The sequence below is a fragment of the Pristis pectinata genome, chromosome 20 (assembly GCF_009764475.1).
Source record: "Pristis pectinata isolate sPriPec2 chromosome 20, sPriPec2.1.pri, whole genome shotgun sequence".
NCBI lineage: Eukaryota > Metazoa > Chordata > Chondrichthyes > Rhinopristiformes > Pristidae > Pristis > Pristis pectinata.
The window spans coordinates 35,681,448-35,745,111 of NC_067424.1; the positions used below are offsets into that span (position 1 = coordinate 35,681,448).

Consider the following 63,664-nt stretch of genomic DNA (forward strand, 5'->3'; position numbering starts at 1 on the left):
AGGTTGACCACCCATGCAACTATGGAACAACAAATATCTCTTTTTATCAGTCTTTTGCTTTCGTTCTGTTCCTATCCCCATAACCTAATTTCTTTTGTTTTTGGATTGTAACACATTGTTGTCATCGAATGTCACACTTAACCTGATCCTGATGCAAGCTTTCCATCCGAAAGATTGATAATTCCTTCCCCCCCCCCCCCCCCACATTAACCCATTGAGTTCCTCCAGCAGATCGCTTGTTGCTCCGGATTCCAACACCTGCAGTCTCGTGTGTCTCCTGTTCATCATCTTCAGTTCGTTCCTTTAGCTGTTGATAAGTGCACGGGATCGAGTTCAATAGAGCAATAATTGCGTCCTGGACGAGTGAGACGACCACTCCGTTTCCATTCTAGACCCGTCCATTAACTCCAGCCTCCACGCCATGATGCACGCCCAAAGGACCAGATGTGTGCGGTTTCAACTTCAGCATCTCGGTGAGTCTTCCTGTCTCTGTCCGCGGCGACCTCCGATCGAATTCAAGGCAAGGTAGTAAAACTGGTAACACGCTCCTGATATTGTGTTTAGGAATAAGGCAGCAGGTCAGACATAAGGGAACTCGGCTAAGTCTTACGGCAAGAATGCAGTGTGTTTCAGCACAAGTAGTTCCTGAAGGCCAAGCAGTTCGGGACTGTGCACTTAGCGAAATGTCCAGGGCCGTGAAAGTAACACAGAAGGGAACAACCAGAATGAGGGAAGGCAGGCAGGGATTAGATTGTGTGAAGCAATTCATGCGAGATTTATGCGAAACACACAGTGAAATGCGTCTTTTTGCGTTACTGAGAATGTGCTGGGGGCAGCCCGCAAGTGTCGCCAATATAAAATGCCCACAACTCCTAACCTGTAGGTCTTTGTAGGAAGAAACCGGAGCACCCGGAGGAAACCCTTGCAGACACACGGGAGAACGTACAAACTCCTTACAGGCAGCAGCGGGAATTGAACGCGGTCCGCTGGCGTTGTAATAGCGTCATGCTAACCGCTACACTACAGTGTGGGTTGGGCGTTTTTTGCATGGGAAAGAGAACGTCCAGATGGTTGCTGCTTTTAGGGTGCTGCGTGGACCGGACGGCGAAGACTTGAGCGTAAAACTACGAGCAATTGAAGAGATAAATTCAAGATTAATCTGAGGAAACGCCAGGTGAGTGAGCATGTGGTCGGTGCGTGGAACGTGATAAACAGTGGAAGCTCACCCCCGCACTCTGCCTCCCTGCCCCCTGACAATCCATCTTCTTTGTCTGCCTCCTCCCAGGATTTCATCCCGTTGTCAAGGCGTCCACGTGATTTCAAGGAATGTCTTCAGGTGTGGAAGCGACTGTGTTGGAATATGTCCTTGGGCTGTCTGGTGACCTGGGACGCAGAAGCAATGATTTAACTTTAATCTTGTACAAAACATTAATTACGCTGTTTTTCTTGGGACGTCTGTTAGAATTTGGGCACCTTTCTTTGTAGGCAATAGAATCGTAGAGTTATACAGCACAAAAACAGACTGTTCGGCCCAACTCGTCCATGCTAACCAAGATGTCTATCCAGAGAAATAAAGGATTGCAGATGCTGGAATCTAGATGAAAAACAGGATGACGCTGGAGGAACTCAGCCGGCCAGGCAGCATCTGTGGGCTTCCCCTTTTCCTATCTTCAGTCCTGACCCGAAACGTTGACCGCCTGCTTTTCTCCACGGATGCTGCCTGGCCGGCTGAGTTCCTCCAGCGTCAAGATGTCTGTCCAAGCTAGTCCTATTTACCTGCGTTTGGTCCATATCCCTCTATCCATGTACCTGTCAAAACATCTTTTAAACATTGTAATTGTACCCGCCTCTACCGCTTCCTCTGGCAGTTCCTTCCATGTAGGCACCACGTAGATATAGCGGATTTATTAGAGTCTGCTAGGAATGAGGAACTCTATTGTAAAATGCTCGGCGGGGAGATCGAGAGCTTTTACTTCGAAATATTAAAATCCTTAGGACTTTTTAAAGAAAAAGTCCAAGTTTCCCTGCGTTATGACTGGGGGAAATCCCATCAATTCCATTCCCGCCACTAATTCCCTGTAACCTCTCGCCTACCCATCAAATCCCCGCCCACCCATACCAGGGCAGGTTTCGAGCAGCCAATTAACTTAACAACCCGCACCTCTTCGTGATGTGGGAGGAAACCGGAGCAACGGGGGGAAGCCCACACTGTCGCGGGGCTGGGGAGGGGGAGAGGAGAAGGGGTACGTGCAAACTAGACACACACACACACACACACACACACACACACACACACACACACACACACACACACACACACACACACACACACACACACACACACACACACACACACACACACACACCGAGTTCGGGATTGGACACGGGTCCCTGGAGCTGTGAGGCAGCGGCTCGACCTGTCCTTCCACTGTGCCGGCCAACAACACAAGAAGGACAACATTCAGCCCATCGTATCCATGTCGGCTCCCAGAGGGGAATTACATCAGCCCCATGCCCCTTCCTCATTTCCCGCTATGTGATAGAGAAATGGAGGGCTATGTGTGAGGGAAGGGTTAGATAGATCTTAGACAGGATAAAATGTCGGCACAACATTGTGGGCCGAAGGGCCTGCACTGTGCTGTAATGTTCTATGTTCGGAACAGGCCATTCGGCCCACCGAGTCGGATCTGACCATCAACTACTCATTAGAGGAAGACAGAACGGTGGAAGGACTGAGCGGGTCAGGCAGCATCTGTGGAGGCAAGAAGTGCAAGTCCACGTCTGGGATCCAGACCCTGCGCCAGGACTGGGACGAAAGAGGAAAGGTTGCCTGTATGTAGCAATAGGTGGGGTTGGGTGGGGTTGGATAGAGGTTGGTAGGTGATAGGTGGAACCAGATGGGGGAGGGGGTGATGGGCAGATGGGACCAGGTGGGGGAGAGGGTGGGGAAGGGGTACAGAGGAAGAAGAAAGGAGACCCATGAGACTGTAGATGCGGGGATCCGGAGCAACAAACGAACTGCTGGAAGGACTGAGCGGGTCGGACAGCAGCTGCGGGGGGAAATGGACTCGGCGTTTGGGGTCGAGACCCTCCATCTGGACCCAGCATTTTGACAGGTGAGTGCGTGAGGGAGGAGAACCCCGGGGGTGGGGGGTTGTTCACCTTTTCCATTCCCTCCCTACCTGATGCCTCTTTACCCCCGTTGGTCACCTTTCCCATCTTTCACCTCCACGGATGCTGCTTGACCCTCTCAGTTCTACAGTGTTCTGCTTTTGTTTGTTCTAGATAGCGGTGAGCGTAACGCTATTGCAGCGCCAGCGACCCGGGTTCAATTCCGACCGCTGTCTGTAAGGAGGTTGTACGTTCTCCCCATGTCTGCGTGGGTTTCCTCCGGGTGCTCCGGTTTCCTCCCACATTCCAAAGGGTTAGGAAGTTGTGGGCGTGCTATGTTGGTGCCGGAAGCGTGGCGACACTTGCGGGCTGTCCCCAGACCACTCTACGCAAAAGATACATTTCACTGCATGTTTCGATGTACATGTGACTAATAAAGAAATCTTATCCTTTGTCGTCAAGTTCATTTACATCCAATCCATTTCATTCTCCCCACATTCTCACTAACTCCCCCCAGATTCTACCACTCACCCACACACAAGGGGGCTGAAAGAAAATATTAAGCTCCGTTCCTTACAACCCGCCCTGCAATGGATATCCTCGTTCACACAAGAGACAGTACCAAGAAAAGGTATTTTCCCTTCAGTTGAATCAAATGGTCTTCACAGAATGTCCTTCACCGTTTATATCAGCCTGCACAAGTCATGGTGATCGATTGGTGAGTGTCTTTGTACTATTTTGTTATTCCCGTTTACCTATTTCTAGGCTGTGGGCCTGGCTGGTAAGGCATACATTTATTGACTATGCGCCTGAGAAAGTTTGCGGTGAGCTGCCTTCTTGAAACACTACAGGTTAACGAAGGAACCCCCATGATGCTGTTGGATAGGGAGAGAGGAGGTGCAGGCCTAACGACGATGAAGAAGGGGGGTATTTTGCCAGCACAGGGTGGTGCAGAACTTGGGGACACAGGTGTTAGTGTATCCATGTTTACTGGGCGTGGGACGATTGAGCTTCAACCACCCAACTATCTTAGTTTAGGTTTGACTTCAACCAGCGGAGTGTATTCTCTTTCGGTTTCACCATGGGTCGTCTTTGCCTTCCGTGATGTCGGTGGCAGTTGGCAGTTGGTTTATTATTGTCACATGTACCGAGGTACCGTGGAAATCTTTGTTTTGCATGCCACCCATACAGATAATTTCACCACATCAGTACATCGAGGTAGTACAAGGGAAAAGCAATAACAGAGTGCAGAATAAAGTGTTACAGTTACAGAGAAAGTGCATTGCAAGCAGACAGCAAGGTGCAAAGGGCAGGTCGAGATCGATTGTGAGGTCAAGAGTCCATCTTATCGTACAAGACGTCCGTTCAATAGTCTTATAACAGTGGGATAGAAGCTGTCCTTGAGTTTGGTGGTACGTGCTTTCAGGTTTTTGTATCTTCCGCCCGATGGGAGAGGGGAGAAGAGAGAATGTACGGGGGGTGGGGTGTTTGATTATGTTGGCTGCTTCACGGAGGCAGGGAGAAGTTTAGACAGAGTCCATGGAGGGGAGGCTGGTTTTCGTGATGTGCTGAGCCGTGTCCACAACTCTCTGCAGTTTCTCAGTTAATTATCGAGTCACACAACAGGGAAACAGGCCATTCGGCCCACCACGTCCATGCCGACCAGTGGGCACCCATCCGTATTAACCCCATGTCCAAAAAAAACTTCCAGAATCCTGCTCTTTGGTCCGGGTTATTTGTGGAAGTTGCTCCTTAATACCACTGTCAGTGATGCCGTGCTGGTAATTGTGAGTGGACAGACTGGGGCGGGGCGGGGCGGGGCGGGGTGGAATTAGTGGGATAAAGATCGTGGCGAGTTTTTCAAACTGAACAGATCGGGCAATTTCCACCTTGTGAGATAGATGCTAGATTTGTCATTTGGCTGGTGGTAAATTCTGGAGCAGAAGACTTTTGTACCACAGCGGTGGCCTGAGTCAATTTTTCATATTCGTATGGAGTCTTATTAACAGCCTGTGGCGTGGAATCTCATTGGTCGCCAGCCTCGACTAATGGCAGAGTGAGGGATCTCCCAGACCATAAGGTTTCAGACTGTGGTGGAGCCACGGTGCAACCTATTAACGTGCGTTAAAGGCCGGTGATCCATTCCACCTCGTGCACACATCCACGGTTTAGGAACTCACAGCAATAACTCCCCGTGTGTAACTGACCTTCCCACGACCTGCCATCCCATTGTGTAATATAACCCGTCCTTGAAAGGCATGATTAAGATTGGCGGCCGGTGTGACCGGATGGCGGGGATCTCGCTGGCTATCTGCCTTCCTCACCTAATACTGTCCTGAGCAGGCTGTCCATGGGTTCGGCTTGAGGGTTTCCATGTGCGCTGCAGAATGTCTTCTGATGTTATGTCTGGTGGTTTCATTAACCGTGTGTTGATTCAGTTTAGATTGCGACGCGATAACACCGGCTCCATTGCAAAGGCCGGTTTGTGTTTGGCGGCGCTAAAGCAAATTACTTTCAGCTTTATTGGCCTATTGTAAGTTTTGACATACTGAAGTGAATCGTGGTGACGAGAGGGTCAGTAACCCATTCAGTGGAATTTGCCTGATGTTGTTCACCCGGAGAGAGAGAACAGGGTAAACATTTCCGAGAGGGGCAACCAGAACAGAATAAACAACCATCTTGTGTTTACTTCCTTGAAATTTAGAGCAAAGTCCTTAATGAAGCCCAGTAGTCAGATGAATTTGAACTCAAGTCGTGCAAAGGACTTAAATCAGAAACAAAACGCTGGAGGAACTCAGCGGGTCAGGCAGCATCTGTGGAGGGAAATGAACAGTGAACGTTTGGGGTCAAGGACCCTTCATCTGGACTGGTGCAGTCTGATCCACTGAGCTTCTCCAGCATTTTGTTTGTTGCTCCAGATTCCAGCCTCTGAAGTCTCTCGGGACACCAAAGCACTTCGGTGTTTTGTCCATCGCGAAGCTCCCAAACTCGAGTGGGATGCAGTTCAGAAAGAAGCGGCGCGCAGTGGCGCAATATTTAAAACTTACAGAAATGAAAACCAGTCTTGTGAAAGGCGTGCTTGCACAGGGAGTGGCTGATGTGTGACACAGATCTCCACGATGCCTAGCACGGAGAACGTACCTCCCCCTACTTTCACAACACCAGTCCCCATCAGCGAACCAAGCCAGTCCCATCCTTGACATCGCGTAACCAATCAAATATTACTGTATAACGGGGACCTTCTTGGGGTAATGGATCCAAAGGCCTTCACTGTTATCCAACGTGAAAAGCGGTGGACATAACACGATTAACAAGGGTCCGTACTACAATGTCCTTAACCTCTGCCAATGCACCATACACCTAATCTGTACGTCAACATATTGTACAAATATAACGCGCGGGAAGTTTGAGGAGGGGCAATGATTTCACAGCGGATATTAGCCCAGAGAACAGCATTGGCAATCATGGTACGAAACGTCTGAGAGATGCACTGGGCAACAAACATACAGCTGACGAGAGTCCGCGTGCACTTGTGACGGTGAATTGCATCTCGCAAACCGAGCTAATGTTTGGGGTGATAGACGAAGAGATCTTTTCCCTTTGAGAAGAGTCTACCTAAAGGCAAAAGACCTTGAGATCTGAGCGGATCGGGAGAAGAGCGGAAGGCCTCAGAAAAAATGCTGAAAATCTGCAACTTCCTCCCACTAAATCTGCGAAGGAGACGGAACCGTTCCGGAAGAGGAGTGGTATATTTTTATCGGAGATAAATATTGAGAATGTTGGAACCAATGAGGATGGAAACTCGATTAGAGCTGAATGAAGAGTTCTCCTCATATTGGCGGGGCAGGCCGAGCGCTCTCCCCATTGGCCTGTCCGGACCCCACAGTTTGACGCTGTATGGAGGACTTGCATGAACGTTTGAGATGTAGATTGGTCTTCCCGTGTTTGATCTGCAAGGTTAGTTGAACCCAAGAGGCTCACCTCACGGAGACCCTTCCGTCCAAACTGCCTGTTCCTGTTCTTTGAAGGGGCTAGAAGTAAAAAAGGTTTCCTCTCTCAGCTCCCCCCATAGTCTCTCTGACCCTTTTCGAGCAGAAGCCTCATTTCCATTGGTCGGTGCCTCCTCTCTGTCCCCATCACCCTTGCGGGGAGATCATTGCGGATTCCTCGAACATACAGTACATACGCCCCTCACCCATTCCCCAATAATGTCACCATTTACACTGAGTCTTGCACCGACCCTCCCGCCAGTGGGTACAGTGTTTCCATTATCAACGCCTCTCGTAATTCTGAACGTTAATATATTTCTTCTTAATCTCTGTTTTAATGAGTCCAAACTGTTTTTGTTGTTTCTCTAATCCCTCCAATAATCCGGAATTACTGTCTCTCTCTCTTTGTCTCTCTAACCGCTCAGGAGAGGCAATTCTATCCGATCAAACTCAGGTAAAGGAGTGGGGTTAGTATCAGAAGCGGCGTCCTGGAGGTGCACACTCTGCCGCACCATCCCGGCGAGGTCCCAATGAAGTAATACGCAGGGCCAACGCCCAGTTCTTGTGGGAAATTGGAAGAAGCTGCTGCATCTCGGAGAGCCGACCAAGTTTGTCCGGAGGAAGGATTTGAGAGCTGCGACTGGTGGGTGTGTCCGGAAAGCAGTGGAAAGACCGGTCGGAAAAGAAAATGTGCGTATAGCAAGCGTGCGGGAAACAAAAGAGGAACAGAAAGCGAAGCCATAGGTCAGTGGATCAATGCTACTGGACAATTGGTTGGTATTACCCGCAGGTCGGAAGCTCAACAGCAAAGAGAGATGACGTTAGGGGGAAAAGTGAGCGACGTGGTGCAAAGTGTATCCCATGGTAATGTAGTCGTTGCTGGGGAGACATCAATGGACGTGTTGGGTGAAATGGAGATAGCCAGGAATAGGCCCATGGGAGGGGTTACTTTTGTAGATCTCAATCCCGAAAGTGAAGGGATGGCAGACTTCGCAATATCCTGAGATGTCCCGACTTCTCAAGTCCATTTACGTTCTACTTGGTCCAACCAACGGGGCGAATTAAGTTCTCCTGATTCTACTTTGAATGTTGGAGTCCACTGGGAGAGAAAAAAGTGTTAGACTTCTGACTTGATCTCAAGTGTATTATTTGCTAATGAGAAAACGGAATTGAACAATGGCTAAAGACTGGCAGGAAAAAAGTTACCATGCAAAGTAGCATGGTAGTCAGAGACAAGAAAGAGATGAGGAGTCCTGACTCTCAAACTCTACAACGTTTAGCCGTGGAAGTTGTGGAGGAAAATGGAAGGAACGAGACCTCCGGTGCAGGGTTGCTGGAGAAACAAAGGAGAAAGACATCTGATTACATTCTACTTGGTCCAACCAACGGGGCGAAGGAAGATCTCCTGATTCTACCCTGAATGTCCGAGTCCGCTAGAAGAAAAGCGTTCTCAAGAAATAGAAGCGGAAAGTTGGCAAAGGCAGAGGATAAGATCAACAAGCATGTCTGATATATTTGGAAAGTTGCCGTTGGATATAAGTTGCCTCCATGGGGAAGGAGCTGTGGGAGTGGCACAAGGAGGTCCAGGAAGCAGTGCGGGAGGGCAAGGAGAAATGTTATAACTGGGAAGGTGCAGGTAACGCTCGGAATTTTGATGCTTACAGGGTGGGAAAAGAATAGGACAAAGAATACCATTCATGAGATCAACGAACAATCCGTGCCGAGAGCTGGGGGAAAATATCTGCGAGATTTAGACGAGACACACACTACGTGCATGTGTGTGTGGGGGGGGGGGGTGCATATAGGGGGGTGGGGTGGGGTGTGTGGCTGGGAAGCCGGTGACAAATGAGACAGAGATCAAGGACAATGTTTAAATTCCAGTGAGAGAAAGGAAGCCTAGAGGTTGGTGAGGAAGGGTGAAAGGAAACCAAGGTGTCGTGGACTGAATGCAAAGGAAGAGAGGTGAACGGAACTTGGAACAAAATGAAGAATGCAGAAGAAAATACGGACGGGGGTCGAAGATGAGATCTATCTGGTGTCCAAGCTTCGTAGTGTAACGGGGAAGATGCTAGATGAATACAGAAAATGTGTGTTGGTACCAATACTCAGGGGGAAATGTGGTGAACAGCAACACCGTGCAGTGAGGCCAATGGTTCACGCTCTGAAAGCCTGGGAAGGGGTGGTGGATAATTTGGCTAACCTCTGAGGCGTCGGCTGGAGAAGACTAGTGTGGACTCTTGGTGAAAAGCAACAGAGATTAAGACTTTACAATGGGATGGGTGATGTAGAATTACGTGGAAACGTGGCAAAGATATCGATGTTGTTTCATTGAGCTGAGAACCGACCATTCGGGTGAAAATATAGGAGTGCTTGAAAGTTCAGGTGGTCCCAGAGAAACACCTCAGTACATTTAAGGAGACGTATTGGAGATGCATAGCGAAAGCGAGGAGCAGTTGGGAAGAGAGTATCGTGATGGTGAGCATGCGCCCAGAGTAAGCTTTGATTCTTCGATGTTAGTGTCACCATGAATATGTTAACAGTAGTACAACAGAGAAACAGGCCCTTCGGCCCATCACTTGTATGCTAAATATCATGCCTATCTACACTAATTCCACTTGCCTGCGTTACTTCCATATCCCTCTACGTCTTGCTCATTCAATTACCTATCAAGATGCCTGTTAAATATTGTTACTTCCCCTGCCTCCACCAGCTGCTCTGGCAGCTCATTCCAGGTGCCAACTATACTTTGTGTGAAAGATTTACCCCTCAGATCCCCTTAAACCTCCTCCCTCGCACCTTAAACCTACGCCCTCTAGTTGTAGACACCATGGGAAACAAACACTGGCTCTCTACCTCATAATTGTATGTACGGCTATCATGTCACCTCTCAGCCTGCTTCACTCCAGGGAAACCAAAGCTAACCTGTCCAATTTCTCGTGATAGCTCAAGCCCTCAATCCAAGCAACATCCTGTGGATTTTTTCTGCACCCTCTCTAGCTTAACCACGTCTTTCTTATAGCGTGGTGACCAGAACTACACACAGTACACTAACTGCGGCCTAACTCTTAAACGCAATGCTTCAGCTGATGAAGGCAAACATACCATATTCCTTACACACCACCCTGTCTACCTGCATCCCCATTTTCAGGTAACTATGTATTTGTAGCCCAAAGCCCTTCTGGTCAACAACACTCCCCAGGGCCCTGCGATTCACTGTGTATGTCCTGCCTCGGATTAACTTCTCAAAGTCCATCACTTCACACTTGTCCAAGTTAAGTTACATCTGCATTCCCTTACCAACTTTCTCAGTTGATCTCCATCCTTCGTCACTCCAGCACCAATTTTGGTGTCATCTGCTACATCTGCTAATCGTGCCACCTACAGTCTCATCTAAATCATTAATAGATATGACCAACAGCAGAGGATCCAGGACTGATCCCTGCAGCAAACCCACTGGTTACAGGTCTCCAATCTGACAAACTGCCCTCCACTACCACCCACTGTCTCCTACCACGAAGCCTATTTTACATCCAATGTGTTACCTTGCCCTGGATCACACGTGTTCTAACCTTCTGGACCAGTCTACCATATGGGACCCTTTCAAAGACCTTGCTGAAATCCTCGTAGACAACATCTACTGCCCCGCCCTCGTCAATCTTCTTGGTCCACCCTCTTCAAAGGACTCAATCAAATTTTGAGACATGATTTCTCACACACAAAGGCAAGCTGACTATCCCTTATCTGTCCTTGCCTTTCCAAATGCAAATAAATTCTCTCCCACAGATTGCCCTCCAGTACTTTCCCACCACTGATACAAGACTCATCAGCCTGTAGTTCACTTATCAATCCGGTCTTTCTTAAATAAAGGCACAACATTAGCTATCCTCCAATCTTCCAGTACCTCACCAGTTACCTTCCTCAACTGGAAGAAACAAAAATCTCTGTCAGGGCCCCAGCAATCTCCTCATAGGATACACCTGGTCAGGTCCTGGGAATTTATCCATCTTTATTCATTTCAAGACTTTCAACGCCTCCTTCTTCAATACGTTGATATTTCTCCAGGATATAACTATAAGTATTCATTTAAGATCTCGCCCATTTCCAGGGATTTCACACATAAAATACTACACTGTTCCTTAATGGGCTCTACAGTCTCCCCAGCTACCCTTTTGCTCCAATTCTCTTTCATCGTGTCTGTCATGGATAACTCATGGCCCCCTTTTGCCCTCCCAATTTCCTTCCTAAGTGTACTCCTACATGCCTTATACTCTTCAAGGTACTCACCTGATCCCAGCTGCCCGTACCTGACATATGCCTCCTGTTTCCCGACAAGACCCTTAAAATCCCTCGTCACCCAAGGGCAGCTAATCTTGCCGCCCCTGCCTTTCACTCTAACAGGAACATGCTGGTCCTGCGCTCTTCCTATCTCACTCTTGAAAGCCTCCCACTTGCCAGACATCCCTTCACGTGTCAACAACCTCTCCCTGTCAACTTTTGAGAGTTCCTGTCTGATGTTTATCGAGCACACAAGGAGAATGTCCTGACGTGTTACGTTTGCGGGTGGGGTGGTTCTGAGAGCCCAGAAGAAGCGTAATCTGTGCTCCGAGCAGTAGGGGGGATGTGATAGAGGGGAAGACGAATGAAGATGAAGTGAAGGACTTGATGTTGCAAATGTCATTATGGTTGAACATGTTCGAAAATTTCAAATAGCGGGATGCATCGTTTGATGAGCAGTCTAGTCATGGAACAACGTGATGGGAAATCACAACAGCGACATGAAACTGAAGGCGAGGCGACCAGCAGTGACCAGCATGTATTGCAGAGCGTCACTGAAGAAAACCCAATAAAGGTGACTGAACGTGGCAAAATGAGGATGCTCTGATAGATGTGTGAGTGGCCACATCAGGAAGCTGTGAGGGTAATGCCATACGGGAGGGAAAATTAGCATTCTGTTGCCATAATGAACGGAAGGCAGACGAATGTATGGAGAAAGAGGTTACCAACATGACAGTGCCAGGGAAACTGGCAGGAGAAACACCGAAGATGGGAGGGGGTGATGAGACACGTGAAGGAGGAAATACAATGAACCAAAGCTGGTACGAAGCCAGAAACCGTAACAAGCAGATCTCCGACAAACGAGAGAAACTCTCTCATCTCCCAACCCCACCCCACACCAGCTCACTTTATCGGTTCATAAAATGTTCTTTGCAACCAGGCCAGCTATAGTGAGGGGTGGGATGGAAAACAGCCAGAAGCTAAATATATGGAAGAAGGCGATTGTAGTGCTTCTCGTGAAGAAAAAGTTCGCGGTTGAACAAAATACTCGAGGGACACGAAGAATGTGAAATGTTTAATTAAACGGCCCGCATATCTTGCTAAACAGCTACCAATATCAAAGGCAATCACTCCCGACTGCCCAACTGTTTTGTGTCCATCAGCCACATCGCGCATTCCCAGCCCGGGCACCTCGTGGGCGAAGTGTAACCAAAACCGCTTTCCTCTGGGTCTGCCCCCAGTCATGTACCTGAACCTCAGATGGCATCAATGTCATTCCCCTTCGCACACCAACCTCGCTGAGTTGGGTTGACAGTTCAGTGCGGGGTAATTGACTCCACTTCTTCAGTAAGATGCGAAAGTGAATTTAGTTTTGACATAATTTAACGCATAACGTTATGCGGTGAGCGTATATTCAATCAGGATCTATCTCTAGATATGGAAGAACGGTTCAATGACCCATGGCTTCTCGGCTCCCTCGATGTCAGATATGCCGCGATTCAATTGTTGTATGGAAAATAACAAACAGTAGAGCTATATAGTTATCGAAATGGGGAGACTGAACGTCACCGATTGATTGAGGCTTTTTACCAGGGCTGAAATGGTGGCCACAAGAGGACACAGGTTTAAGGTGCTGGGGAGTAGATATAGAGGAGATGTCAGGGGTAAGTTTTTTTACTCAGAGAGTGGTAAATGCGTGGAATGGGCTACCGGCAACGGTGGTGGAGGCGGATACGATAGGGTCTTTGAAGAGACTTTTGGATAGGTACATGGAGATGAGAAAAATAGAGGGCTATGGATAGGCCTAGCAATTTCTAAGGTCGGGACATGTTCGGCACAGCTTTGTGGGCCGAAGGGCCTGAATTGTGCTGTAGGGTTTCTATGTTCTATGATTAGATGTCTTGTCGGTCACCTGCCTTACCGTAAATACGCCATTCATTAGTCTCCTTGTTACAATGGGAGGGTTGCTCTGTTAAGAGGCTTCTTTAACATGGCCACACCAGGCGTGCGTGCGCCTGAAGCGGAAGTTGTTATAATGGTAAATAGAAAATCAAAAGTAAATGCAAATGCTGGAAATCTGAAACAAAAAGAAAGTTACTGCTGGAAAAACTCAGCAGGTCAGGCAGCATCTGTGGAAAGAGAAACAGACAACGCTTCGAGTCTGCGAGCCTTCGAGAGAACAATATTCTGTAATATTACATTATTCTGAGACCTGCCTTCAAAACTTATCTCGTACCTTGCATGAAAAAGTAACATTAAGACATCTGTGGTACTTACACCGTGTGAAGCACGCAAAGCAATTTGCGGTAATTTGACCAGTGATATAAATTGACCAAGTTTCATCCCAGCGTGTCCCCGGGAAATTACATCTGCAGACCATAGACTCTGTTAATTTCGCTACTGAGTTATTTTTCATCGATTCCAGAACGAAGAAAGTGATTTGCCGGCTCTTTTGATGACTGCAAGACATCTTCCAACAATAGCAAGGTCGAATATTCAGAAGGGAAAAAAATGTGGGTCGAAGGGCCTGTTCCTGCGCTGTACTCTTCTGTGTCCTGTTTAAAATAATCTCGGCCACCGTCCAAGTGGGAAAATGTTGTATGGGACTGTTTAATTCTGCAAGTGGCTGAAGGGGGAGACAATGTTGACCCTCTTGCCGATTAAAGATATACGCCTGCGTCACAGCCAAATTAACCAGTCCGCTGGCATCCTTTGGTGTGTGAGTGTTTTGTTACTTAAGTTTTGCATGTAATGTATAATGAGATTGATAGCTTAAAGTAAGGGGATAACGTTTTTGTGTATACTTTTGGGGACGGTGTGTAATAGTATACAAGATGTTTACTGTTAACCTTTTGCTAGTTTTAAGTGGAAACGCTTATTTGCATGGGGATTCCAGTGAGTTTAAGTAAAGCAATACTCTACCTCCCAAATCTCTGGCTCCGATTGTTTACTCCACCTGTCTCAATCCCGAAACGTATTGGGCTGACCATAGCTGAATCGCTGCGACCACGGTTCTTAAAACGCTTTAGCTATGAAGGGGTCATGGAAGGATACAATGCAGAAGGTGATCATTTGACCCACCTTGTTTATTGCTGACTTTGACTTTTGAAGGACATTTTCCGCTAGCTTGCGCTGTCCCCGTAGCGTTACAACCCCCCGTTCAATACCATATGCAATTCTCCTTTGAAAGTAACCGATGAACCTTCTTCCACTCACCTTTCAGGCAAGGGATTCCGAAGTATGACAATCCCTTGTGATATTTTCCCACCTCCCTTAAATTTGTGTCATTGGGTCACCGACGCTGCCGTCACCTGAGTCACTTTCACCTTTCTTCCTTCCATGTTGCTGAGTCTTTCTAAATCTGGAAGGTGATAGGCGGAGGCGTCAAAAGGCTTCTGTCTCTAATTTCCACTCTTCCGTCCTCCATCTACCTATCACCCCCCTCACCTGGATCCACCTGTCCCTAGCTCGTTTTTGCTCCGCCCCTTCTCTCCATCTTTTTGTGCTGGCTATCTCCCCTCTTGTCCTTCAGTTTAGACGAAGGGTCTCGACCCGAATCATCGACTGCCCATTTCTCTCCGTAGACACTGCCTGACCCGCTGCGTTTCTCCAGCCACTTGGGTGCTGTTTTAGATTCCAGAACCTGCCGTCTCTTGTGTCTCCATTGCTGGAGGAACTCAGAGGGTCGAGCAGCAACTGTGTGGGAAAAGAAATTGTCGATATTAAGGGTCCTGATGCAGGGTTTCGATCCGAATGGTCGACAGTTCCTCCCCCCACCCCCTCACAGATGCTGCCCGACCCGTTGAATTCCTCCAGCACATTGTGTGTTATAGAATATATACAGCACAGCGCAGAAACAGCCCTTCAGCCCACGGTGTTGTGCTGAACTAATTAAACCAGTAATTAAATGCCCAACTAAACTAATCCCTTCTGCCTACACGATGCCCATAACCCCTCCATTCTCTGCACATTCATGTGCCTATCTAACAGCCTATTAAACACCTCTGTGGTATCTGCCTCCACCACCACCCCAGGCAACACATTCCAGGCACCCACCGCTCTCTGTGTAAAAAAAACCTGCCCCACACATCTTCTTTGAACTTACCCCCTCTCACCTTAAATGCGTGCCCTCTGATATTAGAGATTTCGACCCTGGGAAAAAGACACTGGCTGTCTATCTATGCTTCTCATAATCTTATAAACTTCTATCGGATCTACTCTCAGCCTCCGCCGCTCCAGAGAAAACAACCCAAGTTTGTCCAATCTCTCCTTTTAGCACATGCCCTCTAATCCAGGCAGCATCCTGGTGAACCTCTTTTGCACCCTTTCCAAAGCCTCCACATCGTTCCTATAATGGGGCGACCAGAACTGAATGCAACACTCCAGACACGGCCTAACTAGAGTTTTGTAAAGCTGCAACGTAACTTCCCGACTCTTAATGCCTCGACGAATAAAGGCGAGCATGTCATACCCGATTGTTGCTGTCGTTTTCCATAGATTATCTGTGTACATAAGGGGGAGAACATTTAAAGATATGGTTTGAGTTTTCTGCTGGATCTTCATTTGTAAATGGTAACGTTAGGATCGAGGTGTTTGAACTGAGAAATCACTCCGCCACGTTTCCAGCTGATGTGCTGGCAGAGGAAAAATGTGCTGCGGGGTAAGAACGTGGGCGCTGGACCGGGATGTTTCAATGGAAAGGCAGCGGGCCGCACGGTTGGTGGGATAGCGTACGGTCTGGATTCATTCTGTGATTCCAAGGAAAAGTTGGTCGTAAGTGTGACATTGAAGCTAAAATGATGGATGGCTAAGTTGCCACTTCCATTAATTCATGCCATGTGGTCGCTCTGGTGATGTTGAAGGTACGTTCAAGAAGAATGAGTCTCAAGCTTTCCAGGAGTTCGACCTGGTCAATTGTCAAAACTGTTCTGCAAGACTGAATCTTCGTAACCACCTGTACTCTTCTCCAATAGCCTAAACTTCTTCGTCTCTCTTCGATCCCTTTCTGCTTTAAGAAGTTCCTTAAAATCTACTTTTTCGGACAAACGTTTGATTTTTTTTCTTGATGTCTCGGTATGGGGCCGAGGTTCGAATGTTACACTGTAAAGCTGAACGGAACGTTTAACTTTATTAAAGGCACCGAAACTATGCAGGTTGTTGTACAGGACTGAACTATCACCTACTATCACCTATTATTTTAAACGGAAGGATCAAGAAAAAGATCCTTAACATTTGATGAGATAAATTAAGAACTGCACTGAACTTGGAAATTTGGAGTGACATGTCTTCAAAATATTAATCTTTTTCATACATATACCGAATGAAAACGTCCAATTAAAGATGCAGTATATATTGTTAAGTTAGTCATTCCAAATACCCAAATGTTGAACGCATTGTCGGTTCGTGGCATCTTCCAAACATGAAACGAATGCCGGTGTTCCGAAACTGACCCATTCTGTGTAATTCTAAATGGGGCTCTCTGTAAACCCGTGTTTGAACCATAGAACCATAGAACAATACAGCACAATACAGGCCCTTCGGCCCACCATGTTGTGCCGACCTTTAAACCATTCCTAAGATTATCTAACCCCTTCCTCCCACATATCCCTCTATCTTAAATTCCTCCATATGCTTATCTAACAATCTCTTGAACTTGACCAACGTATCAGCCTCCACCACCACCCCAGGCAGCGCATTCCATGCACCAATCACTCTCTGGGTGAAAAACCTCCCTCTGACGTCTCCCTTGAACTCCCCCCCCCCCCCATTACCTTAAAGCCATGCCCTCTTGTATTGACCATTGGTGCCCTGGGAAAGAGGCACTGGCTGTCTACTCTATCTATTCCTCTTAATATTTTGTACACCTCTATCATGTCTCCCCTCATTCTCCTTCTCTCCAATGAGTAAAGCCCTAGCTCCTTTAGTCTCTCCTCATAATCCATACTCTCTAGGATCCAGGTAAATAGTATATTTCGACAGCGAGTGAGATCGTAAAATGATTCCAAGTTTTGACAACCTAGTCTCATCTGTGAGGAAGGAAAATTGGGTGAATATGATTATGTTATGCATCAATATATTATAATATTATATGCCACGACATCGGAACAAGGCCGTGGATGTTGCTGAAATTGAAATTAAAGGAACAAAATGCGAACGGCGCCGGTACAATTAAACATGAAAAATGTTCTGTCAAACTCAGAGGCCTGAACGTAAAGATAGAATGAATTCCTCTTACAGTCTATATTAGTATTTTCGGAGGAAATTGGTCATTTCTTCCCTCAGGACGGAATAACTCAAATTCTTCCCTGGGACAGAGAGGGTGAGATAGTGAAGGGGGTCGTTTTTATTTCAGTTATCAATTAAGTCTTGTAAATGACAAAAGTGAAACCATGTGCGTAGATGAAGGGAGTTTTCATCTGGAAGAGAATTCGGGGAAGGCAACGTTGAGATTAAGGCAAAGGGAAGGGGTGGGTGGGGTTGAAGCAAGAAAAGAGAGCTTGCAACAGTCAGGAAACATGGGACACATTCGGGCTCCCTGCGCCCCAAACGAGACGGGTGAACGTTGAATTGTGAAGAGGTATCAAGAAGGAAGAGGTAGAACACATTTCGACATGTGTGGGAGGGCAAAAATAGAAATATTCATTAATACATTCAAATTGGGATTTGGACTCAAATTATTTACGCAGCAAGCGGTTAGAGTGTGGGATTCGTGGAGCAGTTGTGTCAAAAAGCACGGAGTGTGTTTATAGTGGACACGAGATGGGAGGTTTGGAGGACAGGAGGGAGAGGAGACTTACTACGTGGAGTAGGGTGGGAGGAGACTCGCCCTGTCTTTGTATTGTGCACTTTGTATCGTTCCATGTAGCCAATGTTTATGATTCTTTAAGACGGATGCGAGCCTAACATGCAAGGTGAGAATCAAAGGATATTCTCAGGCGGCTCGACCACGGGAAGATGATGTTGTAGGGGTGTCGTGAGGGGCAAGCGTGTAAAGTTGGACTGAAGGCCAGTGGGAACTTCACGCTAAGTTAGACCGTGGTGTTACAGCCTGGCTTCAACTGATAATGAAAAGGGTTGGCCAGAGTATTAACTTTGCTCTTGTTCTCCCATTTCAACAGCAAACAGCAAATGATGGACCGACAGAACCACACAAGGGGCAACAACTAAATCGCCTGGAATCCACAGCGGGGTGGTTACCCCGGCGTGGTGCGGGTTGGGTGGCGTATTGACCAGCTCGATCATTTGGATCACACAGCAATTGCTGTTGGTAAAAACAGTGCTATGTGGAAGGGAGGTTCCATCAGACCAGCAACTGATGAACAGCCAGTTGTTTTCCACATTCCCCATGTTCCTGCGAAGCGCCCTTCTCAGACGAGAGGTAAAACCTGTTTTAAGGATTACAATCAAGCTTCAGCAGTCTAATTTCCGATCCAGACTTTCATGTGCCCTGGCTCCACTGCAGTTTTTCAGGATTCCATTTAAGGCTGCCATTGGTTTCAGAGTAGTATCTAAAGAAAGAAAATCCCAGCGGTGGAGCTCAACAGAGAAATGAACGGTTATGTTGGGCTCTGTGCTACTTATACCATCTGTTGCAAATTAACTAATCGGGAGGGGGGGGGGGAGTGAGGATCATTGGATTATGGGGCCAGAGGTAGCTGATCTCCTCCCATCTATTCCGCTATTCAGCTGGACCAAGGCTTGGTTGTATCTTAAATCTATTTACTTTACCTGATCATTCATATGCCTCGTGGCAGTTTGCATTGATTTGGCCGCTTACAACAATCATTGTTGCACTCGTTTAAAATCCATAAGCGATCTTTAAACTGATTCACAGAGGAACGCACATAGAGGTTAGTAGGCTAAGCCTTCATGGTTAGGCTCTAAGTGGAATATTGTCTTCAATTCTGGGGAACAAATTTTAGGAAGGGTTAATATTTTGAACGTTTTTACTAGAATGGGCTTCAGCTACGTGGACAGATTGAAGAAGCTAAGTTTGTTCTCCTTAGAATAGATGCGGTTAAGAGGACAGTTGATAACACCATTCAAAATCTTAAATGGCGTTGACAGGGCAAATAATAATCAGAGATGTTGCCAGAACATAAGAGAATATGATTAGAAGTTGGCCAATCGGCCCCTCGAGCCTGTTCCATCATCTGACAAGAACATGGCAAATCCCATCTTGGGTTTAACGCCACTTTCTTGTGCTCTCCCCGTGTCCATTGAATATCTCGTCATTCAAATGTATGTCAATCACCACTTGACCTCGCCTCCGCTGTTCTTTGAGGTAGAGAACTCCAAACCTTCACAACCCTTCCAGAGAAGAAATTCCTCCTCACCTTTGTCTTATTCGGAAACTCTGCCCCTTAGTTCTCGATACGCCTACTATGGGAAACCCCTCTCGGCACCCACCCTTTCAATTCCCCTAAGAATATGACTTGTTTCAGTGAGATCATTCTTCCAAACTCCAGTGGTTATTGGCCGAACCTGCTTAGAAGAGTCGATAATTGTAGGATATAGATTTAAGGCGACTGGCTAAGTAAGAGGTCTTCTGGGGTTAGAATGTATTTGGTGGACAGATTTCAATTGCAAGTTTCAAAAAGGGATTGGGTAAATAGTTGGATGATTGGGGAAGGAGATAGGGTCGGATCGTAGGTCTATTGGCAAAGTGGAGGAACTTGGATTAATTGGCCAGCCCCTGCAAGGTGGGCTGAATGCCGTCTTTACCTTCATGTTTCGCCCAGTCAACTACGAGTTCTTAAAGTTCGACATCCCTGTGAGCCTTTACTTGCAATTCAGTTTTGACTAATTGCAGTTAGTCTTTAGCAGGTTGCAGTGAGTGCGAATCAGCATTTTGCCAGCAGTGTCCATCAGCCTTAACTAGGAGACTTGTAAAAATAATTTTTAAAAATGCAGAGGCTGGAAATTTGAAATGTAAAAAAATGGAAAGTACTGGAGAGAAACCGAGTTCGCTTTCTGCGTCAACGACCCTTCATGAGACCTTATGCCACTGATGTGAAATTCCCATCTCTCCGGAGATTGGTGCCTGGCCCGCGGAGTATTTCCAGCGCGTTCTGGCTTTATCGTTGTGAATCAGTCTTCCCCAAGCGGCAGGTCTGCGTTAGTCGGCAGACACCAGGTGTTTTATCAACGTGAATCAGTTTCACCAGGTGCTTTGTGTGAGTCATCTTTCGCCAGGTGGCCGGGATTTAGAGAATGCTACAGAAACAGGCCGGCGTTTACCCAGATCCTGCCACGTACTGATGTGTCTGTGGTTCGGGAGGTTCTGTTAGTATCTTTGAACATCGCAGGACACAAATCAATCTACTCTTTCCCCCTTATTCATTTCTCTTGTAAAATAGTGATCACTTTAATACTAATTGCCCCGAAGTGTTCTCAATGGTTATTTTAGTCAGTCTGGGTTGTCTTAGAAGGTGAGATAGTAACAAAACGTTCGGTTTGTCTCGGTCGTATAGTTCTTGTCTGCAATGTTCTCAGAATCTTGCTCACTTCCGCATTGAAGCCAGCTAAGTGGGCCGGAATAAAAACTGAAAATGCTGAAAACGCTCGAACATTCTGTGTCCTGTTTCCGATTTCGGGCACCTGCAGTTTTCGTTTCCGTGGACCACCTCAAAGCCTTGCAATTAATTAGCATCGGTGGATTTTTGTTTTACTTCACAACATCATGCACTACTTGTGAAAGGAAGATCTCTGTCGTGTTCTGACTCTGAAACGAGATTTCCTCCTACCACACACAACACCGCGTGACTGACTGAGGGCTCCCGTGACCAATTTATTTCCAAACTTGTGACCGGCGTTTCTGGAATCGACCTGAGTGGAATTCTATTCTGAGCGATTTTACTGATCGCCTGTGGGAATCAGCTGCAGATTTGGTAGGTAGCAGTTGTGCAGAGTATCAGTAATGTGGGAAAGGAGCTGCTTCTTTGAGCGGCAAGGACGGACTGTGACAGTGTTGTGCAGTGAGGTAACATGATTTATGTGTTGCCACAAGCGATGCTGGAATCTGGAGCAAAGAAGAAACGAACTACTGGAAAGAACTCAGCGGGTCAGGCAGCATCTGTGGAGGGAAATGGACAGTCCTCCTTTCGGGTCGAGACCCTTCATCTGCACTGATGTGTTTGTTATGAATTATTCATCTCACCTCGCCCATAACCATCTGACATGGTTGCTTGAGGATGCACAGGAACAGAAATACAGGCCCCTGGGCCCATCTTGATCAGGGAGCAGTCTCGGCAACATATAGAAAAGAGCAGAATGCACACAACACCCCCCCCTCCCCCCCCCCACACACACACACTCACTCAAACAAGCATACACATACACACACATAACGGCATGCAAACACACTCAGACAAGCGCACGCACACAAGCAACCGCACACACCCACGAAACACACTCACACATCCACACACACTCAGAGAGAGAAGCACACACATACATACACAACCAGACACACAGACAAGCATACACACTCGGACACTCTCCAACACACATACGCACTCACACACAGAATCACGAGAATTTTGCGGACATCAGCAGAAAATGGGGAAGTACATTCAGCGACAACACACGCCTGCACCGGGGGAAACCCTTGGAGATATTCCAGGAAGAAAGGAGCGCACATACACATGGCGACAAAGCACACACAGTGGTAATATACACACGGACACTGAATTGATACATAGGGGTAAAACAGACACACGCACTGCACACGTGCACATGGGAAATATACCCAAACACGTAGGAAAAAAATCGAGGTCCCCGAGAGGGGGTTGAATACACATTTCGTCTTCTGAGTTTTCAAATGCAAGCCATGGATACACCAAGGCCATTAACCTCCTGCCGACAGATGGTCGGAGTTCAGCCAAACACCCAGAAATGTAGAAAATCTACCGAGATGTGGACTGAAATAAGATGAGCGCTCAGTGTGAGTTTTTACATTTCAAAAATAGCACAGGATGTGGGGTTTTCAGCTACATACGTGATGAGGGCGACCGCAGCGCCCACACACAGGCCGGGGAAGGAGCGCTGAGAGTTAAGGCTCCTTGAAGCCGTTTGAATAACTAGAACCATGAAAGTAATCAGTTATGACAACTAGCGTGTTTCGTAAATGTTTGACTACTTGTTTTCCATCATTGTGGGAATAACGCTGGTTAAACTTCCGGGTTCCGTCAGCAGAACAATAGACCGGCAGAAAATGTAACAACGTCAGTAAATTCGTGGGTGTGAAATACTGTTTTGAAATACGGAACACTGTACACCGCGAACAAATGAGTGCACTGAATATTCTACAGAATATTACAGACGGACGCAGCATTTACGTCAGGAAATGCAACGATGCCTGCTTCATAACTAATAAATATAAATAAGGTTTTGGGTATATGCAGGTTACTGCTTCAGGAAACCGATTTCCATTAGTTTCATGGGCGGCGTTTATGTGAAAAATCCGTTCCGCTGTTTACGTCACTGAAAACTGTTACGTACTGTCTTCAAACAGGTTTAAAGTAAAACGCAGGCAAAACCAAGAATTAAAATTTGCAATGTGCACCTAAAATACAAACTGGATTCAAATCTGCGATACATTTACGAGCTAAAAGCTTCGATCAACGTTCAACTCCGAGCTCTCCGGTGACGCCTCGCAGGGCTGCGTGCAAGGGTTGTTGGCGTTTGATTGACAGGCGGCGGAAAGAGAGAGAGAGGGCGCTGAGCTGACGCCCGGGCGCGGAGCGAGCCGCTGATTGGCGGTGGGCGGCGGGTCAGGGTTCGCCCAGGCTCCAATCGCAGCGAGCGTCCGTGCGTGCTGTCCGTGTGGCTGCTGCGTGGGGCCGCCGGCCGTTGGATGGACGCTGGGAAACTGCGGGGAAACTCCAAGGCGTCGCGACTTGCAGCCCGTTATTGCACCCACCAGCCCTTCACTGAGCTAAACGCCAACTCTCGCTGCTTTTTGAGGTTAAATCTATTAAGTTTGTTTGTTTTTAAGTGCACAGGCAGCTAATGACTTTAAGAGCGTGGATTTCATTGGCTGGTCACCCTGGTAACCCGCTTTCCTTCTCTTTTCCAGGGCGGAGGGCTGCAGCCCGTCGAGGTGGAGCTCTTGGTGTTGCCAGGGGCGACCCGCCTTCCCCGCCACCATTCCGGGCCGGGCCGAGGATTGTGGGGGCCACGGCGTCATTCTGGCCGCCGCCGCCGGGTGGCGCTGCGGGTAGATTTCTGGCGACCTGAGCCGGGCCAGCGAGCCCGGGGGCTCCGGCTTCACCCGGCTGGGGAGGAGGGGGGGGTGCAGACAGGATTACACACGCCTCTGCCCCACGGGGGAAGCAGGATCATCCAGCCGGGGGCTCGGCAGAGGCACTCCATTCAGCTTCCAACATGAACAACGTCCATCCCCTATTATTGCAGAACACAGACGGTTCGGGCAATAGTCAGTGGTAAGTACTGTAGAATAATTCCAATCTGATTTTAAACTGCCAAACTGGCCTGTCTAGAAGTGCTTTGATCTCGTGTCCCCCACCCCCCCTTTCTGGTAGTTTCAGCTGTGACTTTAAAAGCAAATTAATCTAATTATTTCCAAATGGAATTTCCTCGACTCCGATAGATCCGGAAACCTTTGTTCCAAAGGTGTGTATTGGAAGCCAAATCCTCCCTAGAGCGATGTCGAAATCGTCGATGATATGAATCAAGAGGGCTGAGTGTAGATAATCGTGTATCTTTCCCAGCCTGCTTTTTAAAAAAAGTTGTGAGTCACATAAATGACTAGTTAAAATTCATGAGCTGTGTGTTGCTTCTTTTAAGTTTTGAGCAGGCAATCAAAAATTATTAGGGGGAAATAATGAGGGGCAGTGACATAGAAATATTAGATCTATTCTGATCCAGTTGTTCCTAAAATGATTGGGAAAAGTTATTGAGGGTGAAGTCAGCTCACAGATCCTTTAAATTGGTGCTGTAAATCTTTGCACCTCGTCAAATTGAAGGTGTGTAGGCATTAGCAGACAGAGTGGCGGGCACCTTGATATTGTGTGCAATAAACAATAGAGGGGGTTGTGTGACGGCCAATGCGTGACTGCCCCCAACCTCAGAAGCTCAGAACCTCAGAAGCGTCATTTGACGGCGAGGAACGGCCCTGCAATGACACCGATGGCGCAGTGCCCGTACTTGCCCGCTTCGCCCTCTGGTCTCCAGCTCCCACTCCCCCAGCTGGCTCCTAGCCAGAGGCAGCAAGGTGTTCGGTGAAGGGAACGGCTGGGTTTAGGCAGAGTGAGGATCACATCAGTCCCATTGCTGCCTGCTGTCCGTGCCTGTGCTCGGCACACAGCCGCCATCTGAAGCATGAATTTTGATACGGAATCTGACGGTCTTGTCTTCAGACCTCTGGTTTACATCGGTCTTCGCTCAAATCCTGCCAGTCTCTGTTTGTCTCTCTCTCTCTCTCTCTTTGGCCGGCAGTGGCGCTGCAGCCGAATACTTGGTGTTATTACGGTGACTTCATGACGTTGCCACGCAATCATTGGCTCCTTTTATGTGCCTGCGTTCCACGGTTGTGGCCAGCTCAGCAGGCTCGTCGAATGCAATGAGCCCGAGCAAGCGTAGATGGGAGGGGCCGATTGGTGGCCTGGTTAGCACGAAATTTCCTCTCACCGAATGAAGTGAGAGGTATCAGCCTTCCTCAGATATGCTGACGCAACATGACCATCAAAGTTCCTCGTAATAACTTTTACTGTAATAAATTCCAGACAGAAAAAATCAGATTATATTTGGTATTAATGGACGATGACATTCAGGATATCCATCCATTTGGCCCAGTTGCATTTGTCGGTGGCTGTAATCGATCCAGGGAGTATCTCACTCCCGATATTAGACTTAACTCCGATTACGTCTTTGGTGGGACTGGATTAAAGAACCATCAGGCGAGGCTTCAGAATTTTCTGGTAACTTGAAAGAACAACGTCAGGACGAGTTAGAACGGACATACAAGTCATTGAGGGAGAAAATAAAATTGGAATGCTGTCTGGGTCACCATACAAATGTTTGTGTAAAGGTGGTAGAATATCCGGACTTGACAACTACAGTAGAAGATTCGGACTGCGTATGCTTCACTGTTAGAAATACTGTACCAATCAACTGTTTGATCTCTGAAGTATTACAGTAGAAAAACGAACGAGTAGTTACATAAGAAACGTTACATGCATTCTGATCCAGTTATTTCTAATCTGTTTGAAAATAGTTATTGGAAATAATTCCTATAGCCTTGAGACTGCTGCCATGTGTAGGGGTTAGCGGACTGGGTGCTGGGGATAGCGTGGTATTGCGTGCAATGAAGAGGAGAGATTTAAATTTTGAGTGAGTAACTCCAGGCACCTATGTAGAGGAGAAAATTGGCTCGTTACATTGTGTTAATGGCAGGCAGCAGCATGGACGGTGGAATTCATCTGATCCTCACTCTGCGTAAGCGGACTTGCTCCGGTCACCGAGCTCCTCCCTGCCTGTGGCTAGGAGCCAGCGGGAGAGAGGGGAGTGAGAGGCCGAGGCTGAGAGGGGAGTGAGAGGCCGAGGCTGAGAGAGGAGCGTACAGACAATGCGCCATGGGTTGCTTTGTTGAGTCATTTCCCGCCTTCAAATGGCGCTGATATTCATCAGTTGTCTCTTTATAACTAAGTGGTATCTCTTTTCGCATCATCCATTCGTGAATGATTGCATTAAGACTGCGATAGGATGTCTCCCATTTTTGTTTATAGTCAGTTCCAAACGCCTAGAATGTTGATCAAAAGCCCTACTTCCGCTAAGTATATGCAAATTAGGCAGGTCATAATTAAACCAAGTACTCTAACGTGTGAACAGCAGAGTAAATCAATGTATAGAGCCTTCAACTTTAAGTGCACGTGTTTTTGTTTTGTGCTGAGGACGAACCATCTTTTATTCCTAATGTACCTGGAGTTAATAGGAGCGGTTGTAGTTTTGAAGCATTGCCCTGGCTTGCACAGGTCCCGGCGGTTAATAGGCACCCGGGTGCAAGATGTTCGGGCCATAATGAGCAGGACTTAGATGGTGTTTAGTCCTTTATTCCTGGTGTTGGTAACACTAATCACCTGTTTGTCACCCAACTATCACACCAGAACGTGGCAGTGGCTCCGCCACTTTTATGGACCAGCAGACTGTTGAAACTTAGAATTGGTCTCTGGGGTTTGAACTAAAAGACCACTAAAACTAAAAGATTTCAAGGAGAAATATACACATAAATAAATCACTATCATCCATGCGGCATTGTAACAGTATCTCATGTAATCTCCAACTCAGATAAAGTCTTGATATAATTTCTGGTTCAATACCACAATAAAACCCACAATCGAGACGCTTAGTAAAGGCTGAAGGTGCGTGAACGGCCGCGGCGGATGATACCAGTCCTGGGCAATGATACTCTCTTTCCCGAACTCTCAACCTTTTGCTGTCCGAGTTCGCCAGAGGATGGAAGCAGCAGCGCTCCATCTGACTATTCCTTCCTGATTTTCGGCATGCGTTCTTTAATCCAGCGCTGCGCAATTCGTCAGATGAAGGGTCTCAACCCGAAACGTCGACCGTCCGTCTCCCTCCACAGATGCTGCCTGACCCGCTGTGTTCCTCCGGCATCTTGTGCGTTGCTCCAGATTCCAGCATCTCCCGTCTCTTGTGTCTCCACTGCTTCCTCATTACAATTGCAATCGAAGGGCTGGCCCTCGAATTCGCCACGGTCTGTGTTGACGTGTTGGAAAGACGGTTTACAACCGTATTCGCCTGGATAACTTCTGAATGGGCTGTTTGGTTTGAAATGAACGGATTGGAATACGAATTACATTGTTGATACTAATATTGACTGCAAACCATCGACTAATCTCGACGCGGCATTTGCAGCATACTATCGAGAAAGAGCCCAGTAATAATTACCTCTGCCTTGAGCTGTGGTGACCAAGCCTAGGGGCTTGCAACCTGTCGTGCGATAGAAGTCCTGGGGATTGAGATGATTGGCTCAACAGGGCAGGTGAGCGTGGACCAAACACACGACGAGGAGCTGGAACCACTCAACAGGTCAGGCAGCAGCTGTGGGAAGAGGAACCGAGTCAGCGCCTCGGCCTGAAGACCCTTCCTCGGAACCCCCGTGCCTTTTACATTAGGGAGGGCTGAGCCCGGCCAGCAGAGCTGCTGCCCCAGAAGTGTGCTGGATAAATAAGAAAGGCGGCCGGCCAGTAGCAGACAGGCAAAATAAAAATAATCTTTCTGGCCAAATTCGAAGCTCGGAGTCGGGAATAACCCCACCAACAGCGCGTTCCTTGAGAAATGGTGCGAACTGGTCTGTCCGCCGGGAGGATTTCGGATCAATGTTTCCGGAAGCTCACTGGGGGTTAGGTGCTGAGACTGTTCACGTTCAACACTGGTGTGCTTTGTACATCAGGTCCCGGTTCAGCGACCTGCGCAAACGCGGACTCTCCATCCACCGTGCTCATTTTGTTTGAAGGTGTTTAAAAAAAGTAGCTCCACTTGGTATCTTTCTTGGATTTAATCTTTTAGGTTGAAGGTATGGATTATAATATTAGAACGCATTATTTTGTTAAGTCTGGTTCGACCTGAAGTGTTAACTCCGTTCCTCTCTTCCCGACCTGCCGAGTATTTCTTGCATTTTCTGTTTTATTTCAGATTTCCAACTGCAGTTTTGCTCTTGGTTTTTTTTTGAAGTTAATTGATTAGAGCATACCCACCTTAAAAAAAAAGACCACACAAATTTTGTACCTTAATATCTGACACCACAGTCCCTTTTTTTGAGTGAGACTGAACTGTAACAGAAGCTGGGGAAATGGGAACCTCGCTGAGCATAGCAGAAGTCAATCAGTTCAATTATTGGTACCATTAAGTTATTCCTGATTAAATATATACGTTTCTGTTTTAAATTTCAGTTGTAGTGCGATTTTCCCCCCCCCCTTCACCTGTTTGCAAATGACCTGTTGAAATATTTGAGCTATGTCATGTGAAAATATTGAAATTCTGCCAGATGTGCTCTTGTCCAAATCAGTGATGTGTATCAAAAAGAGAAGTAATCCAGATACCAACCTCTGGGGAATACCACTGCAAAATTCCCTCCAGTCTGATAAACAACTGCTCACTTCTACTTTCCAATTTTGTCCCTTAACCAATTGTGTCTCCTCTTTAATCTCACATGTTTTAACTTTGAATTGTGTCATACTTTATTTAAATATTAAAGAATTTGGTTAAATTAGCAAAACAGCTGGATTTCCCTTTAACAAATCCCTGCTGACTTTAGTATGCTAGTCTATATTTTTTTTTCCCTAATGACATTGATGGCCGGAGACCCCTTCTACTGATGCCATTGATGACATTCTAATGACTGGACTTAAAGTAAAATGGTGCATTCTGATATTATAATCCACACCTTCAACCCAAAAGAGTAAAACCAAGAAGGACACCATGCACAGCTTTTTATTTAACACCTTCAAACAAAATGAGAACGCATGGAGAGTCTGGGTTTCCCCAGTTTGCTAAACTGGGACCTAAGGTACATTCAGCCCGTTGAGTAGATGCTGGCTCTGGGAGCATTCCTGTTAACCCAGTTACTTCCCTGTGATGTATTCTCCTGCCATTCATCATTTATAGTGGCCAATTAACCTACCAGAACATCTTTGGGATGCAGTCATGGGGAGGATGTCTAAGCACCTGAGATCAGGAAAGAACCTGGGTCACAGACCACCCACCTTTTTCCACGTGCCAATTTATTATTTCTTCTCTTCTGGGTTTTTTAAATCTCTGAATACTCCCCCATCACTGATATTAGGTTAACTTGCCTATCATCATTGGTTTTTGCCCATGTTTTTGGAACTAAGGTGTAAGCCATTCTACTATTGTACTTGATCTTTGCCTCCTTGTTCAGTTTTTTAGATTTTGCGAATGTCTTAATTACTTATTAGTTTTCTATTGCATTAAGAGGGGCATGTATTTGTCTAATATTTCACTTTTACTTTGCTAGCTGACTGTACATGTTCTTTTTCCCCATCATGGGACTTTACTTAAACCACCATCCTGTTAAAGCCACTCATTGTTCAGCTCATTTTGTTTTACATTGTGTTTGACTGACCTTGCATGCATACAAATAATTCAAACCTTGAGAGTTTGCTTAGAAGGTTATATTTAAAAAAAAGCTTCCATTGATATAGTCCCTTTTATGACCTTGGGTTTCCAAGCCAATGAAACACATTAAATTCCTTTTTACATTTATAATGCAGTGACATGCCAGCTCTTTCGCAAACCGCAACCTCCAACAATGTATGATGTCCAGGTAGCAATCACGCCATTGTTCAAAAGCGTGCCATTGGAAGATGGGCCCTCCTGTGGTGAATTATTTCTCCAGGACCGGATTGGACAGTCAACATAGAATCTATGTCCACATTTCTAGAATGGGACTTGGAAAGAGAAAACTGCAGTGGCCCATCTCTGACCCTCTCTTCCCTTTGTGGATCTTTCTGTCTCCATCTCAGACTAGCCAATAACATCTTTTACAAACCCACAGATGCCCTCAGTTGCTTTGACTATACATTTTGTCGCATTGCTTCCTGGAAGGTCACCATTCCCGTTTCCCATTTTCCTCACCTGACCTTCCTGGTGCCTGCCCCTTTAATTCCCGCTCCTTGTCTGTCTGCGGCCTCCGCCATTTCCATGGTGAGGCCCAACATAAACTAGAAGAACAACATCTTCCGTCATGGCCCTTTGCAGTCTTGTGGAACGAACATTGAATTCTCCACTGTCAGGCAAACTGCTCTCTCATCATTTCCCATTGTCATGCTGATGTCCCTTTCTCACCCTGTTGCATTTGAATGCCTTGCTAATGGTCCGTCCTACTACTTCTTATCACGTGACTTGTCTGAATCTACCTCCATGCAATCTTTTGCCTTTTACCTCACTTCTTCCCCACCCCCACCCCCGCCATGCTTTATAAACTAAACCTTCCACTCTCAGTTCTGAGGAAGGCTTGCTGACCCAGAAAGTTGACTGGTTTCTCTTTCCACAGATGCTGCTTAACCGGTTAAGTCCTTCCAACATTTCTGTTTTTGTTTCAGATTCCAGTATCTGCATTTCTGTTCTCCAAGCATGCTTTTCCCTGCATGATCTATGTCTGCTCCATTATCTTGCATCAGCCAGACCTTTAGTAGAGTTTCTTTTGAAAGGAATGTCCTTTCAAAATCCTGAGCCATGAGATCATCCATTATTTTGAATACAGTCTTGGGGTGGGCAGGCAGACCACGTCGTGGATTCACAGGCCTGAGGTTTGAATCCAAGTGGAAGAAAATGAAGGGTTGTTTTGGCCACATTGTCATATAGACTTGTGTAATTGTTTATGTTATAGTTACGCTGGATACTAAGTGACAGACAAATATTAGTGATGTTATTCTGAAGTGATGCACACTGTTAAGTTTATAAATCTGGAAGAATATCTTTGGTGAGGAGAATGGCTCACAATTTCAGCGAGAATTTGGAGTAGTGAGCTAGTTGAGTTCTGGTGTTACAGATTAAAGCAGTTATCTTGATGTAATCTCTATCACTCCAGCAGTCCTCAGTAAAAAAAAAACCTCCTTGCTATCATCAGTCTCCTCAAAGCCCACTTCTGTTACAATTGTCACTCCACTATTCAATCTTTCACTCTCTGTAGCCAGCAGCTGATGCAAACTCTGCTCCAAATTTAATATCATGCATGGTGTCCCATTCAGCTATCAACCCTGAGCTTGCGTTGGGTCCTGGTGTGGAACCAGCTCTTAAAATTCTCAAAGTTATTTTCAAATCCCTGTTGTGCCTTTGTAACTTCCAGAAGCCACAAAGATCACTTGGATCTTTCCAATCCTTAATTTCTGGTCTCTTGTACATCCCTGATTTCTATTGTGCTCTCAGTACCTTCAGCAGCCTGAATTGTGGAATTGCCTCACTATCTAAGCAAACATTATCATCTCACTATCTCACTCACTAGTAAAGACATACGGGTAGGTTAATTTGTGTTTAAAATGGGCGGCACGGACTCGTTGGGCTGGAAGGGCCTGTTACCACGCTGTAAATAAAATTCTTCAAAAAATTTTTAAAAAATTTATATCTCTATCACTTCCTTCCTGGCACTCCTGACCTGCTGAGTTCCTCCAGCATTTTGTTTTTTTGCTCCAGATTCCAGCATCTAGTTTCTTGTGACTCCTTACATCCTACATGTAAGGAGTCACATGTTTGTAGTGCTTTGTGTCTTCTGTCCAAATATTTCTTTTTGAAGCTTGTCATCACGTTTAAACTGGTAAAGTTCCTTGATATTTTACCACATGCAGCAGACAAATTGGTGCTGTAATAAATCTTGCTTGGTTGGAGATTTTCATAGATCCTATGGAGAAATACTATTGGTTTACTAGGTTGTGCAGAAGTGTGGTAATTGTCTAAATTATCATGTACTGAATTGGTTTTAATGGGAGCCATCAAAATACTTCAGAAATAAATAGGTGAAGTAAGCATGAAGAGACAAATAGAAGTGGAATCTTTCTGGTTCACAGGCCCCCACTGTATTACTATCAATGGTGATGAGGAACCATTATTGAAGTAGAAAACCAGTTTGAGGGATTGTGTTTCATAGAATATGCTACTCAGGAACTCTACAAAGCGTGGCAGTGGAATGCAGAATCCCCTACTAGAACAATTGAGAAAACCTAGTTGATAACCTAGTGAGTTTGAGACACTTAATTTAAAAAAAAGCTTGCATTTGATTAGAGTTCTTTTGCAAACTGAGAAAACCCTGTGGAGTGTTTAAGTTGCTGGTAACCCAGATGACAGGACCAACAATGCAAAAATGGGAGTTCAAATAGTAATGATATTTAAATTTTTGTTCTTATTCTGGAATTTTAAAATAGCAGGTAGCCTTGGAAGTAATGCCCATAAAATTACTGAATAATTGTTAAAAACCCATCTGGCTCATGAATTGAAGGCATTAAATAAAGTACCACATAAAATATTATTCTACAGGATAAGAGTACATTGATTTGAGGGTAATATAGTGGCATGGATAAGGACCAGCTAACAGAAACCAGGAAGTTGAGATAAAGGGATCACTTTGAGACTGGCAGTCGGTAACTAATGGGGTACCATAGGGTTAAGTGCTGGGGGCTCAACCATTTCAATATACATTTTTCCCAGGGTTGGGGAATCGAGGAACCTGAGGGGCAATGCTTTCACCCAGAGGGTTGCCCGCATATGGAATGAGCTGCCAGAGGGAGTGGTTGAGGCAGGTACATTAACAACATTTCAAAGACACTTGGACAGGTACATGGATAGGAGAGGTTTGGCAGGATACATGGGCAAATGGGACTAGCTTAGACAGGAATCTTGATCGGCATGGACCAGTTGGGCCTTTGAGCCTGTCTCTGTGCTATATGACTCTATGTTAATGGCTAGGATGAACCAAGTGTACTGTAGCTGGGTTTGCTTATAATACAGGAAGGATAGCAAATTGTGAGGAAGAAACAAAGAGCCTGGAAAAGGATAGTCCCCATCAGGAGAAGAAAACGAGTGTCCTTATCTGGTCTATCCTTTAAACCATCATAACTGCCATATTACAGCAGAAGAACAGTCTACTTGCATCAAGTGGGGCAGGCACAGTAGCATAGCGGTTAGCATACAGTGCCAGCGACCCGGGTTCAATTCCGGCCGCTGTCTGTAAGGAGTTTGTACGTTCTCCCTGTGTCTGCGTGGGTTTCCTCCGGGACTCCGGTTTCCTCCCACCATTCCAAAGACATACGGGTTAGGAAGTTGTGGGCATGCTATGTTGGTGCTGGAAGAGTGGCGACACTTGCAGGCTGCCCCCAGAACACTCTACGCAAAGATGCATTTCACTGTGTGTTTCGACGTACATGTGACAAATAAAGAAATCCTAATCTTAAATTCAAACACTGGCATGGTTGCTCGCAACCTAATTGCTGGTTTAAGTTCCGAGAGCTGGCTCCCAGAAACCAGTGAAACAACAACTTGACTTGTGGAGTAATACCTTCCAGAAAATGTGCCAGACCTGTTTCTCGGAGTCCTTGCATATGTACTGCCCCATTTGCAGGACAAACCCATCAGAGTAAGTTGGTGTAACATTATACAGGCAGAAAGAAGTAGGCCTGGGAGTCCTCAACATTGACTTCAGACCCAATAAAGTCCCATGGCAGCAGTTCAAACATGGGCAAAGAAACCTCCTCCTGATCATCACGCAATGTCTTCCCTCTTCCATATTAAACAGCACTTCATGGAAGCTATGAAAGTAGGAAGGGCACAGAATGTACATTTGGTGAGAAACTTCACCGACTGTCACCAAGAATGGTTTGCGAGCAGTATTGCTGGCCAAGTCTCAAAGGACAAGTTGAGTGAACCAAACTACTTGACTTCATCCTTGCCCACCTACCCGTGGCAGATGGATGTGACCATAATGGCATTGGTTGAAGTGAACATGGCGCTGGCCTCCTGGAGACACTGTTTTTGCTTCACACTGAAGATGCACTGTATCCTTGTGTGGGACCACAATCGTGTTAAAAGGACCAGACTTGAAACCGATATGGTAGCTGGAAACTGAGATCTGTGAGAAGCAGTGGGCCATCAGCAGCAGCAGAACTGTACACCACCGGCTGTAATCTCATCATCTGGCAGTCCATTTCAGTCAAGCCATGGAACCGACCCTGGTTCGATGAAGAGCACAGCGGGGCACGCCAGGAATGGCACCAGGCCAGCCTAAAATGACATGCCAATCTCATGAAGCTGCCACACAGAACATGTGTGTTAAGCAAGAAAAAAATAACATGCAATGGATGGCCAATTGATCTCACTGCCAATGTATCTGATCAAAGCTGTGCAGTCTTCTGGCATCCAGTTGTGAATAGTGGTGGACAATTAAACCACTGGCATCAACATCCTCTGAGACGAAGGGGCCTAGCATGTAAATGCTACCAACGAGGCTGAGGCACTAGGAACTATATTCAGCCAGAAGTGTCAAATGGACAATCCATCTCGGCTTCCTCCTAAGATCCCCGTCATCATCGTCTTCAGCCAATTTGATTCATTTCATTTTCTATACCATCAAGAAATGGTTGACAGCACCAGATACAACAAAGGACCAGAAGCATCAGACTGTAGCACCAAGTACTCCTGTAGTGAGCCTATTCTTGTACAGGAACAAAACTGGGATATATCTGACAATGTGGAAAATTGTCCAGGTATGTCCTGTGCAAAAAGGGACAAATCCATTTCCACTAATTACACCCAATCTGCCTGTTCTCAGTTGTAAGCAAACTGAGGTAAGATGTCATTGAGAAGGCCATCAGCTCTCATTTGCTCCCCAGTGATGCCCAGTTTGGGTTTCACCAGGACCAATTGACTCTAGACCTTATTGTGGTTTTGGTCCAAAGAGTTCAAGAGATGAGGTGAGAATGACTGTCCTTAATATTAAGGCAGCATCTGACCAACTGTTGGCTCAATGAACCCAGGTACAACTGAAGTCGGTGGGTATTAAATCGAACATACTTCAATGGATAGAGTCAAACCTTGGACAAAGAAAGATGGTTGTGGTTGTTGGAGGCAATCATCCCAGCCTGATGATATCCTTGTAGAATTTCTTTGAGGCTGGGTTCTAGGTTCAATCATCTTTAGCTACTTCAAGCATGACCTTCCTTCTGTCATAAGGTTAGAAGTGGGGATATCCACTGATGATTGCTCAATATGCAACTCCTCAGCAAATGAACCCAGTCCTGCATGCAGCAAAACCTCTGACATTTTGTGCATGGACTGATAAGTCTCAAATAATGTTCGTAATCGGGTACCAGGTAGTGATCATCTCCTAATGAGAGAACCTAAATCATCTTTCGTTGATATTCAGTGACTTGCCATGATTGAACAAAAATTTGACTGGACCACTCGCATACAAATCTGAGGCTACAAGAGCAGGTCAGAGGCTGGGTATACTCTGGTGAGCGACTTGCTGCTTGACACTCCAAAATCTTTCCACCATCTACAAGGCAGGGAGGGCGATCAAATATTCTCCACTTGCCTGGATGAGTACAGCTCCAACAATGCTCAAGATGCTCAGCAACAACCAGGATTTAGGAGCCTACCTAATTGGTAGTCCATCAACCACCCTAAATATACAGGCACACTGTAGTTGTAGTGTCTACCACCTACAAAAATACTTAGCTATTGCTCATCTCAGCTATTCTGCATCTCCCAAACATACAATCTCCACCACCAAAAGAGACAGTAGCAACCGATAAATGGGAGCACTTGCAAGTTCTCCTGCAAATCACAAACCATCCTGGGTTAGGCTGCATCTGGAGTAGTACTTTCAATTCTGGTCGCCCCATTGTAGGCAGGATGTGGGGGCTTTGGAGAGGGTGCAGCAGAGGTTTACCAGGATGCGGCCTGGATTAGAGGGCACGGGCTAGAAGAAGATGTTGGACAAACTTGTCTTATATGGAGCGGTGGAGGCTGAGGGGAGACCTGATAGAAGTTTATAACATTCTGAGAGGCATGGATAGGGTAGACAGTTGGTATCTTTCTTCCCAGGGTCAAAATGTCTCATACTTGAGGGCATGCATTTAAGGTGAGAGGGGATAAGTTCAATGGAGGTGTGCGGGGCAAGTTTTTTTTTCCCACACAGAGAGTGATGGGCGCCTGGAATGTGCTGCCAGGGTTGGTAGTAGAGGTGATTAAGAGGCTCTTAGTTAGGCATGTGAATGTGCAGAGAATAGAGGGATATGGACATTGTGTAGGCAGAAGGGATTAGTTTAATTAGGCATCTAATTACTAGTCTAATTAGTTCAGCACAACATCTAACTAGTTCTATGTTCTATGAAAATATTGCCATTAATTTATTATTGTTTTGTCTGATTCCTGGAGCTGCATTATCAAAGTACCTTCACCAGAAGTTCAAGAAAGTGGCTCATGTTCTTGAGGAAATAATCACACACATCCTGAAATATGAATACATTTTAAAGAAACCCTCTCTGCAGCTATTGAAGTACTTTCGTGGTGCCTAATGTTGAAAACATGCCAGTCTAGTTTATACACAGAAGGTCTCCCGAATGCAGTCCTGGCCTTGGGTGCTGCCTGTGGGGTCCTTGCATGTTCTCTTCGTGATCACGTCGGTTTCCACCAGATGCTGCTGTTGCTTTCTACATACCAAAGATGCACTGCGACTGTAAATTGGATACTCTAAGTTATGCACGCTTTAAAAGGGGGAATAACACTACACCTGTGCGAATCCCCACAGCATCTAGCGACCCTGTGATCTCTGTCTTGGAGGCCAACGTCAGAGCATCCTTCAAGAGGGTGAACCCTCACAAGGCCTCTGGTGTTCTGGCAGGGTACTGAAAATCTGTGCCAACTAACTGGCTGGAGTGTTCAAGGACATCTTCAAACTTTCACTGCTGCAATCAGAGGTTCCCACTGGCTTTGAAAGGGCATCAATCATACCGGTGCCCAAGAAGAGCAGGGTGAGCTGCCTCAATGATTGTCGCCTGGTTGCACTCACGTCTACTGTGATGAAGTGCTTTGAGAGGTTGGTCTTGGCTACAATTAACTCCTGCCTGAGCAAGAACATGGACCCACTGCAATTTGCCTACCGCCGCAACATATCTACAGCAGATGCAATCTCACTGGCTCTTCGCTCGGCTTTGGAGCACCTAGACAACAACAATACAAACGTCAGGCTGCTGTTTATCGATTACAGCTCGGCATTCAATACCATCATCCCCTCAGTACTAAACAACAGGCTTCGAAATCTGGGCCTCTGTACCTCCCTCTGCAACTGGATCCTTGACTTCCTTATCGGGAGACCACAGTCAGTGTGGATTGCTAATAACATCTCCTCCTTGCTGAAAATCAACACAGATGCACCTCAAGGATGTGTGCTTAGCCCACTGCTCTACTCTCTCTACGCTCATGACTGTGTGGCTAGGCACAGTTCAAACACCATCTATAAATTCCCCGATGACTCCACTGTTGTTGGCAGAATCTCCGTTGGTGACAAGGAGGCGTACAGGAGTGAAATAGACCGGCTGGTTGTGTGGTGTCGCAACACAACCTCGCATTCAATGTAGCAAGACCAAGGAATTGATTGTGGACTTCAGGAAGGGGAAGTCAGGAGAACACACACCAGTATTCGTTGAGGGGTCAGTGGTGGAAAGGGTGAGCAGCTTCAAGTTCCAGGGTGTCAACATCTCAGGATCTATCCTGGGCCCAACACCTTGATGCAATCACAAAGAAGGCACGCCAGCAGCTCTACTTCATCAGGAGTTTGAGGAGATTTGTTATGTCAGCAAGGACTCTTGCAAATTTCTATAGATGTACAGTGGAGAGCATTCTGACTGGTTGCATCACCACCTGGTATGTGCAGCATCGGAAGAGGCTACAGAGGGTTGTAGACTCAGCCAACTTCATCACGGGCACAACCCTCCCCACCATCAAGGATATCTTCAAGAGGCAGTGCCTCAAGAAGGGGGCATCCATCATTAAAGACCCTCACCACCCGGGACATGCCCTCTTCTCATTACTACCATCGGGGAGGAGGTGCGGGAACCTGAAGACCCACACTCAACATTTCAGGAATAGCTTCTCCCCCTCCGCCATCAGATTTCTGAACAGTCCATGAACACTACCTCATTATTCCTCTTCTGCGCTTTTTTTGCGTAACTTATAGTAATTTTTTTTATCTTTGCACTGTACTGCTGCCACAAAACAACGAATTTCACGCCACTGGTCAGTGATAATAAACCTGATTCTTATTTTCCCTTTTTACTGAATGGCAAAAGAATCAAAAGGGGAAGTTGGTGAGGATATAGGAAGGAATAAGTTGCAGAGCTGCAGGGGAACAAGGTGATGGAGAATTTGACTGATGAGATTGCTATGGAGTGGGCTGGCATGGATTAAGTTGGTCAAGTGTCCTTCTCCTGTGTTGTAGTAAGTATGGTTGAACTGAATTGGTATTGAAGAACCCTACCTGTTTTGAATGTTATGGCTGTTGCACAGAAAGACCAAAGAATCCTGGCATTTCACAATTTGTGCTTAAAATAGTCTGGGAACATTTTAGATTAGTGGTTGTAATTTCATGTATTAGATTTAGCTGGATAGAATGCTGCTAATTGTAAGAACTGGAGAATTACATTAATGTAAAAGTTCAAAGATATCCCTTGTGTCCTTTTGATGTGCCATGCCATAGAATTGATGCACACAGTTAAAAAATTGACGTTGATCTGCAGGAACCTGTGATGAATGTTATGTGGAGTTGAGAAACATATTGCAGCATTATCCATCGGGTGCACTAAATATAGATCTCGAGCAACATTGCAGTGTGTTGACTGTGCACCTGAGGAATCCCAACATTTCATTGAATGTTGAATTGAGAAACCGCATGATTCATGTGGAATGGAACTGGCCTGAAGCATTTCTATGTGAAGTGGAATACTCATCGTGTTGACTGCAGAACTGATGACCCCTCTTGTTGAACTTTGTGTTCTGATTTTGAGTTTAACTCCTACTGACGAGTCCTATTTTGCTCAGGTCAATGTCACGCGTTATGCACCATTGTCTTTTTTTAACGATGTTTACAATAGTCACATTTTATTGGTGGATTTAGGACGATTATAGCCATGAAATATCATAGCTCTAAATATCAGTAGCCAGCTGCCGGCCGCTGAAAGTTGCACTCGACTGAGAAAAGTGGTTTTCCAATTAAAATAGGAACGTCCGTCACTGCTCCCGGGGGAGGGCGTGGCCCCGGCTCTGGGTGACGTCAATGAGAGGGCGGGGCCCCCGGCTGTGGGTGACGTCAATGAGAGGGCGGGGCAGAGTCCGGGGAGCCCGCGGCTGGAACTGGCGGTGACGTGGCTGAAAGGGCGTCACCGTGGTTGGAGGATTGGGGGAGGGGGGAAAGAGGGTGGGTCATGACGTGTCGGAGGGGGCGTGGTCGGCGTCAGGCGGTGTGCTGAGGAGGTTGGCGGGATGTGTGGCGCCTGACGTTGGGATTCAAATGTCCCGGCGAGGGCGGAGGGTTCGAGTCCCGCCCAGTCCCTCACCGGACCGCCGGCCGGGCATCTCAGCTCCTCCAGGGTGGCAGGTGGACCGGCGCCGGACTCCTGAGCGGGAGGCGGCGGCTTTACATGGGCGACCTTGCAGGGTGTGCGCCAGGCATAGCCCCGTCAGGCTGACCGGGGCCATGGAGGGAAGGGGGGACTCGGGGGCATGAGATGCACCAGTGGTAGAGATAGGGTTGGGTCACTGGATTGGGCTGATAGTGGGTGCGGGTTTCAACGTTTTACAGATGGCCTGCTGGCAGAACCCAGTAGGTCGAGCAGCATCTGTGGTTGGGGAAGAATTGACCTCTCCAGTCGAAACCCTGCATCAGTTCCCCCCTCCTCTCCCCTCCCCCCTCCATGCTGCTTAACCTGCTGAAGACTGTTGCTCCAGATTCCAGCATCTGTAGTCTCCTGTGCCTCCATCTCAACATTTGATGCTGGATGGATTATTGACTTTGAGTTGGCATTGGAGGTGTGCGCATTGTGAGGCAGGCTCAGGCGAGGTGAGTGGGCAGTGGGAGATTTCTCTTCAGGGGAGACTGGTTGAGAGTTGGTGTTGTGGGAGTTTCAGGTGCTGGGTGTTGGAGGGGTCCCAGGACTGGCATGCATTGGGCATCGATGAATTTTGTGGATAATTGCCAATGTTTTGTCATAATTGGAGTATTCTTCATTGGATTGATAGACTGCTGTCCAATCAGGAATACCCAACTCGCCATCAGCCCATTATTAGCTGCACTGGAGAGGTATTGGATGAATTGCCCCTGCATGGTCTAATATAGAATTAACTGGTACGAGCTGGTCTATCATAGCCTAGCTACCATGAAGTTGATACTTTGGCATGAGTTATTTCAATCACATTTGTTCTGGATCCTGCCAATTTGCATTCAGCACTCCTGGTTAACCTGTGTCATCTCAGATTAATAATGTGCATCCCTTTAATTGCCTGTGATGTAACAAACCTCCAGTAGTTCCCATGAATGCATCCAGTAGGATGTTGTATATCTCCAGGTAGAAAAACTGGAGACCTTCACTTCAACTTCCAACTTGGTAATTTTCTTTTTTCTTTTTTCCCCCCAGTTTCATGGGCATCAGTTAAATGATGTTTGGATGCAAGTGCCCTTGAATGTTTGTGATGGCTGAATGTCTTGTGAATTGTTTTGCTGAAGCACCACATTTACATGGCACGCTTCGTCTATTTGGCACCTTGGGACTGAATGCAACAGTATTGAAGATAGTTTATAGTTAGAGAGCCAACATATAAAGGGAGGAATTTTTTTCTTTAGATACACACTCTGGTTGGATTTTTATTTGGACACCAAAGTGATGCTAATAGAGTCAAAGTTATCAGGTGCTTTTCAGCATATCTGCAGCCTCTTCTATTGGTGAATGGACCATTCTTTCCTGTTGACTCTTTACCATTGTCAAGCTAGATAAGACCACGTAAACATCTTTCCATTCTTGTACAGTCAAAAAAATTACCAGTACTGGCTTCCCACCATATCTCTAGTGTTTCTTAAGAATCTATCCCTGGCCCCTCACTTCTCATCCAAGTGCTGCTCTCAGCAGTTGCATGGCAGAAGGTGCTCAGAATCTTACAAAATGCCCACTCACCTATCCTATCAGCCACCTCCTGCCCCATCTGCAGTTCCCACATTGGCCTCAGTAGACATCTTCCAACCTATGGAACTACATTGGAAGTAGGTCATCCTTAATCCCAAAGGACTACCTAAGAAAAGATATGCATGACTCTCTCCCACAAATCCAGTAGAAAATGGCTACATCAATAATTTTAAAACTGATGGTGGATTTGTTTTGCCAGGTGAAAGTTTTGTGGGGTATAGAGTTAAGGTATAGATCAGCATGATCTTATTTGAATAGTGGAATCTGCTTCAGGGACTGAATGGGCTACACTTGACAGTGTTCCTGGATGGTGACAATACAGTTGTTCAAGTCAAAGACCGATGATGGATAGGTAAAGCACTTACTGATAATAGAACAGCATAATTTTTCATAATCAGGATCGACTTGGGTTAGTCCCTTGTAAGGCTGATGTGAAAGGACATTGAGTTACCCGGAACAGGTTTGAGTCTTGGGATGGCTCTCAGTAAAATCAGTTAAGTTTCCTCTTAATATGTATGAGGTAAACTGATTCTGGGTTGCAGCTTTTATTTGTAAGGTCGTATGTTTGAGCATTTCTCAATTTTTCGGAGCATTTTTTGACCTTAAAATTCAAAAACATTTTGCCTTGTGCTTCCCTTCTCATTGTGAACTTTAGTATAGAAGTCAAAACTAATTGTGCAGTCTTCTGCATTAGCTAATTCTTTATTAAGATTTCTAAACTGGAGACCTCCTTATCTATGCAACTTTTTTTTCCCCTTAAGACTGTGAGAGGTCAAATTTGGTTCTTCCTAATTCTGCTTTTTTTCTGCTCTTTGGTATTTTATGCTTGGGGATTTTAACTTTTAAAACATGTTTGGGAAATGATACAATAAATGTTCTGTTGTATGTATTAATTAATAATTTTGTCACATTTAAAAATGGAATCCTCTACTTGTGTGGATGTTGTATTTTTATGACACGGTAAATTGAGAACATGTGTGGCTTAGTTAATGATGTAACGCAATATCTTTTATAACAAAAATAGGTATGTTCATATCACCTAATAAACTATTTTAGTGTCTCTCCTAGCACTTCAGGATGCTTGTATCGGATTGTGCAGACAACAGGTCTGGATGGAAAGAACCTGCTGAAGCTAATTCCACTCTCCAACAACACTATACATTACATCCCGGCTGTTCCTCTTTCAATTTCCACTGGGAGTACCTCCACCAAAATAAGCATGATCCCTGTTGCAACAACAGATTGCAGTGGTCAGACATGTCTTCCAATATTGCAGCACACCAACACAGGAAGATTTCTGATAACGTCAGTTGAAGCACCTACAAGCAACAGTAAGGTTCCTCCAGCCAACAGTTCACAAGAAAAAATACCTGCAGCACCAACAGTTGCACCTTTGCAATGTCCTGGTCTGACAGCAGTTACTTTATCTGGGCTACCCATTCAGACCAAAGCAGCTGCTACTTCAGCTGTAGACAAAGGGTCACGTAGTCTGAAAACAGCTACGGTTCAGAGTTCAGCTGTACAGAAAACCCAACCACCGCCTACTTTGCCATTGGAACAACAGATTTATAAAGTTGCTTTGTCAAATCTAGCATTGCAGAATACCCAACCTCCTCCCACTTTGGCTCAAGATCAAATGGCTTATAAAGTAACTACAGTTAGTGTGCATGGTACACCTGTACAGAAAACCCAAGCATCTTCAACGTTACCTAAGGATGCACAGAGTCAGAAGCCAACAACAGTTCCATCGCCTGGGGTGTCGGTGCAGAAGCCTCAAGCATCTCCCGCTTCAACTGTGGATCATAAGACTTACATGTTTTTAAAGTCTCCAATATTGCCTTCTGGCCATCATCTTCAGATCCCAGCAAATGCAGAAGTCAAATCTGTACCAGCATCCCTACTGCCTCTTGCCATCCAGCAGAAGATTTTGGCTACTGCAGCCGCCAACCTTGCTGGCTTGAGTCAATCTTCAAAGTCACCTCCAACCGTTATTTATGTTTGTCCAGTCAATACTGTGAAGACGATACAGAAGCGCCTCCCAAGCATTCGCCCGAAGAACATTGTAGAGGTCCCCACAGTGGTCATTTCTGGCGACAGCCCTGTGCCTAGCTCAGCACCACCTGCCAGAAGTGCGGCAGTTTCTAACTCTGAGCAGTCCACGCCCCAGGACACTTCTCTGAACTCGGCTATGCAGAACAAACAACAGTTTTCACCACGTTGCCTTATCCCAGTTAAATCTTCCAATAATTTGGCCTCGAAGATCTTGAAGAACCTGGCTGATCAGCAGCATGCAAAAGGAGAGCTGATAAGCCTGATACCGCCAACATCAGTTTCACAGAAAGAGACCAACGTAGATTTGTTTCCAACACTGAAGGAGAATGCCCTGGTTATGTACAACGGTAAAGTCTACCTTGTCATCCAGAAGAACAATGAATCATCCAGTCCAGGTCCTGAGACTGACTTTCTGAAGGTGAAACATATAGAAAAGGAGAGTACCTTGTCTAGTGACTTACCACAGACCAAATTACAAATTAAAATCAAAGAGGAACCAGAGGACCCTGATTTTGAACCTGTCCATCAGCAGGAGAAGCAGCTTGAAAGCTGGCCCACAGAAAAGTGTGATGTCCAGAATCCCAGTAACATGTACAGGGCTCAGGGTAGACCAATCAAGTCCGAGGTAAGTCTTTCCACTGTTTTTAATGCTTAACATAGAATAAACAGACATTTGTATTGTAAATTGTACTCTACTTTGCATTGGAAAATAAGACAACAGAGCGTTAGCTGCTTAAAATATTAAAGTAGCTGATGATTGTGGTATTAAACTACGTGAGGCTCTAGCGGATGTCTCGTGGAACTGAGAAATTTTTCTTCAACTGTAGTCTTTGTGTGTTCTAATTGTTTGTCTTCATGACTTTGTGCATGGTGTATGTGGTACCTTGCTTACCTGCTTAATATAAATGTAGAGAGACTTCAGTGACCTTTACTAAATTCAATGTAATTTGTCAGTGGGTTAATTGTGGAAGTCTTGAACACTCAGTGTCCAGGTCAAAGTAAACTTGCTATGCACTATATGTTGTGCTTAACTATTAGCTGATACATGAAATGCTTTGGTCAGTTGACTAACAAACTCATTTTGAGAAATGTGATTTTTACAGTTCCCAGCTGCCTTCCTGGTATGAGACTGCAATTGCACTGAGCTGTGTATGTAGATGTCACTAGCGTTTTAATCCCTACTTTTGCATTGTGTACGTACAGATTCAGATGAGCTACTCTTAACCTTCAATTCTTTGCTTCACTTGAAAATATTAACTTTCCTTAAGCAACATTGCACCAGGCAGCTTATTGTCCATTGGTAACTTCCTCAAATGGTCATTCTTATAGGCATGTACCTAGAAGGAGATTGTTGAAATCCTTGGGTGCTAACTCCTCTTCTTTGCAGATAAGGCATCCCAGGGCTAGTGGGTAACATTGGGTAGTGGGAATACTGCTCTATTTCCCTTCCAAGACATTTAGACAGGTAGGAAAGGTTTAGACAGATATGGGCCAAAAGCAGGCAACTGGCACTAGCTCAAGTACACACCTTGGTTGGCATGGATAAGTTGGGCTGAAGGGCCCCTTTCCGTGCTACCACACCTCAGGCTGTTTAGGAAAACTATGGAATTCCTACTGCCATCCTAATCTAAATGTCCCTATACTTTGGGAGCCTGCAAGTGGTAATGAGCTGCATGATTTTCTGTGTTGCAGTCAACCTTGTCAAATTTTTTTCCTCAGAATTATGTAGGCAATTCATTCAACAATGTACTCTTGCATACTGATTGAGTACTGCTGTTCATTTAATTATCTATAGCTCATTCAAAAAAAGATGTGTAACATGTCAGCCTTTGCAACGGTTTGATTAGCTATTAGAAGATCTCTATCCCATACATCGTACATCTCTGCTCCCTTGCAATGCACATTTAACCATTTGTATCCAACCTGGATCATTCTATAATACATTTGGGGCGTGGAATGCGCTGCCTGCGGTGGTGGTGGAGGCAGGTGCATTGGTCAGGTTCAAGAGATTGCTAGATAAGCATATGGAGGAATTTAAAATAGAGGGATATGTGGGAGGAAGGGGTTAGATAGTCTTAGGCGAGGTTTAAAGGTCGGCACAACATTGTGGGCCGAAGGGCCTGTATTGTGCTGTACTGTTCTATGTTCTATCAACAGTTCTTAACATTAGACACAGAGGATATGCTTATTGCTATGCATTATTTCTATTCAAATCATATCACACTTAAGTGACTTTAATATGATACTAGTCCATTTTCCCTATTTGTTATGCTATATATGCTTCTGAAAAATGTGAAGCAGTTCTTAAGAGGAAAGAAAGACCAGGAGAGCACTTTGTTTCAGGTGCCGTGTGAAATATGTTAGAGTGGTTTAAACCTATTTCCATTATGCAGGGCCCACAACACTTAATGTGGCAATATTTAGCCATGTTCAAAAGGCTTGGTGGGTAGTCTGGGAAACGAAAGATCTTTCCACTGATGTGTGACTCCTGACCCACAGTAATGTGGTTGACTCTTAACTGCCCTCGGAAATGGCCTAGCCAGCCATTCAGTTATAATAAACCACTGGAAAGCCACAAAGAAACAAACCCAGACTGATCACCCAGAATCAACCGAGGCACTGGAATTAACAACAGCCAAAACTGCCCTGTTAACCCTGCAAAGTCCTCCTTACCAATGTATGAGGGCTTGTGCAAACATTGGGAGAGTTGTCTCGCAGAATAGTCGAGCAATAGCCTGAATAGCCATACTCTCAGAACCATACCTTACAGTCAACATCCCAGACACCACCATCACCATGCCTTGGTATGTCCTGTCTCACCGGCAGAGGCAGTGACACAGTAATTCAGTCAGGACGGAACTTCCTTGGGAGCCCTCATCATTGACTGGATCCCATGAAATTTCATGACATCAGATTAGTTTAGGGCAAGGAAACCACTTGCTGATTACCGACGACCACCCCCCTCGGCTGATGAATCAGTACTGTTCCTTGTAGAACACCACTTGGATGAAGCACTGAGAGTTGCAAAGGTGCAGAATGTATTCTGGCTTGGGGGGCTTCAATGCCCATCACCAAAGTGGCTTGGTAGCACCATACCTGACTAAACTGGCCGAGTGCTAACGGACATTGCTGCTGGATTGATTGCTAGATAGATTGCTGCGGCAGGTGGCGAGGGAAACAACAAGAGGGTAAAACCAACTTGATCTTGTCTGAATCAATCTACCTGTGGCAGGTGCATCTACCCACGATGGTACCAGTAGGAGTGACAACAACGCAGTTCTTTGCAGTAAAAATGTGTGTTGTGGCACTAACACCATGCTAAGTGGGGTAGATTGCAAACATATCCAGCAGCTTGGGGCTCAGTATCTATAAGGCACTGTGGGCCATCAGCAGCAACAGCAGAATTGTACTCGACCACAATCTGCAACCTCGTGGTCCAGCAGATCCCCTGCTCTACCATCATCAAACAAGGGGGTGGATCAACCCTGGTTCAATGAAAAGTGCAGGAGGGCATGCCAGGAACAGCACCAGTCACACCTCAGAATGAGGGATCAACCTGGTGAAGCTACAAGGCAGGTCTCCTTGCATGCCAAACAACAACAACACTGTGCAATAGACAGAGCTAAGAGATCCCACAACCAACGGATCAGATCTCAGCTCTCCAATCCTACCACGTGCAGTGGTGAGTGGTGACGGACAATTAAACAACTGGCTGGAGGTGGAGGCTCCCCATTTTCAACAACGGGGGAGCCCTGCACATCAGTACGAAAGAGTAAATTGCAAGGGCCTTCAGCCAGAAGTGCCGAGTGGATGATCGATCCTGGTCTCCTCCAGTGGTCCCCAGCATGATAGATGCTAGTCTTCAGCCAGTTCCATTCACTCCACATGATACCAACAAACATCTAAAGGCATTGAATACAGCAGAACGCTGTGCTCTCTGACAACGTTCCAGCAATGGTACTGAAGACTGCTCCGGAATTTGCCGCAGCCTTGTCCAACCTGTTCCAGTATGGCTACGACACTGGAATCTACCTGACAATGTGGAAACTTGCCCAGGTATGTCCTGTCCACAATGAGCAGAACAAATCCAACCTGGCCAATTATCACCCCATTAGTCTACTCTCAATTATCAGCAAAGTGATAGAAGGGATGATCAATAGTGCTATCAACCTGCTCACAGACACTCGGTTTGGGTTCTGCCAGGGTCACTCAGCTCCTGACCTCATTCCAGTCTTGCTCCAAACTTGGACAAAAGAGCTGAACTCCAGAGGTGAAGTGAAAGTAATTGCCTTTAAATCAATGGGAATCAGTGGTGGGGTTGGGGGGGGGGAACCTTCTGCTGGAATCATTTCTTTCACGAGGGTTTGTTTGTGGTGGTCAGGGGTCGATCATCTCAGCCTCAGGACATTTCTGCAGGAGTTTGCAGGGGTAGTGCCTGAGGCCAACCATCTTCAGCTGTTTCATCAATGCCCTTCCATCATTTGTAAGGTAGGGGTGTTCACCGATTGCGCAATGTTCAGCATCATTTGCAACTCAGATAATGAAGCAGTCCACATCCAAATGCAGCAAGATCTGGACAATATCCAGGCCTGGGTTGATGTGTGATGTGAATTGTTACTTGCCACCTAAGTGCTGAGCAATATTGATATCTAATGAGAAAATCCAGCTCTCGCACCCTGACTTTACCATCACTGAATCTCCTCACTGTCAATATCCTTGGGATTACCATTGACCAGAAACTGAACTGAAGTAGCCATATATACAAAGAGCAGTTCAGAGGCTGTGGTGATCCTGTGGCGACTTAACTCGCCTCCTAACTCCCCAAAGCCTGTTCACCATCGACAAGACTCAAGTCTGGAGTGTGATGGAATACTCTCCACTTGCCTGGATGAGTGCTACTTCAACAACACAAGAAACCAGCACCTGCCTATCACTATCTCTTACCTGCATCTACCTATCACCACCTTGTGCCCACCGCGCCTCCCCTCTTCTGTCCACCTTTCACTACTCTGCTTTTCCCTCCTATACATTAGGCTTCCCCTTTTCCTATCTTGAGTCCTGAAGGGTCCTGACCCGAAATGTTGACTGCCTGCTTTTCTCCATGGATGCTGCCTGGCCTGCTGAGTTCCTCCAGCATCATCGTGTTTTTCATTCAAATGACACCATACAGGACATAGCAGCCCACTTGATAGGCACCCCATCCACAACCATTCACTCACTCCACCGCTGACACACAGTAGCAGCAGTTTGTACCATCTACAGGATGCACTGCAGCAACTCACCAAGACTCTGTAGACAGCACCTTCCAAACCCACCACCTCTACCAGCTAAAAAGGACAAGGGTAGAAGAAGCATGGGGACATCACCACCTGGAAGTTGCCCTCCAAGCCACACACCATCCCGACATGGAAATATATCGCTGTTCCTTCACCATCGCTGGGTCAGAATCCTGGAACTCCCTCCCTAACAGCATTATGGGTTTACCACACCTTGAGGATTGCAGTGATTCACCACCACCTTCTCAACTAGAGATGAGCAATTAATTGCTGGCTCAGCCTGCGAAGCCCATATCCTTGGATTAAGAAAGAGTGGAATGCTCACCTGAGCTGTGAGCGGGTGTATTGAAAAGCCCAAGCTTTATTCTGTACCCAACCAAATACCTGTACCTAATTGGAAAGTACTTAATTTTGATGTAAGTCCTTGGAATGGAATACATTACATTCCTTTGGATCAACTTTCCCCAGGATTAACTTTGTGCTTCTCATCTTCCTGTAGGATCTTGGTAGTCAGGTTTATCTCCATGAAAAGCCACCAACAGGTAGAACCCTGTATGTTCTGGAGAAGCTTCAATTGGAGTGGTCAATCTGCTGTACCAATATGATCCATGACATGTCTGCCTTTTTCAGAAAGTGTGGCTCCCCTTCTACTGTGGTTGATGGAGCCATCTGTCACGTTTCCTCTGTTTCACGGGCTTCTGTCTCGCCTCACACCCTCCAGACTGAGCAGAGATGGAGCTCCTCTAGTCCTTATCTTTAACCGTACATCATCCAGCACATCATCCTGTGAAATTTCAGCCAGCTGCAATGAGATCCCACTGCCAGCCAGCAACCCCTTGTCCTCCTCACCCCTTTCCACCTTCATTTCCTCCATGACTACGTGGTCCGTTCATCCCTCCCCCTTGATCAGTCCCTGTCCTGGTTCCATCAACTCACTACCCATGTGTTTCTTCCACCATCCCCAATCTGCTTCTGGTTCCACCATAGTTCCCATTATCACCTACTTATCAGATTCCAGCATGTGTTCCTGCTTATCACCCTCCCAGCTGTTCCCGCCTTCACCTCCTTCCCCTACATCTGGCTCCATCAACCTCTATTGGTGTCTGCCTCTGTCTATCATCACTTGCCTCTGTCCTCCTTCCCCTCCCGCTCCCCAGCTCAATCTGCCATCATATCTGTCTCTCTCTCTCTCTGTCTCTCTCTCTCTGTCTCTCTCTCTCTGTCTCTCTCTCTCTCTCTGTGTGTGTGTCTCTCTCTCTCACTCTCAGCCTCTGGTCCCTGTCCTCCAACTCGCCCTCTCCTCTTTATACTAACGTCACAGACAAACAAAATGAGTGTGTCTCCACTTACTGTCTTCAGATGGGACCCTTTCAAGAAAACCGGCACTTTGTGCACAAATTCATAAATGAGTCAATGTGTAGGCTGAGCTTGTTTGTTACCGATTAAAATGCTGAGGTAACAAAGGAGCTGAGTTTTACTTTGCATGGTTCACATGCATCTCTTAAAGTGCCTTACAGACATTGCGTCTTGTTTAACCTTTTGCAATTGTCTTCATTTGAACTCAGTACTTGGCCAACTGTTGTGGTTGGCACTTGTTCCCAGTAACAAGGGAGGTCTTCTACAGAAATCTAGTGGTGAGAACTTGCCCTTTTACTTGAGGAAGAATGTCAGGCAAGAGTTCAAGTGTATTTCTATCATCCAGCAACCTGCCAAACTAGCCAATCAGGTAATTTAAGAATTCTCACTGCTCGGAAGCCGGGAAGTATTTATTGTTACATTAAGTACCTTGTAAAGATTAGAAGATGTACAAATGATTAAAGTAGTAAATGCAAATTTTAAAATATCTTATTTTGAAATATACAAGCGTAAAAGTAAATTGCAGACTTTAAGGCCAGGTCCCTTGTAAAACAATAATGTGTGCCACTTAAAAAACCATACACCCTGTAATCAAGCACAAGAATTTCAAGGTAGTTTTACAGGGGAATTAGTTCATTGGGGTAAAGGAAAGCCCAAATTCATTTAGGTTTAATGATTCCAGCTTAAATGCAATGAAGAAAGTTGCACACAGCACAGCCTGTGAGTTCAGGCTGGATCACTGACAGCAGCTTGAGGATTTCACATTAAGTAATGCATATGTGGAAGTCCTTGTGTTGCTGTCAGAAGAAATAGAAAAGTGTAGCATATTTTAAATGAGGGATTGAAAGATGTGAGTATTCAGAGGTACCTGGGTGCTTTTGTACACCAACTACTAACTTGCAAGTGTAGCAAACAATTGTGAAGTGAATGGTAGGTAGGCCTTTTTTTTGCAAGAGGCCTTGGGTACAAGAATAGAGGTGTCTTGCTTCAGTTATGTAAGGCTTGTTGAGACCTCATCTGGAATATTGTGTGGAAGTCTGACCTCCATATCTGAGGAAGGATAAACTTGTATTGGAGGTTCACAATTGATTCCTGGGATGGAGAGGATTGAGGAGACTGGGCCAATACTTAAAGAAGGCTTAGAACAATCACGTTGATCACATTGAAACATACAAAACGTTGCGGGGTTGATGGGGTAGATGATGTTTTGCTGGCTGGATTTCTAGATCTAGGGAGCGCACTCTCAAAGTAAGAGCATGACCATTCTTTACCCAGGGGGTACTGAAACTTTGGAGTTTGCCACTTAAAGAGTAGAGGTTCAGATGTTGAGTATATTTGAGGTTAATAGTAGAGAATTGAGGGCTATGGCATTGGTGCTGGAAGATAGGGCTGAAGTAAAAGATCAGCCATGATCTGATCGAATGGCAGAGGAGGCAGGCGAGGACGAAAGCTTCTATTTATGTTCCTATAAATGATCAATGTTATTATTTGTTGTCATTACTTCCTAAAATTTGTAATGTAAATACCTCCTTTGTATTTTGTGCACAATTTACACCAGGACAATGGGAATCAAAATCACAGGACTTAATATCACGAGCATAGTGAAAATATTTTTTAAAATTATATTTGGTTGTATTAAATATATCCTGTTTATGGAAAGCTTGTTTGTATCACAGTGTGGTTCTGTTTGTGAGCAGCTTAATCTAGTTTTAATCAAAATATTTGTCTTTGTTGAATGGCTAAACCTCTCGTCCTCGTCTTTCTTCCCCCATTTCCCATTAGCTGATGGAGCCGGCTTGTGGGACGGTTGGAGAAGAAACTGATGAGCAGTTATTGAAGAAGGCAGGAATTCACTCTGATCTCCGAATCTGCCTCACCAGAATTTCCCCTAAACTGCTCGAACAATGGGAGAAGAGCAAATCCCCTGCAATCTCTGAGTCAGTGGAGTCATCCGCTCCTCAGACCAAGAAAGCAGATGACCTTTCAACTGATGCAATTAGTAGAGAAACTCAAGTGAATTTGATGCTTCCAGTTAAGAAGGAGGAGCCTATAGATGCAGGATATTATGCATATCATACAAAGGAGATAAAGGTACATAACTACTTCAGCAGCAGTGAATTATTTAAAAGCTATCTAACAATTGTAACACCAGCTGTGTGTGTGTGTTTTCAGTAGCTGCTTACGTACTCTGCTGCTTTAATTGTTGTAGATACCAAATATATAGGTTTCTTTAAGAATGGGCTGGTGTTTGGTCTGTTTTGAAATAGCCATTCTACATGGATGAAGCCTCATCAATAAATATTAGCCAGCTACTTGACAGTGAAGATATCAGAGCAGAGCTTAATCCTATTCTCACCTGTTGCCTGCCTGTCTACACTTTCCAATGTGTATTACCGAATGTCCATCAAACACCGAAGTCCTGCATAAAATGTTTTCCCTTCCTCTAGGAAAACTGGGTTCAGTTACGGTGTCCTGCCTGTTCTCAAACTAGACAAGTTAGGGTCTTCTAAAGCTAACCCCAGAATGGTAGTTACTCAGGAGTATCACCCAGAGAACATTGGAATGCCTAAATGTAAAAGTTATTTGCATTTTCATTTATATAGCTTCCTTTGCAACCTCAGATTGTCCAAAAGCACTTTGAATTCAACTAAAAGTGAAGTTCCTACTGTAATGCAGTATCAATAAGCATGCAGCAAAGTCCCAAAAGTAAATGAGCATTGATTGAGAGATGAATATTGACCAGGATTTACAGGAAGCATCTCTGTTCAAATAGTGTCATGTTTGGTTTACATCCACTAGGGCAAACAAGGCATCATTTTAATGTCACATGGAAGACTGCACCCCTAGCAATGCAGTCACTAAAGTGTCAGCCTAGATAATACACCCAAATATCTGGGTTTGAACCCACAACGTTTTGACTTGAGGAGTCCATACTTGCACCCAGCCAGGATTGATGAAAAAGATTCATTAATAATCCTTGTTTCATGGATTAAAAGTAAACTTGGATATAGTTCTTGCAAAATCTAAGGGATTTGGAAATATGTACAAATAGCTTTTAGTTGCAACCTACCATTTTATGTGGCCATTACAAAAACAAAATCCTGGAATTTATGGAAATCTTTAATGCATGTATGCTGATCTTCTGGTGTTTTTTGTTTCTATTTTAGATTAAACTTGAGCCTCAATCGCCAGTGAAAAGAAAACCGGAGAGTGTCGATTATTCAGTGCCAGTTAAGAAACAGTGCCTAGAAAGGGTCATTTCAAATTGGGAATCTGAGCATGCCTACAGCTGTCTTTCTGTGAACAGTACAGAAACACCTACCCCCAATACAGATGAACCCTCCCACATCAACTCTCACAGTGAACAAGAGGCACTCGCCAGCATAACTGAGCCCAGCTCGGTACCAGAGGAGCACTTGATAATGGAATCCTCTCCCACTGTCATGTTCAACACTGGGACAAATAATGCCCGTTGTCTTCATATGGCTCCCTCCATTGTTCCTGCACCCAGCATCTCATCTCTTTCAATAGGACACTCCTCTGCCACTGAGATCAGCACAGCACAACCTTACACTCCTCCTCTTCCCTTGAGTGTTGATGAAACTACACGCGATGAGAAGATCAGGCGACTGAAAGAGATCCTGAAAGAGAAGGAGGCTGCGCTGGAAGCAATACGGAAGAAAATGGTTTTAGCACCTTTATAAAGTTCTTACTCAAATTTAGTAATTTGTGTCCTTGCAGTGCTAGTCCTTGAAGATCTGAATATTTGTTCTATGTGATCTGTCTCTTGGTGTGGTTAAAATGGCAAATATTTAAATTGTCTTTGAAATTAGTCATTTTTGCTGCTTAGTTCAGCAGCCACATTTTAATTTCAATATTTGCAATTTTAAATTGTAGAAAAATTGAATCAGCGTGATAATTGCACTTTGTTGTATAATAATATTTGGTCCTTCAGTTTTATTGGGTCTGTTTAGTGAGTAATGTTCTGTTCAATTGTGTGCTACGTATTCTTTGAACCTAAAAATGCATTTTATTCTTGTGTGTACTCCTGGACTAACAAACTGGGTTCACATTGTACATATTGTACTGGTGTTGTAAACACACCCAAGTCCTGTCCTGTAGGTTCTTCATTTTAGAATCTATTCCCTTCACCACTATGAAATCCTTTATGGATACAATATATTTTAAAGTTGGTATGTTAGCATAAACTAACCTCCACACAGTTTCTTGAAAGGAAAGCTCTTTGCACCTTTTGCATCTTCCTTCCCGTCCTCTTCTGGTGGTGCTTTTCTTTTCCTGAGAGGATTGGTTTTCTGTCACTTTGCTAAGCAAGACCAAGAGTATCTGTATTTATCACTCCAAATGCAGCCAGGGCTCGGTCTCGCACTTATAGTGAATTCTCTCAGTACCTCACTGCATTAAACATTTAAGTCTTTTGCTGTTCAGAGTTTTTAATGTTTACATTATTTGTCCATTTAGTAAGGTTACAATAATTATCCTCCAGCAAATGGAGATCTTATGGAACATTTTTGTTAAAGTGTTTTAAAATGTTCCAGCTTTTAGATGCTCCCCATGTTAGGAATTTTATTAGAGCATTTACGACCACTGACAAGTGGTCTTCTCTCTATTCAGCAATCTTGGTAGTGATTTGGTAGATTTTTGTTGGGATGGAGTGATTCATATCCAGAAGAATAGCATTAATCTTTTATTTATTCAGTTCACTCTTAGTCTCAGAATTTTCCAAGATGCCATTGAGATATAGAGCGCTCCTGTTACTTGAGCAACTCGAGGTTGGTGCATCTAATGTCTGCCTTCCGTATGGGAGATACTGACTTGTTCACTTTGCCTGGATTGTCAGCCCGTCTTGGTGAGCTCTGGGTAGAACATTGGAATATCATCCTTCTTGACAAAATAATCCAAAAGTTAGCCAGATAATCATTCCTTATGGTGTTAATTATGTCTAGAACCTGAGGTCTGGATGTAAGAATTGTTTAGTATTCACACTGGTGGCTAGGATGTGTCAAGGTATTGTAGTACTGGTTGGTGCCCTGCCCCTGCTCCATGCTCTCTCTCCCCACCACTGTTGTATTGATTGTGTCAGTGTATATGTTTGCATAAGGCACTGGTGCACATAAATACTGAGTGACTGCACATTTATTGAGCCTAACTATCAGACACCAATGATCCAGTTTTACGGTTTCACTTTAGATTGAGACTTGTCACCATGCATTAATATTATTCAATGCAGGAATGCAAAGGTGTAATTTACTTCTGGTGAACAGCTATTTTGTTTTTTGGCAAGTTACAATGACCCCCTTTCTGGGAACTTAAGATTGCAGTTAAGATTTCTACCATGGGATGTGAAGCAAATCTATTCTGTGATCTTGTGTACAATATATTCCAGACATTTGGATGTTTGTGGAAAAACTAGCTTCTGTGTTAACCAGGCAAGTCCGTGATCTATAGGAACTGCGCTGCACAAGGCATTTCCAAATTACAGGTTTGGCAGAATTGCTATTTCAGTTCATACTATTTTGAGGAAGTAGAAGATGTTTATTAGAGAGTGCTTGAGAACCTTGCCTACAATATTGACTCTGCAATTGTGCAGCACAAATCAGCCATTTTCCTTAAGTGTAAGGGACTATCTAGTTGATGGTATCAGCTTGTATATAGGAAATTTTGGGTACTGTCAAAGGTTATTGGAATAAACCTGCTGGAGCTTTAACATTTATATAACAATACTGTATTCTTAGTGGCTGCAATGCTATTTGAAATATCCTTAGTATTTTAACCTAAGTAGAACAGAGAAGGGAGATGAGCCAAAAGTGACAAAGTAGTTGTGGGAAAGGAGCAGGCTACTGAATATATACAGTCTGGCTCTTTAGAATTTGTTTATTATATTATTCATTACTTTCTAAGTATAAAAGCAATTTAAGGACGAGCAGTCGCTGACCTTGCTGGCGACAACCTCATTTTGTATGTGAATCCGAAACAAAAAATTCCAAGAGTTTATGACTGCAATTTTGGAAGCAAGTTTGGGGAGTTCTAGAATGAGCTATTCTGCCTTCCATATTATAATTAAACCATCTTCTTAACATGCTTAAACTGTAACCTTAATACTGGCAATGCAAACTGGGAAAATGCTTAATCTGCTGAAACTGGAAGTGTACTGTTTTACAAAATAATATCTATATCTTGCAGATGTGTTATAATGCAGAGCACAGGTAATGGGAAAAAATCCAGATCCAAATAACCAATGATTTTGGTATAAGATAAAGTTTCTAAAGGAGTTTCAGGGAAAGAGAGAACATCATTGATAAAACGAAGATCAGTACTGGACAGCAAGCCTGGGCTGAACAAAGTGAAGGAAAAAATGGATTGAAAAAGGACTCCCAAAACTTGGATCTAATTTAATAACTTTGTAGTAGATCAGCTGAGGATATGTTCTTGTGAATAAGGTCTTTCCAACAATATTATGGACTATATTCGCCCAAACACCAGACAAGGTAGGCTGCAGAGGGTTTTCGTTTCTTTTTTTTCAAAATGGAAATCTGCTTCAGTTATTAAATCCTCCAGAATAAGATAGATGTACTTGGATCTGAGATTGTGAAATTACAGTTTAGCTTGGATTTTTCTAAGAGCAAATGTGTAAACAAGGCATTTTAGGATTGTCATTGACACCCACCAGTTTATAAATTAGTTCATGAAGATGCACCCGACAGATGACATCTGAGAAAGTCATTTGATTATACCCTGCCCTTGTCCTTGTTGTCCATGAAACCCCGTGGAGGAAAATACAGGAACGTATGAGCATTAGAACCCAGTTCTAAAGCAAACACCCAGTGAGCATGAAGCATTTGTTTCAACAACAACGACTCGCCTGTCTAGCTTTCCACTTGGTTATGTGTGTCCCGAGAACAGCCATTGAAGTCCTGGCCTGGAGCTCACTTAATCATCACCTTTGCGGCTCAAGGCAGTATTTTCAACTCCCCGCATGTATGAAGCAACTGTGACCAAAACCAGATTGGGCCAAGCATGCTTCAGCTGGCCCGCAGAGCTTTAACATAATTCACAGAAATTAATTGCCGTCACGATCATTTTGTGCTTGGGTCATTTTGTAAATTATCTGCTTTGTGCATGGACTTATTTATGATGCATGCGAATAAGCCCTTTTTGCAGTTTGGAAAAAAAAACACAGCTATTTGTTGCAAATGCTTGCCGTTTTGGAATTGCATTTTTTAACGTCTTTGTCCATTGCTTATTAAAGAGTTGAATTGGACAACAGCTGGAGGGGTATTCAGTGAATAGGTGCAGCTGAACCATTGCGATATAAAGTTGAGTGGTGAATTATTTAGGTCTGATTCTAAAAATTCTCATCCTTCACAGAAAGTAGTAGGAACTTGGCTTGAACGTAGTCTGATGTCAGGCTGTGGATGACGGTGATCCTAAAGTGAGCATAAATGGTGCCACAGTTGCTGTTTGGTGTCTCACGCTTGTTCTACCATTTAACAAGATCGTGGCTGCTCTTTTATTCTAGCGCCACTTTCCTGCACTAAACCCATAGCCCACAGTTCTCTTCATATCTAAGAATTTATCAAAATCTGTCTTGAATGTGCTCAGCGACTGAGCCCCTTGAGTGAAGAACTTTCTCCTCGTCTCCATCCTCACTGCCTCACCACTTTGTAGATTCTGACCCCTGCTTCTAAATGCCCCAGCGTCGAGAAACATCGTCCATGCATCTACCCCGTCACTGTTTTAACAAAACAAAAACGTGGGTTTCACTGAGATCTCCTCTGGGCCTGGGCCCTCCGATCTCGAAATCTCACAAGGAAGGGTCCGTGAGAGACTGTGACTGGGAGAGGACAAGCCCGGGACTTGGTTCGGACTTGTATGCAAATGAAATGCCTACTGGACTGCTAATGAACACCAGAGCAAGTACTTAACCTGCGGGTTTCCATTAGTGATACTGTTGCCCTAAATGCTGAAATCCTGTGCAACCTTCTCTCACGTAACCAGATAAAGAGGCAGCATAAGATTAGACTGGAAGCGAGAGCAAGCTTAAAGCATTCAATCCAAACACGATCCACTGGTGTCTACTTCATGGCTTCTTGTCCTCATTGCTGGCCAAATTCGTTTCAATATTGGCTTTTTACCCAGTCAACTTCAGCCTGGCTGATTGTTTTTTTGCTCAGTTTAATTAAATCCACGTTTTTAAACTTGCTCAGGGTGATGCCACCCTCTGTAGGAGTTAGACACACAGGATACTTCACTCCCGTGAAAGTAGTTCCTTAACCAGCGGGAGAGATTACGAAGCTAGAAGGCAAAAGCTGAAAATTATTTTATTTTGCCTCTAAACGAATATTAAACTACTCTCTGCTGTGCATGTAATCAGAACTGCTGCAGGTTGTGATTGGGTGTACTCGCCAACACTCATTTTTCTCCGGCTTCCCGTTGCCGAGATAATTAAGAAAATATATTTTTGTAGCCAGCATCTGCAGAAGTGCTGTCTTTGCGTGGATAAGTTAGAATGAAATGACAGCTTACAGTCCACCCCTAAGGATAAAATGTAAACCAGTCACTCCAAACCCTGGCCAGAGTTCTAACGTTGCAAAATAGGGCTTTGGCCCCGTTCCCGTTCGCCACTGTACTGGTGTAGCGGTGAGCATGAAAGCTCAGGAAAATACTTTCATCTTCCCACTGGTACTTTTGGGGAACAGTGTCTTGTTAGATTTCTTTGCCTCGCTGCTCTCTACATAATTCTTGTGATTCTTTTTCTGTACCAAAGAATATGGTTTTTTGTGTTCATATTGCGAGATGAAGTTCCTGAGAAACGACCCTGCCTTCGGTCTTCTTCTCCAAAGTCTGAGATGGTGTGGGAGAAGTTAACTGGAGCAGGTTTATTATCACTGACTTGTATGTCGTGGTATTTCTTGTTTTGTGGCGGCAGTACAGTGCTCACCTCCCGTTCCTCGATAAAACGGTCCCTACGTCGATCCTTTTAAGACGGGAAAAGCCAAATTTCTTCAACGTCCTTGTAATTGAGCTTGAGCCCACTAAGTGCCTTCCGTGCCCAGTACCGAAGACGTGGCCTGACTAGAGCCTGCATTCCCAACACTTTGGTTAAAATGTTCAGCAATCTGCTTGAGTAACGATCACTGCTCTGGGGTCATCGGGCACATTGACTAAATTCCGTTAAAACCCATTTTGTTTTCCTCGTGTGGAACAGAGCACATAGTCTGTTAAATGCCATTAGCCACGGCTTCACTCCTCGAAACAAGTTGCCAATCTCAGTCTCGTATTGCATTTTTTCCACCGAGTTTTGAAATACACGTTGTCATCGAGATTGCAGACAAAGCTACACCCAATGTTCACATTCGGTACTTGTCTTCCCAGCCGTTTACAGCACAGCCCCTTTCACTTTGAGTTTTTCACGAAGACTTCGGCGAGCTTTGGATTGGCCTGCATCCTCTTCTGGATGTTGTTGCTGTTAACTATGCTGTTCCTTCAAGTTGAGCTTGATGACTCACTCGCTCTTAATGTAATGCCACAACGTATAACGTCCATCCCAACGCGACTTCTGCAGTAGAGGGGTGCACCAGCCAAATTGAGCATCGGTGGAACCCTCGGATGCAGAATGGATAGCGGGCGATGGATATTTTTCATCATTGGGTGCTCGTCGATGAAGGAGAGAGAAGCGTTGCAGATATTGCAAACCTACCCAGTAATGATAGAAAAGGTTTGCGCATCTGTGGCAAAGAATCTTCCTCTTGTGGCACTATTCATCTCTCTCCCAGTCTGTGCTGTCTCCGGGCTGCAGGCGAGATACCCCTGATTGGGTGGGTCTTGATGTCCATTGAAAAGGTCACTTGGGATAACCGGTTTGCAAGGCGCCAGTCACACAGATTAAAATGCATTGATCTGGTTCGTCTTAGAGTAAGATGGGCGCAGAGTGTGTTAAGATGTTTCTATTACATTAGGTCACGATTTTTCGATATTACAGATGCAATATTGGAAACTTTTATGCTAATATCTGATTCATTCGTTGTAGATCGAGGCTAAACCGTCCACGAATAGAAAAAGGAAACAAGAAAAGAAGCAGCGTATTAAGAGAGCGGTTATAAACAGAGAATCGGAGCACGCGTACAGCTGCCTCCCGGGAGAAAACGCCGGCGGAACGGCCTGCAGTGAAAGGACATTGACCGGTTCACTGACCACCAGATCGGGGCCAAACGTAACGGAGTCCTCCAATGCGGTTTCACCAAGAAGCGCCGCGGCGAATAAAGTGCTTGACATTTCGGCTGTCTCCGAGGGGCATTTACCAACTATCCCTCCTCCTTCAAGTGTAGACAAGACCACTCGCGACGAGAAAATTAGACGGCTGAAGGAGATTCTAAAGGAGAAGGAAGCCGCGCTAGAGACAATTAGAAAGAACAAAGTTTCGGCGAGTTCCCCAGTTTAAATGCAGGAGGCTCTATTTCGAAGTTAAATAACTGGTTACCCAGTATTGTCTGATTTCCGTATCTCTCGAAGGTTCGAACTACATGAATTTGAAGTGTTTATCTTTCAAAAGTTATTTTTACTACATAGTTGAGCAGTTTTAAAAATGACTTTGAACTCTGGCTATCTCAGATTGTAGTGGAGCTAAGAATTTATAATTAAACTGACAATTCCATTCTATTGTTATATTATGCAATGTAAAGGAGATTTTAACCCACGGTGATTTATTTCGGTATGTTGGAACGTTTCTACATTGTTGAGTTTATATACATTAAATTTGTAAGTGCTTTTTATGGTTGTATATTTTCACGGAAAAGTTGACAGATTGCGATTTGTGTGCGTTTATCTAAGCATTAAATCCAAGTAATTAGTTATTTTCAATGTTCTGGGATCTTTCTGTTCCATCGCTGTAAAAAGTAGCAACTGCCGTGCATCTGCAGGTTCAGGAGCCAACCCACGGACATGTTTTTATTAAGAAGTACTCCTTTCTTCACTTTGCAACGAACCTGCTTCTTTCCCCGTGGGAATATTATCCTGGATCCCACTTGCCAGGTACGACGGGATTTTCTTCGGAAACCGTCGTAAATTGCTTTTACAATCTCTGAATTACTCACCCTTGGACGGAAATCGTTAATCCCATCCGGACGCGATTCATCGCTCATACGAATCGACTGCATACTTTGGAAGCTGGAGAGAGCAACCTGTTCTCAGATTGAGTAAATTGTTTTGGCAAGATTGACATCCAGAAAATATATTCACAAGACAAAGGAACAGAAGTAGGCCATTCGGCCCATCGAGTCTGGGTGGTTGGGGGGGGTGGTTTTTGCATTTCCTTCCTCTAAGCATCTGTCCAAATTCCTAAAGATGCAAGGATTAGCTCGCAAAACTCACAATGCAATATTCATGGGGTCCTTAGAATCAGTGCAAACGTACGTCATTGAACACTATAGAATTATATGGCATAATGCCTTCGTTCACAGGTATAGAATCCACGGTAAAATCACATCTGTCGCAATCTGTCTTGTAAATATTCTGATCTACAGACTGATCGCAAATGGCGAAATAGGATTAACCTCCTACTTAATTTTCTCAGGATCTCTGTCCAAGAGCTCTACTCAAAACACAAGAGCGTTGTCCAAATGTCGGTTCCAACTTGCAGCGTTGTCACTGAACTGGAAACAGACAGGCGAACGGGGTAAAAGTCAATAGACCGACGCGGGAAAAGTCAATAGACCAACGCGGTCCCCTTAATAAACCAACAGACACTGCCTGGGTGGTTAGAGGAAGGCGATTATTTCATTAATTCTACCATCACTCCCTTGGGTCCTCCAAACGCAAATAACTTCAGTTTGGGATTCATGTCACACCTCACAGATGCCCCCAACAACAGGACAGGAAATAATGAAGGAGCTGAAAAGTGGTGAGACCAAAAAGTAAAGATGACGAAAAGTGCGTCAGGCATGGATGAGAACATGTTCCAACACCAAACGCGGACGGCGTATAAGAACCTTCGAAATGTTGAGGCTCAACCATTGAGAGGAAGCTGTCAACAAACCGGGGATTCCAGTTGAACGTCAGGGGTGTCCCTTCAAAAAGAAATGAAACCTATTCACATCCAGTGTGTTTCTTCGAAAACCGAATGCAGAAAACATCTGAACTCTCAAGAAGGAATTGGGTCAACTGCATTCTTCAGAAGAAATGTAAGGATTTTCTATGTCTCCCAGCTTCTTAGAAGTGGGGAAGACAGGTTGAAAAAAGGAGAGCGCTGCATAGCGTCCGCTGATCAACCTGCTCTCCCAACCTCACCGATTAAAGGGCCAATTTCGTGCAAGTGGACCGGAGCCCGACCTGTTGCGGCAGATCGCCGTTCATGCCACATGATCTCCGGGTGAATTTCATCTATTGACGTTCATCTTCCGTGGCATCAGTTGTGGAATTACCAGCATTTACTCAACCGGGAGAATTTTTAATTGATCACGTCAAGCAATCTAGGATTACTACCTTCAATCCTTCAGATTAATCTCTCCACGAATGAATTTTCCCACTATTCATTAGAAGTTCAATATATAACAAGTCAACGTATCTATGTAGTGTTCCTAAAGTGCCAGAACACACAAGTCGCTTTACGGGATCATTAACAAGCAACGTTTGTTGGGCGAGACCACACTTGGTGCATTGTATGCAGTTATATTGTGCCCAGCTATGGGAAGGATGTCTATAGAGACCTCGGAGTACAGGTACATAGCTCCCTGAAAGTGGAGACACGGGCAGACAGGGTTCTGAAGAAGGTGCGTGGCACGTCTGCTTTTGTCCGTCAGGGCATTGAGCACAGGAGTTGGGGCGTCATGTTACGACTGTACAAGTCGTTGGGGAGACCGCACTTGGAGTATCCTGTGCAGTTCTGGTCGCTCAGCTATAGGAAGGGTGTCATTAAGCTGGAAATGGTGCAGAAACGATTCACCAGGACGTTACTGGGACTGGAGGGCTTGAGCTTTCAAGGGAGGCTGAATCTGCTGGGACTTTTTCCCCTGGAGCAGAGGAAGCTGAATGGTAATCTTACAGAGGTTTATAAGATCATGAGGGGCAGTCTTTTTCCCAGGGTAGGAGAGTCTAAAACTAGAGGGCATAGGTTTAAGGTGGGGGGGGGGGGGGGGAAGGTGTCAAAGGGACCTGAGGGGCAACTTTTTCACACAGAAGGTGGTCAAAGTCAAGTTTATTATCATAGGCACAAGTACATGTGAGCACAGGTGCAATGAAAAACTTACTTGCAGCAGCATCACAGGCACATAGCATCAGATAAGCAGTGTTCACAAGAAAAATGTAAATTAAACACAATTTTATAAGAAATAACACAGAACAAAAAAAACAAAGACCATTTTAGTGCAAAGTGATAGTGTCATAGTGTTGCTAAATTCTAGTGATTAGGGTTGTGCCGATTGGTTCAAGAACCGAGTGGTTGAAGGGAAGTAGCTGTTCCTGAACCTGGTGGTGTGGGACTTCAGGCTTCTGAACCTCTGCCCAATGCAGCTGCGAGAAGATGGCATGGCCCGGATGGTGGGAATCTTTGATGATAGATGTTGCCTTCTTGAGGCAGCGACTCCTGTAGGTACTTCCGATGGTGGGGAGGGATGTGCCCGTGATGTATTGGGCTGAGTCCACTACTCTCTGCAACTTCTTACGTTCCTGCACCTTCGAATTGCTGTACCAGACCATGATGAAACCAGTCAGGATACTTTCAATAGTGCATCTGCAGGAGTTTGTTGGAGAGTTCCATGGTAATCTCCTAACAAAATAAGGACGCTGATGCGCTTTCCTTGTGATTGCATCTATGTGCTGAGCCCAGGGCAAGTTATCCAATATGTTAACACCCAGGAGTTTA

At 45.2% G+C, this 63,664-nt stretch overlaps 1 protein-coding gene across 3 annotated transcripts; it reads left to right on the top strand.

The window, feature by feature from the left end:
• The first annotated feature begins 22,893 nt into the window (after positions 1-22,893).
• LOC127580685 (ligand-dependent nuclear receptor-interacting factor 1-like) lies at positions 22,894-60,660 on the top strand. 3 transcript variants are annotated; one of them, XM_052034431.1, is made up of 6 exons: positions 22,894-23,342; positions 23,455-23,821; positions 42,161-43,781; positions 51,571-51,879; positions 52,956-53,474; positions 59,837-60,660. In XM_052034431.1, the coding sequence occupies exons 2-6, from the start codon at positions 23,763-23,765 to the stop codon at positions 60,245-60,247; spliced, it is 2,919 nt and encodes a 972-aa protein (XP_051890391.1). In that variant the 5' UTR covers positions 22,894-23,342; positions 23,455-23,762; the 3' UTR covers positions 60,248-60,660. The 3 variants fall into 3 exon arrangements, 2 of the variants coding, with proteins under 2 accessions (XP_051890391.1, XP_051890392.1); XR_007957863.1 differs by having other exon boundaries at positions 22,897-23,342; positions 52,956-56,294; positions 59,837-59,933; XM_052034432.1 differs by having other exon boundaries at positions 22,897-23,342; positions 42,173-43,781; positions 59,837-60,607.
• Positions 60,661-63,664: the final 3,004 nt, after the last annotated feature.

What these genes read in the sequence shown, in the direction of transcription:
- LOC127580685 (XM_052034431.1), top strand. Translation starts at nt 23,763, where the DNA reads ATGAACAACGTCCATCCCCTATTATTGCAGAACACAGACGGTTCGGGC. An exon ending in GTAGACCAATCAAGTCCGAG is followed by an intron (nt 43,782 to 51,570) that starts GTAAGTCTTTCC and finishes ATTTCCCATTAG; the next exon opens with CTGATGGAGCCGGCTTGTGG. An exon ending in AAGCAATACGGAAGAAAATG is followed by an intron (nt 53,475 to 59,836) that starts GTTTTAGCACCT and finishes CATTCGTTGTAG; the next exon opens with ATCGAGGCTAAACCGTCCAC.